This window comes from Ostrea edulis, chromosome 2 (genome assembly GCF_947568905.1).
Source record: "Ostrea edulis chromosome 2, xbOstEdul1.1, whole genome shotgun sequence".
NCBI lineage: Eukaryota > Metazoa > Mollusca > Bivalvia > Ostreida > Ostreidae > Ostrea > Ostrea edulis.
Window position 1 is genome coordinate 2,386,045 of NC_079165.1, and position 72,089 is coordinate 2,458,133.

The 72,089-nt window shown below is 37.5% G+C and overlaps 3 protein-coding genes across 4 annotated transcripts; 2 read left to right on the plus strand and 1 right to left on the minus strand.

The window, feature by feature from the left end:
• Positions 1-14,861: 14,861 nt before the first annotated feature.
• On the plus strand, positions 14,862-16,456 carry LOC125681803 (lachesin-like). The gene has a single exon (XM_048922029.2). It carries the CDS (start codon positions 15,193-15,195, stop codon positions 16,231-16,233), a length of 1,041 nt encoding a protein of 346 aa, XP_048777986.2. The 5' UTR covers positions 14,862-15,192; the 3' UTR covers positions 16,234-16,456.
• An 8,681-nt stretch (positions 16,457-25,137) lies between these two features.
• LOC125680811 (uncharacterized) lies at positions 25,138-41,643 on the minus strand. 2 transcript variants are annotated; one of them, XM_048920582.2, is made up of 4 exons: positions 41,454-41,643; positions 32,604-32,706; positions 29,121-29,271; positions 25,138-25,413 (listed from the first exon to the last, which is right to left on the minus strand). In XM_048920582.2, the coding sequence occupies exons 2-4, from the start codon at positions 32,679-32,681 to the stop codon at positions 25,241-25,243; spliced, it is 402 nt and encodes a 133-aa protein (XP_048776539.2). In that variant the 5' UTR covers positions 32,682-32,706; positions 41,454-41,643; the 3' UTR covers positions 25,138-25,240. The 2 variants fall into 2 exon arrangements, with proteins under 2 accessions (XP_048776539.2, XP_048776538.2); XM_048920581.2 differs by having other exon boundaries at positions 29,121-29,274; positions 41,454-41,623.
• Positions 41,644-68,420: 26,777 nt separating this feature from the next.
• On the plus strand, positions 68,421-69,272 carry LOC130052223 (neuropeptide Y receptor type 6-like). The gene has a single exon (XM_056156630.1). It carries the CDS (start codon positions 68,421-68,423, stop codon positions 69,270-69,272), a length of 852 nt encoding a protein of 283 aa, XP_056012605.1.
• Positions 69,273-72,089: the final 2,817 nt, after the last annotated feature.

Sequence of the window (72,089 nt, forward strand, 5' to 3'; positions counted from 1 at the left end):
ACTCAGTGGATGATATAGGCAATGCATCGTCACTAATGACCACTCAGTGGATGATATAGGCAATGCATCGTCACTAATGACCACTCAGTGGATGATATAGGCAATGCATCGTCACTAATGACCACTCAGTGGATGATATAGGCAATGCATCGTCACTAATCACCACTCAGTGGATGATATAGGCAATGCATCGTCACTAATCACCACTCAGTGGATGATATAGGCAATGCATCGTCACTAATGACCACTCAGTGGATGATATAGGCAATGCATCGTCACTAATCACCACTCAGTGGATGATATAGGCAATGCATCGTCACTAATCACCACTCAGTGGATGATATAGGCAATGCATCGTCACTAATGACCACTCAGTGGATGATATAGGCAATGCATCGTCACTAATGACCACTCAGTGGATGATATAGGCAATGCATCGTCACTAATGACCACTCAGTGGATGATATAGGCAATGCATCGTCACTAATGACCACTCAGTGGATGATATAGGCAATGCATCATCACTAATGACCACACAATGGGTTATTTTTCTCTACCATTCGAAAAGAAATTTGAAATTGTTTTTTACAAGTAAAATAATTTATTGCATTGACAGTCTTGACATTTAATGCATAGCTAAAATTGTTCACCTCTTCGTGCTTTGTAAACCGTGTTACTCGAGTGTTTCTTCATTAATATACCGATCTTTTCTATGTTTACGTCGCATAAATCGTGCACGATTAACATATTTTCGCAGTCTTAAAAGTCCCAGCAACCCCTTGGTCTACAGTGTAAACGAAAATTGAGAGGATCAAATTTCAAGTATATGAGTTGTATGTGAAACTTATACGGTACCAATTTTGATGCACCAGATGCGCATTTCGACAAATAATGTCTCTTCAGTGATGCTCAACCGAAATGTTTGAAATCCGAAATAACTATGAAGTTTTAGAGCTAAATATAGCCAAAAACAGCGTGCCAAAAAAAATGGCGCCAAATTCGTCCAAAGATAAGAGCTATGCATGAGGGAGATAATCCTTAATTTTGAAATGAATTTCTAAATTTTATAACAGCAATTAAATATACATCCGTATTTTCAAGCTTGTAACGAAGTACTTAGCTACTGGGCTGTAGAGACCCTCGGGGACTAACAGTCCACCAGCAGAGGCCTCGACGCAGGAGTCATAATGTAAAAAATAAATGCAATTTCAATAAAAAAAAAACTGCGTGGAATTCACATCCCCACCCCTCGAGATTGGAACTCCCTTTACCCTGGCGACATGAATGTTACAATTTTGGAATGCTATGAATCAATTGGTCAGCTTCATAGTAGTGACGGATGTGAGTAAATGTACAAGAAACTTGCATTTACGTCGTAAAATAGAAATACTTTGATGTACAATATATCCCTGAATGCAAATAATTCTAGTGTGTATCTGATGCAATTCTGATTTATGTATAGGAGTTATGAGATCGATCACTGTTCATTATCTTCTCCTTTCATCTAACCATCGAGCATGCATCTCACTGTTCGTTATCTTCTCCTTTCATCTAACCATCGAACATGCATCTCATTGTTCATCTAACCATCGAACATGCATCTCACTGTTCATCTAACCATCGAGCATGCATCGCATTGTTCATCTAACCATCGAGCATGCATCTCACTGTTCGTTATCTTCTCCTTTCATCTAACCATCGAGCATGCATCTCATTGTTCATCTAACCATCGAGCATGCATCTCATTGTTCGTTATCTTCTCCTTTCATCTAACCATCGAGCATGTATCTCTGCTGATGGACACATTTGTCACTCGTTATATCTTCTTCAATGAATATAAACAATAACGAGACAATAGTGGTTGACATGTCGCCCAGTATAAACATGTGTCACTCTGTGGAGCCTACAATGTATAAGGGACACAGGCTCTAATAGAATGGTTGGTGTCCCTCGGATTATTCTTCGATTTATCATATGTACAATCGTTAAATAGCCAGCTTTGGTCCAGAAATGAAAATTCGTATACCCAAATTAAAGATTGTCATGCCCCGAGATAATTTTGATGATTCCGTCTTAGATCTCATGTGTTTGATTGAACACTAGAAATTCCATTGCTAAATAAATAATCTCACCAGCCGTAGTTTCTGTACCAAAACTTTTGAGAATTTGACATGTAAATGTTCTAGGTACTGCATTTCCATATAGATGCAATGATAATGCAAGACGAAGATAATGAACAGTGATCAATCTCATAACTCCTGTAAGCAATACAAAATAGATAGTTGGGAAAACACGGACCCTTGGACACACCAGAGGTGGGATCAGGTGCCTACTTAGGAGGAGTAAGCATCCTCTGTCGACCGGTGTATACCATGTAGGAAATTTTACTAGTCCACAAGGAAATAACGTGAATGTGATGGGACTCTTTACAAGTACTCAAAGACGGAAACGCAGTCATGGACATAGTTCATATAAGTCCAAGTATACACGATCTCACGCTTGATTCACTTTTACCTTGCGTCAATAGACAATTAAGTACACATCATATTCGCACAAATCTATACTCTGCTCCATTGCGAGTTTTTTTTACATACGTTATTTGACATGTTTGAAGAAGCCAAAGCTAGTTCATACTTGGATTTTTCAGTACAAGAATATGGACTGAATTCTATGATTATGAATGTTGTTCGTCACAGGCTCTATTATTAACAAAGGAATAGATGCCGTCAACATAAACAACATCCTCCGTCATAAAATAGTTCAGTCTTGTATTCAAACTTATTTCAAGTTCAAGTCTCCTACAAATATATACTTCAAACATTTAATTACAAATTTTGCAGTATCTAGATATAGACCATCATATACATGTACTTAATCCACTTAAGTGTTCTTCGTCTTTTTTCAAATATACATGTAGTCCAGCTGGAGATGTCATTACTTGTGATGTCGATATAGCTGAACACGACGACCTGAAATCACTTATTTCAAAAGGTCCAAAATTCAGAGAACCTCGGATTTTCAATAGGCAACAGAACTTCTTCTCTACATGTATCTATCCTTCTGTGTTTAGTAAACCAGAAGTGATCAAAAAATTAGATACGTTACCTGAGGAATGTTTCGGTTCCAACTGACAAAACTTATACGGTACCAATTTTGATGCACCAGATGCGCATTTCGACAAACAATGTTTCTTTAGTGATGCTCAACCGAAAGTTTTGAAATCCGAAATAACAACATACTTGTTAGAGCTATTTTAGGGGAAAACAGAGTGCCAAAAAGTGGAGCCAAATTCGTGGAAGGATAAGAGCTATGCATAAGGGAGATAATCCTTAATTTTCAAATGAATTTAATTTCTATATTTTATCACAGCAATTAAATATACATCCATATTTTCAAGCTAATAACGAAGTACTTAGCTACTGGGCTGTAGAGACCCTCGGGGACTAACAGTCCACCAGCAGAGGCCTCGACCCAGGGGTCATAATGTAAATCTTATACGGTACCAATTTTGATGCACCAGATGCGCATTTCGACAAATAATCTTTTACAATTGTATTTTAAACGAACTTGGCATTAATTACACATTTGGTAATTGTACTTATACTCAAACTGCCCTTTCAAAAGATGAAATTCTTCAAAAACAATGCTTCAGTTTAAAACACATTTATCGCAATTCACCTTTGAATTAGAACGCTTTGGCCGATATAGTATTGCGTTGTGTGACGACATAATTGAATCTGTTTGTAATGCAATTGCGAAATGCAACAAAAACTCTCATTGGTCCATATGTATAAGTCCGCCCAAATTCCCTTATACGGGAGTAGTCAGCATTTGAAAACATGACGGCCAGATGCTAGATGGAAAAAAAACTTCAAAGGAAGAAAGAGAAAAAGTTGTATTCTTGTGTTGTTGTCTCATAAATGTAATATAAACAAATTCCTAACATATTTTCCTACTATACTTGTGTCCAAACTTACCTTCAAATATTTATTAAAGCCCCATACGACCCAAAGACTCGATCACAGCTTTTGATGATTTCGTTCGTAGACGTAACCATGTTAGGTAGCCAGTCAATTCGAATCCCGGTTCATTTCCATATTGGCACAATAGCGTCTAGATGTGTACTAATACCCCACAAATATTTTAGCTAAATTGTTTAAATAATATACCACCCCAATCCTATTAAATGATAATTATTCATATAGCTAAACTCACGGCAGTGCGGCTTTCATTAGTCATGAGCGGCCGCGCCGGCCGGTCTCCATCTAATGTCCTTATGTAGCATATTCGTTCATCTACAGCTTATTTTACCTTTACAAAAACTGGTACAAAAATGTTAATTATTCGTGTTGATAATAAATGAAGAGCGAATACATAACTTACAACCGATTTTATGAATAGATACCAATAGCAAGAGTTCGAATTGACCGGCTACCTAACATGGCTACGTCAACAAACGAAATCATTTGAAGCTGCGAGTTTTCGGGTGGTGTGTGGCTTTAATGAATATTTGAAGGTATGTTTGGACGCAAGTATATAGTAGGAAAATATGTTAAGATTTTTTTATATTGAGTTTGAGACAGCAACACAAGAATACACCGATTTCAATTCAATTCAATTCAATTCTTTATTGGCACTAAAGCGATTTCAGGCCTCAACCGTCCGCAGCTTTTTGTGACCCGTAAATCGAAGGTTTTTATAAGAGGTGGATCTTTTCAGAGACCTATGTACAGTTCTCCAGCTACACTGAATCCGCTCGAGAAAGTGGGCGGGCTGTAATCGGCCAATGAAAACTCTTGCTGTATTACATCAAACGTGTCATTCAAATTGTTCAATCGTCTCATTCAATTGTGTCGTCACACAACGCAATACTACATGTATATCGGGTAAAGCGTTCTAATTCAAAGGTGAATTGCGATAATATTCCAGTCAATGGGATACCTACTGTTCTACTGGATTCCTAAACTTTACAACCCATTGAAAATAAATATTAACGGCAAACTAACAACTCATCTTTATGACAAACGCGATGATTTCATCTTTTCCATCGACAACTTTCCAGATTTATGAAGCAATATTCCATATTTGAGAAGACAATTGTCTTGTCAGAAGGCACCATCGATGAATATCACATGTATGTCTCATTATCCTGTTCAGATTATCTAACCTTAGAGTCTTGCATAGAAGGAATTGCCAATACAACCAATCATTAGGTTAAATGCTGTCAGATTTGTTTCAGACCGATTCTTAGGCCGTTCTTGGCACACTAATTTTAACTACGGATAACTCTGTTTACCTGATCAAGATATAGGGCTCATGGCGGTTGTGACCGGTCGACAGGGGATACTTACTCCTTCTGGGCACCTGGTCCCACCTCTGGTATATCCAGGAGTCCGTGTTTGCCCAACTCTCTATTGTGTATTGCTTGTGGGAGTTATGAGATTGGTCACTGTTCGTTATCTTCACATTTCATAACGAAGATGAAAAAAATCAAGGACAACACCATACCATCCTATACCAATTGGAAGGTAAACTATTTAACAGGACGCTAATCAATATGTTAGGGACTCTGGAAAACAAAGAAAAGCAAGATTGGGGAAATATATCCTTTCTTTAGTTCATGCATACAAGTGCACAGAGCATGCATGTGCTGGTTATTCTCCATTGGAACTGATGTTTCGAAGATTTCCAGTACATTTAGTATTTGGGTTACCTGAGAAACACAACAAAACGGAACCATTTACCGAATTTGTTACAGAATTAAGGAACAGAATATTTAAAACAAACATTTGAATTAGTAAAGATTACAGCAAAATCTTCCAGGCAAAACTTGAAAATGAATTTGGACACAACCATTTACCTTCCAAAACTTGATTTGGTTACTGGGTGAAATGTAAGAGGAGCTCAGGGAACCAGGATTTTTATCCCCCGAGATCGATGATCTGGGGGCATACTGTTTTTGTCCTGTCTGTCATTCTGTAATCATGTCTCACATTTTAACCTTGCTAATAACTTTTGAACAGTAAGTGATAGAGCTTTGATATTTCACATGCGTATTCCTTGTGACAAAACCTTTTCGTTGGTACTAAACCTTTTGAACTTGACATTTGACCTACTTTTAATTATTTTTTTTTACATTGGTCGTAACTTCTAAATGGTAAATATTAGAGCTTTCATATTGTACATGGGCATTTCTTGTGACAAGATCTTTCTACTGCATGGTACCAAGATGTTTGTCCATGTGACCTTGGTCATCTTCGGAATTGGCTATTATCGGGGGCATTTGTGTTTCACAAACACTTCTTGTTCGTATTAAAGAAAAACCCCATGAAAATGAAAATTCCGAAATCTTATTGCACAACTAGATGATACTACCAATCATCTTCCAAAATATGCTTTGGCTACAGCGTAAATTGTAAGAAGAGTTCTTGGAACCAGGTCTAATTTTAGAAGATGAAAAACCCATCATTTTTCGACCACCATCTGGGCCATGCATAGGGTGAAAATGAGAATTCCGAAACCTTATTGCAAATCTACAGGACACCACTTATCATATTTCATAAGATTAATTGGTTACTGCTTAAAATGAAAGAGAAGCTTGAGGAAGAAGAAAGTGTGACAGGACGAATGTAGGGTAACAGCAATTTCCCCGAACTTTCTCTAGAATTTACGGGTATGAAAATATTATAACAGCTGAATTTTCACAGCAACCATGATAATAAGTAACAAATTCACAACAAAGGAAAGACAACTCGCAGATTTGTTTTTCTACATTCATTTCAATTTTCATCATCACGCCGACCGACAAAAATAGGTTTTACATCAGGAAAATGTTTATGAAGAATATATCATATTCCGCTAGAACAACAAGAGGCCCACAGGCCTTATCGGTCACCTGAGTATTAGTCCCAAGGAAAATCTAGAAAGAAACTGTTCTGAATATCTAAACTAAATTCCAAGATTCAGAAAAAGGATAGAAAAAAAAAGCGATGCGTTCTTAAAACTTAAATGCCCCCAAAGTGCCTATACTGATGAAAGGCTTTACATAATATAATATACATGCATGTACTGTAACATTTACGCAATTTGACAAATTCAGACCTGTTCTCGAGTAAAACCCCTGGGGTTGCGAATTTCTATTTAGTTTTTTTAAACATCAATAACATTAAAGAAGATATCATTTAGATGTTTTACACAATTTAAGTTTTAAAAAAAGGTCATTGTTTCCAATCTACTAGCATTAAACTTAGAGAAATTGTCGTTATATAAACAATTGGTTTCAAATTTTGTAGGGGTAACTGCTAGGGCTTTTTAAATTGAATATGCGCAGTTAATCGGCAATATGGCAACCGTTCGTGTGAGCAAATTGAAGATACCTCGTAGAGTGAAGAGATACATCATGTTACACCCATTATGTTCCATGGAGATTACCAGAGCTTCAAGCACTAGGCTCTGTGCCAGTACATACGATCAATCTTGACCAGTACGCCACACCCTGGCAAGTGTGTTCCTGTTTGAAACAAATGCTTTGGACAATATTAGTATGTGGTTTTATTAGTCATACATTCAATCCTCTAAATTTTTTGGCAGCTTATTTGCTAATCAGGATGGCAAACGTGTGAGTGTTTACGGACACTGTAAAAGAAACCATAAAATTATTAGCATTCATGTAAAAGATTCCATGCTATCATACACAGGAAATGATAAAGAATTGGGCGTGACATAGTTCTAAAATGTGTGTCAGTGTTCACGGACTCTGTAATTACGGAAGCCGATAGGTGCCAGGGTATAGAATTAATATTTATTTAACTGGCGGCCGCCATTTATTATCTGGCGGCCGCCAGTTAATTTATGTGGCAGCCGCCAGTTAATTTATATGGTGGCCGCCAGTTAATTATATGGCGGCCGCCAGTTAATTTATGTGGCGGCCGCCAGTTAATTTATATGGTGGCCGCCAGTTAATTATATGGCGGCCGCCAGTTAATTTAACTGGCGATCGCCATAGAAATTATCTGGCGGCCGCCAGATAAATTAAGTGGCGGCCGCCACTTAATTTATATGGCGGCCGAGACTCAAATTAAATCATTTATATGGCTGTCACCAGTTATTCAATTCCTCTCTCTTTCTCTATCTCTCTCTCAAAATGAAAGGGGTGCAATCCCTCCCAATGCTTAGTAATATGTATGTGATATATATATATATATATATATATATATATATACACAATTAAGAGCATTAAATTATTGTTTTTCTATTGTACTGTTAAATACGTAGAACCACGGGGCTGACCCTCCATTTTTTTTGACAACGTTCAATTTCTATTATTTTCACATGCAAACTATAATTATTTTCACATGTGAAATAAGATTAATTGGCGGATTGACCCCCACCCCACTCTTTTGGTGGTAGTAATGAATGGTAAAAATGTAATAATGAATTGACTGATCAATTGAAGTATGAACGGAGCCCCCTCCCTCCAATTTAGGAGTACGAAGTTTGGACAAAAGAGACATTTTAGGTTCCTTTTTTGCTTGTCGACAATTGTAGAAGACAATTTCTCCTCCGACTGTCCCTATACACTTTGAAAAACGATGCTGCGTGTTTGCGTACTATTCTAAATCTTTCCAAAAATAATCACTCAGTGATACGAATTACATTGTTTTTGCAATTGGCAGCCGCCATATATGAATTAAATGGCGGCCGCCAGATAAAATAACTGGCGGCCGCCAGTTAATTTATATATGGCGGTAGCCAGTTAATAAGTGGCGGCCGCCACATAAATTAAGTGGCGGCTGCCAGTTAAATAAATATTAATTCTATACCCTGGCACCTATCGGCTTCCGTATGTAATAGAAACCACCCAATTCTTAGCATTCATGTAAAATATATTATACACATGAAATGATAAGGAATTGGGCATGTTCTAAAATATGTGTCTACACTGAGATAAGAACCTGGAACCCCTGTATCACTGCAGCTCTACCAATGATCTATTCAGGTCGATGTCAAGTCTGGAGCTCTAAAAGATTAGGACATTAAACAGATAAAACGAGTTAAAGTGAGTGACAATTATACATCAGATGAGAAGACGGTATATAGGTTTGGTAGGCTGTCAGATTAGTCCAGGTGGAGTCCACCAAGTGCCCCTTGGAAAACCAGTAATAGTGCTGGTGGTGTTTCATACGTTAAAAGTAATTTCTCTCTTAGAATGTTTGTTCATTATAACCAAAACTCGAACCTTTGAAGAATTGGAATATTACGTGATACATATTTTTACAATACATATTTATATTTAAGTACAGTTTTTTTTCCCCATAAATATAGACCTGACATTTTTGTAATTTTCTGTTTTACATGCTGAACGTCGAGTTTTCCCCAATCATTGACTAAGCCAGTTCTATACGTGTCAAGCACTCAGATAACTTTGTCAAAGTAGTACACCGTTCTGGAAATGAGCCCTTGATTTCATTCCTTATGCCCTTAGACTTGTATATTTCATTGGGGGATATTCCTGTGAGGATTTGGGCTTTGAATACTAGAGTTCAAGCCCCATCTTGCATATCTAAACATATCAAATAATGGATTATATGACTACATCTTTGTTGACAGGGAAAATCAACCTCCTTTACAATATACCTGTATAACTTTTTTTTTTTTTTTTTTTAGCGTATCACAAACTTTTCGAATATACTCCCAAACACTGTTTTTATTTGTTTGCGTAGTTCTTTGCGATTCTCCATGTCGAAGTTTAGAGTTACAAAGCTTCAATTTTGTACAGAACAGACATAAATGTTACGTGTTTTATCACCCAATAAGTTAACTGCAGGTGCGTGTAAAGTGATAACAGCTGGCCACCGTTTAAGATAATTAAAATGGTGAGTTTCTACACAATGAGTTATTCGTATCTTGTAAGACATGATACACATTTGATGTAAATATATGCGATTTTAATTATTTGCGATTCAAAAACACTTGCAAAGAAATAAAAAATTGGATTACCAAAAAAAAAAAAAAAAAAAAAAAAAAAAAAAAAAAAAAACGTTATACGTATAATGTGGTCATTTCGAAAAACATCACAAAATGTTTGAATTGAGATAAAAGTTCCAATTGGCTTTATTATATATTTGAATAACTTTATTTTATCAATCTTTCACTCCACACCTTTAGGGGAATTAACATGAGACGTGCAACACCTTCTTTCATAACATGTACAGTGTTAATGAACGTAAATTAATTTAAAATGCTGGTAATGTGATATTATGCGCAGGCCGAGGAAACGCGAATTACGTAAATTCGTCATTTTGAGCACACAAAAAAATCAATGATTATTTCGTAACTAGGCCTAAGTACGCTATGTGGAAAACTTACTTTCATCATTGTGTCCTTTGAGAGATGTGTTCACAAATCACTTTATTTGACTGCATGTATATCGTCTACTTCGAGATCGTCAGCTAACAGGAAATCAAGGGGATTCTACTATGCATGATAGGAGTTATCCACCTTTTACCAGAAAGCAGGACACCAGAAGATGGCACTTGCTGTAGTAATATTGATGAGTAATACTTTTGAAATTGATATTAAAAATAAAAACAATCTTCACATCAACAAATATTGGGGTAGAACTGGGGGAGAGTAGTGTCGAAACTACAGAAAGAGCAAAATAATGCTTAGCTATATCATATCGCCGTGAAACGGAGGGGGGGGGGGGGGGGGGGGGAGTACCCCCTTAAATTTCCTGGATTCGTCCAAACCCCATAAAACTCGATGGTTTCAGCAGTAAATCTATATAAACACGATTAACAAATGTGCTACAAACAACAATTGAAAATGTAAAGTGAACATGTATATGAAGAAACTTGTCCTTCCTAAAGTGATAAATACGTGTTGATATTTGTCATGTATTTTTACGTTATGCATGGTTTGATTGTTATTAAGTATTATTTCGTCAGTAATTTCACCCACGCACCCCGATCCATCTTTGCATTATTGTCGTTTTGTTGTTCTGATGAATTTACTGTGTCGTTTCATTCTTTTTTTCTTCGTGTAACATTAGCTCTGCAGAGGATTTCATCACATGCAGAAACCCTAATCATGATAATACATCAATTTCATAGAAATTCAACTCTCAGGAATGAAATATTGCATTTAACATACATAAAAGTATATGTACTAAGTACATATCCGAAGCGACAGTGATAATATTCTAAGTGGAATAAATTCCATAATGAATATCAGTTCATTATTTACAGTTTTAATAATGCGAGCTGAATAATGCCTATTCATCTTATTAATCACCCTGTAGCATGTATTTAAGGGGATGGGTGACACCATAGTGCTCATAGCGCCGTAATAATCTAGAAAACCAATATTGATATTTTCAACAACAAAAAACAACAACAAAAACAAAAAACAAAAAAAAACATTGCTACTAACATATGTAAAAAAAAAATAAAATAAATTAAAAAACATAATAAAAGAATTCCTTGGTCATTTATTTCTAGGGGGCGAAAATATGTCTGCTGTGGTGAATAATTGGCTCTAAAAAGAGCTAAACTACTCGTAAGCAGCCGCACTGCTAGTTCATATGGAAGTAAATGGAGATCTTGATGTAAATGATGAAAGGTGAAGATAACGAACAGTGATCAATCTCATAACTCCTATAAGCAATACAAAATAGATAGTCGGGCAAACACGGACCCCTGGACACACCAGAGGTGGGATCAGGTGCCTAGGAGGAGTAAGCATCCCCTGTTGACCGGTCACACCCGCCGTGAGCCCTATCTCCTGATCAGGTAAACGGAGTTATCCGTAGTCAAAATCAATGTGCCAAGAACGGCCTAACAAGCGGTATGAAACACGTCAGACAGCATTTGACACAATGATAAGTTGCATGGCCTACATTTTTCATAACGCTATGCGAGTTATTTCCCCCTGATTACAGAGGGCGCGCAGCAAATTGCGGTCCTCAGTTGACAGTGCCATATAAGGAATAAATAGAAAAAGTTTTGATTGCAATCAATTGTCAGTTAAAAAATTTTCTAATAATTAAGTGTAATGACTTAAAAATAGTATAATTGAACGAAATATTTTAGTCACTAAATACGTTTATATGTGTCCCTAGTGTGGTTTTCTCACAAGCAATGCATGGTTATGATGTAATAAAGTATGTAAATATTACCTAGTCCTCAATTTCTTTAGATCAGAATCCTGATGTCCTTAATATATCAGCAATTTTTCATTATTAATTTTTATCAATGTTTTCGACGACCAATACACACACACACACACACACACACACACACACACACACACACACACACACACACACACACAAACCCCCATGCAATTCGATATGCCTAAAAACACATGCAAAACCAACGCATACATGTACATTATCAATTTATCGTTTCACACTGAACAAAACTACTTGTTGCTAAATGTACACTAGGTGCCAATAAATAATGATCTATAGTCGGATAGACTGCCCCCCCCCCCCTATAAAAAAGCATTGTCATGATCAATGGTAGTGGAAATGTAAAAAACCGATGAATGGAATTGAAAAATCACCCCCTGCCGCCTTCCTTATCGAGTTTTGGATTTTATCATTTTTTTTTTTTTGTTTTGAAATTTACTTGTCAAGAAATTTTAGGCAATATTATGAAGTCAACCCCCCCCCCTCCCCCCTTACGATGCTATGTGCCTGATTGTATCGCATGCTTTCATTGTGCTTTTAATTCTAGGTGTCTGTTGTTTTTAAAACGGATTACTGTTGAACTCCTCGGTATTAATTGCGTAATTTGGACAAAAATAAACGTCAAATACATCTATAACCCCCCCCCCCCCCCCCCACACACACACACAATTTGACAAAGTACATAAAATCGAAGAAATTAAACATTATTTTTGTCATAGATATAATACAACCTGTTAAAACTTGGTATACTAAAGAATTTGGTACACTATTTGTTAATACTATTTATGTGAAGCTTAGGACCACAATCGTAAGCACGCCCCCCAACTTCCGATGTAAGGGGAGTAACTGCAAAAATGTAGGCCATTGACGAACTAGATTATATAATGCCTTATCTTTAATTTGATGTAAAAGTATCACTCCCCGTTTTTGTATCAATCTTAAACACCGTCTGAAACATCTGTACTAATTATTAAAAAATCAAAAATAGGTTCATAGATTTATTTATTTTCCATGCAATCACTACCTCCAATAAGAAAAAACTGATTGGTAAACCTCAAATTCAATGGGTTTAAAGAGTGGTTTTATACGTGCTGCTTTTTTTTCTGAACTAGGGAATGATATTGTTTATGTGAGAATTCAATAATATGGACTTGAAATAAATACGTTTCATGACCTAGCTTTCATTAAAAGGGCATGGACACGATTTGAGCTGAAAATTTTCTAATTTTATTTTTCCATTTATAATGTTTAAAATGTTTAACTAAGATGTTTCTAATGGTCGGCAAACATTTGAATGTCAGTTGTCGAGGTATATGGGAGATACAGAGCTCACAATTCATTGTTATGTAAACAAGGTTCGTGCCATGTTTTTCTTTACATGGGTTAAATATACTAGTGAAAGTTCGTTTAAAGCAGAGTTTTCAATTTACAAGTTAATTCTGAACACAATCAAATAGTTTCTAGTGATTAGCACAAATCATTTTGTTTTAAACATGCTATTTTCTAATAAGCAATCTATATGTAAACAAAAACATGGCAAAAATTGTGAGAGCTGTATCTGACTTGTAGCTAAAAAACTGATATTCAAATTTTGGTTGACCATTAGAAACACTTTAGTTAAGCATTTTAAACAAATAAAATGGAAAAATAAATGAATTTTATTTAAACTAAAACTACATGTCGGCAAATAATTCGTGCAGAGAAGAAGAACATCGATATCAAAATGAAAAATGAGAATAGGAGGGATATTGGATCATATTTTCGTCACGATATTAGATATTGATATTTATTTAATTATAGGTAAGTACGACAGGGAGCCAGGACGTGCAGAGGCTTAATTCCTCCAAACTATGGGGGAAAAAACCCAATTGTTTTTCAGGTCAAATGGTTGTTTCTTTGTTTAAATATTGTCTTACGTCCCATTCGAAAACTTTTCACTCAAAGGTTAGAGCTAGTTATTGAGAATAAATGATTGCAGACCGCATCTCATATGCTAATTAAGATTTTGTTATCGAGTTCTGTAGCTTTTGAGATCCAAACGAAATAAGTTAAAGATTGGTTTCTGGATAATATTTGTAACTGCATAATTAAAAATTGCAAAACAAGTCTTCGAAGAAATGCTTCCCTGTTTAAATATACAAATCAAGTGAACGCAATTTGCATAATACTGATGTTACTCGTTTTAATAAATTTAACGATGCAACTAAATACACATAAGTGTTTACCTAAAATATTGACTATAATCAACAGTAACTAAATAATTATTATTATTAACCTTGTTGATTAATACTAACAGTAATATTAGAACTTTAATGCAACACTAATACCCATTTTCAAAAGTATTGTAAACATTGCCTCACGTCTCTGCTGGTTACAAAACACAGAGCTAACACTAATTCCTTTGAAACCAGCGCATGCTGTATTAGATACGATTTGGAAATCTTCTCCTCCCTGCATGAAGAGATTCTGTAACTGCACGTGGCCTCGCGAGATAACGCCATGCGGTCGGTATCACTGTCAGTAAAATGAAATATCTACATCTCTCAATGTTCACAGAGCTGTACATGCATTGTATCAAGAAGAAGCTAGCCTCTGTGTTTATTACTTTCGTTTACACTATTTTCTTCGTGCTTATATAAAATAATAAAATGAAACGTATTTTGATTATTTATAACATGCTTAAATCTTTAATTCTAGGTGTTAATCTTTTCACAAAATTAATATATTTCAAAAAATGTCCCAAATGAAAAATGTAAATGCACTAAGAAATAGGAATCCGGTATTTATTTATTGAACTTCATTTGCAAAACAGGAATAAAAACATTTCCCAACAAGTGCAGTGATGAATCTCATTACATGTTGCTTTCTGTAAATGTCAGACTGTAATTGTGATGTTGGGTGTATGCAGCGAAACACAACAGAATCAGTCGTGGTGGCTTGTGTTGGTTTAAATCCCGATTTATTTTGCGATAAAGGATTAGTTAGCATAAAACTCACTGATGAGGATGCTACATGAAATAATTCTGATCACGTGGTTGTGTGGTCTTACAGTGATTGGTGTGGACATGGACAATGCGTCTGTGACACAGCGTGTTAGGGCGGGCGGGACCGTGGAGTTGAGATGCACCGTGCAGAATTTAGGAGACAATACAGTTATGTGGTTTGGGCCAGGTGGTGACCTTCTGTTTCTCGGCGAAAAAAGCGTCACCACGGACAGACGATTTCAGTTATACCGACCTTACCAGAGTTCTTGGTATGTTGTCATAAAAAATGCCAAACTTGACGACAGTGGAGTCTATCGGTGTAAGGTCCGTACCGAGGTCGTCGTAACCAAGGAAATCACATTAGAAGTTGAATCTGCTCCCCGAATCCTGCCGTCTAAGTCCAGTGAAGACCAGCGGGTCAAGGAGGGAGTGGAAGTGACCCTCACATGCGGTGCCACAGGATTTCCACCACCCAAAATTGTGTGGCATCTATTGGCAGACTATGAAGGTCCACCGCTACAGCTAGGGTTTGAGCCACAGCTGACGATATCGAAAATCGGTAGAGAAATGGCGGGCTTGTACAGATGCAAGGCGTTTAATGGAGTCGCACCAAATGCTACCAGAAACATAGAAGTGAACGTGGAATATCCCCCTACAATTATTGTTGACATTCCGGATATATCACAGGAAAAAGGTCAAAGTGCAAAGTTAGAGTGTATTGTGTCAAGTCACCCCCAGGGTCATCACTACTGGATGAAGGACGAGAAAAGTCTGGTTAAAAACTGGAATTACGATCCTCAAAATAGTCGCCATAACTCGACCACTACAAGCATGGAACTCTACATCAAGCAGGCGGAGCCACCGTCGGTATTCGGGGTTTACTATTGTCTGTCGGAGAATGAATATGGAAGGTCGGTTGGCAATATCACGTTATACGAGATCAGCAAATCCACTGCTAAATCGACCTCTGGTGCAGATAACAGCGGTGTCATCAGACTTACCCCCACCGGTAATTCACTATTCATAGTAACTGTAACTGTGTTTCTGGTGTTCTGAAAATGTTAACAATTACAGAGAGTGAGAGAGAGAGTACCGTAAGTTATTGATATTCATCATTGGCGTACTATGAACTATTGGCACGAAAGTTTATCAGTCGAAACCATATGCAAGAAATATTTTCTTCCACTTACTAAGCAAGTACTAATAAATGTCCAATACTAATCATTTTTTAAGATCATTATGACTATGTTGAAATAAATGTGGGTGTGTATTTATCGAATAATCTGTATATGATTGATTGTTTACGTCATGTGGAGAATTTTTCACTCTCACTGAGAGGTCACCAGCTGTAGGTGAAGTACCACTAGACCTGTGCTTAGCGTAGCAGCTGTAGGTGAAGTACCACTAGACAGCTGTAGGTGAAGTACCACTAGACCTGTGCTTAGCGTAGCAGCTGTAGATGAAGTACCACTAGACCTGTGCTTAGCGTAGCAGCTGTAGGTGAAGTACCACTAGACCTGTGCTTAGCGTAGCAGCTGTAGATGAAGTACCACTAGACCTGTGCTTAGCGTAGCAGCTGTAGGTGAAGTACCACTAGACCTGTGCTTAGCGTAGCAGCTGTAGGTGAAGTACCACTAGACAGCTGTAGGTGAAGTACCACTAGACCTGTGCTTAGCGTAGCAGCTGTAGGTGAAGTACCACTAGACAGCTGTAGGTGAAGTACCACTAGACCTGTGCTTAGCGTAGCAGCTGTAGATAAAGTACCACTAGACCCGTGCTTAGCGTAGCAGTGAGGGTTCTCTATCGTCCCAACGCCTGCCGCAACAAGGGATATCCTCCGTTATTTTAGGTCATATCCCAAAGACCCGTGATTCTCACTTCTAAATGCCGAGCGTTTGGCGAAGGAGCAATCATTACTTATTTTAACGTCTTAGGTTTGACTTGGTCATGTCACGAGCAGGGCTCCAGCTCACGACCTCCCAATTACGAAGCGAATGCTCTACCGGTCTTTATATTTTTACATTATGAGGTACAAACACGACGATTGATTGTATATTCTTTAACGTCCCTCTCGAGAATATTTCACTCATATGGAGACGCCACCATTACCGGTGAAGGGCTGCAAAATTTAGGCCTGTGTTCGGCGTTTTCGGCCTTTCAACAGGGAGTGATCTTTATGGTGCCACACCTGCTGTGACATGGGACATCGGTTTTTTGCGGTCTCATCCGAAGGACCGCCCCCATTTAGTCACCTCTTACGACAAGCAGGGGGTTCTGAGGACCTAATCTAACCCGGATCCCCACGGGGCACAAACAAAACGAAATGCTAAGTAAACTTTCAGTGGAATTCATGATAAATTTGATATTTTCATTGATAACTTGATATGTATTTCCACTTTATTTTTGTTAAAGAGAGTGAACTGAAATAATTCATTCAAGAACGCTCTTCATGAAGTATGCCCCAGCGTGAAGCGTCACCATGCATACCCTCATATATTTCCAACAATGGAAATTTGTTTCTTGAATGAATGAGTCTACTTTAATTTCTGTAGAAATTCCAGCCACTAAAATAATCTCGAAGTATATATATTTATCAAAAAGTAATGTATTCATTCATAACTATCATTACAATTTGTAAAGATACATTGGAGATTCAGATATATTTGGAATGAAAGTAGTGATTTCTCTAAAGCTGACGTTAAATCACAAAATTTTCGAAAGTTGACGGGAAAAAATGTCACTTATATGATCATTATCCGTAAGGAAAAAAATTAAAGACAGTATATCACTGTTATAGAAAACAATTTATACTTTAGTTGTTCTGTTACGCGCCACCTAACATGTTTTAACTCTTCCAAGCTTTATCTCGATTTTGGTACATATCTGATATGTGTTTATCTAGTAAGACCACAACATATTTAGCTATCCCTGGATCGAATGCTGGTGAGGATGTTAGGCAAGTTTTTACTACGGATTACTCCGTTTACCTGACCAAGACACATTAAAACAAGGTTACAGCGAACACGCGTATAATTAATTCACGCTTACATTGATGAGAGCATATTATGCTCTTATTGGATATCTCGAATTACGTTTATAACGAATGATAGTTGTCCAACCTCAGCACTTCGCTATAAACCTGTTTTACTGTATAGGTCTAACAGCGGGTGTGACCGGTCACAGGGGATGAGTACTCCTCATAGACACCTAATCCCACCTCTGGTACATGTATGTCCAGGAGTCCGTATTTGCCCTACTCTTAATTTTTTATTCTTTATAGGAGTTATGAGATTGATCTTTTTTTGTTCATGTATATATATTTTATATTTCTGAATGTATCACTATATTGTGTAAAAATTCTTCAATGCCTTTTGTAACGACTTAGATTACATAGAAAATTGCTTATGATGCAATGGGGTACTTAACGTTACAATTGCACTGCACAGGTCGCTAGGAAGAGTGTCTAAAAGTTGAAACCTGCGATCGTCCTTGAATGAGGATTATAAAATTCTCATTTATTATTTCTCTAAAATGAGTTTGGCAAAATTATTTTGCAAAGATTTAAATTAAACGACGTTGTTTGGCAAAGTTCCAAAGCGGTCGTGATAAAAGCAATAAAAGTATGTAATGTCTGGTGTCTTCCAACGAAAATTCAGAAAAGTTTAATCTAGACAGTGATTTACATGAGAAGTGAATAAAATTCAACATCAGGCTGGTGTTTCCGATATCCACCTCGTTACACAAGGCAAAACCTGCCATTTGACAGTTTTCCACAAATCTTCTGTAAAACTATACATATTTTACAAAATATAACTGCATAGTCATGTACAATCAAGTTAAGAGTAGATCCTTTGATCCGCTATCATTACACAAGGTGTAGCGATATACATGAGCGAATTAGTGGATCAAAGTTTGATTAGAGTCCTGTAAAGCAGGAAGGCCTCTACTGCAAATGTAAATTTCATGATCCACTGAGTAGAGGTTCTGATTGATTGATGTTTTCCGCCACACTCAACAATTTTTCAGTTATATGGTGGCGCCCAGTTTTTATTTGTGGAAGAGTGAAATCAGATAAAATGTACCTGGGAAGAGACTACCGACCTTCTGAAAGTAAATTGGGAAACTTTCACACTTACCGGGTAGAGGTTCTGACTCATTGGCGGGGCTAAACTTGGTATACAATGCTTTTATGCAAAACATTGACAAAAATATCGTCTTTTGTTATGGTATTAATGCTGATTTCATCTTAGGGTAGTGGTTTCAGCACCAGGGTGATGTCGAAATAGTCATAGCGATTAAATGTTTTGTATTAATGATTGACCATTCAGGTGACCTATAACTATTGGTCTGTATCCCCCAATCAGTGTCGTCGTCATGCTTTAACAACTGAACTTTCATGTGTGTGAAAGCTGCTGATAACAAACAGTGATCAATCACATAACACCTATAAGCAATACAAAATAGAAAGATGGGCAAACACGGACCCGGCCCTGTACATACCAGAGGTGGGATCAGGTGCCAGGAGTAAGCATCCCCTGTATTTAACTTCTTGATTACCACCCTTCTAACATCAAGAAGCATTTTGGGACAAGGGGTATATAAGTTGTAAAATTCGGGATTCTTGCACCTACTGTACATGACGGGACAAAAACTGCCAAAATTGACCAATTTTCAAAATTTTCTTCTCTACACCTGCTCATCTGTACACTAAATGCATAAACATGTAGGTTACACACCTTTCCGTGAAAATGATCAGTTCTTTAATTAATGGTCCTTCATTAGAGGATGTAATGCGGTGAGAAAAAGGAGGTCAGGAACTTTTTTTGTACTCTTGGGTACTAAAAACAATGAGTACGAGAAGATGTTCAAGGGCCTTATCAGTCACCTGAGTGTTAGGTAATAGTATCATTAGCCCCAAGAGCTACGCAATCTAACATAATAACATTCCCTTTCTGCTTATCGAAGTTAAGTTGTAACATTTCATTTAGCTTTAATATACTATCAGCAAAATTAAAGACATCTTTCAAATGATGAACACTATATACCAGTTTGGACCTATCCTGGAATTAAAACCTCTACACCATGGATCATGAAATTTACAATTTTCGTACAAGCCTTCCTACTCTACAGTGTGATACAGGCCTTCCTACTCTACATGTCAATGTCCTTAGTGTGATACAGGCCTTCCTACTCTATATGTCAATGTCCTTAGTGTGATACAGGCCTTCCTACTCTACATGTCAATGTCCTTAGTGTGATACAAGCCTTCCTACTCTATATGTCAATGTCCTTAGTGTGATACAGGTCTTCCTACTCTACATGTCAATGTCCTTAGTGTGATACAGGCCTTCCTACTCTACATGTCAATGTCCTTAGTGTGATACAGGCCTTCCTACTCTACATGTCAATGTCCTTAGTGTGATACAGGCCTTCCTACTCTATATGTCAATGTCCTTAGTGTGATACAGGCCTTCCTACTCTACATGCCAATGTCCTTAGTGTGATACAGGCCTTCCTACTCTATATGTCAATGTCCTTAGTGTGATACAGGCCTTCCTACTCTACATGTCAATGTCCTTAGTGTGATACAGGCCTTCCTACTCTACATGTCAATGTCCTTAGTGTGATACAGGCCTTCCTACTCTACATGTCAATGTCCTTAGTGTGATACAAGCCTTCCTACTCTACATGTCAATGTCCTTAGTGTGATACAGGCCTTCCTACTCTATATGTCAATGTCCTTAGTGTGATACAGGCCTTCCTACTCTACATGTCAATGTCCTTAGTGTGATACAGGCCTTCCTACTCTATATGTCAATGTCCTTAGTGTGATACAGGCCTTCCTACTCTACATGCCAATGTCCTTAGTGTGATACAGGCCTTCCTACTCTACATGTCAATGTCCTTAGTGTGATACAAGCCTTCCTACTCTACATGACAATGTCCTTAGTGTGAGGCCTTCCTACTCTACATGTCAATGTCCTTAGTGTGATACAGGCCTTCCTACTCTACATGTCAATGTCCTTAGTGTGATACAGGCCTTCCTACTCTACATGTCAATGTCCTTAGTGTGATACAAGCCTTCCTACTCTACATGACAATGTCCTTAGTGTGAGGCCTTCCTACTCTACATGTCAATGTCCTTAGTGTGAGGCCTTCCTACTCTACATGTCAATGTCCTTAGTGTGATGTTGTGGAAATGTTTCAAAATTGGTCCCCCTCCCCCTAAGGAAAAGGAGTGCAGGAATCCTGAAGTTACATGTGTATCCTCTTTGTCCTCAAGATGTTTCACACCTTTGAAAAGAATTTGACGGACAGTTATCAAAGCGTTTAAAAATTGCAATGCTTGACGCACACATTAAATCGCTGTGACCCTCACCCAGGTACCAAAAATATCTACCCGTGGGAGAATGAAAGTTATGCTTCCCGCGAAATTACGATATATATATATATGTGTGTGTGTGTGTGTGTGTGTGTGTGTGTGTGTGTGTGTGTGTGTGTGTGTAACGATGCCTGATCAATAAAAGATGGTTGCATCTAATGAAATAGTAGAGGTTTCTGTTACGGAAATGTGTATCCCATCAGTCCTTGATCACGTGAATGTCATATGAATTGGCTGAGTGAACTCTTCTTTCGACTAACGATTTCCTTTGTAATAGTTTGGAATTGTCTGACGAATATGGTACAAGGATGTTAAAATATTGTTTAAAGTAATTCCACCCCCCTGTGATGTCATCAGATTTTGCAAAATCAATGATTTATTTACATTTATGCGTGATAGGAACATAAATTTTGTTGGAGTCTTTTCCGATAGTTATTGTAAAAAATCTTGTTAAAAATAAATTATTTTAAAAGTCTTAGTTATAAAGGAATAATCAATGATACGTTTTAAATTATTGAATCCAAGGGCAATAACTGTTTCTATTGATTTCTTTATCAAGTCTATTATGCAATATATTTCCTTTATTTTTACAGACATTTCGTATATTTTTGTGAAGATACAGTTTCATGAAATTGTTATGAATGCTACTATATCGTCATAACCAGTTTGTATGAAATTTTGATAGCGCTGTTTAAGGAAAATTGCAATTTTCTGACGGTGATATATGATTCTGTTTATTTACGTCTCGTATCTTAAAAAGTGTGATGACATATGTATTTTATTTGATAATTTGTTAGTTTTAACTCTAATGAATGGAAAGAAATACATTTGTCAAACTTATATAAGATAAAACTGCGAGTATGGAGTTACCTTAAATAAATTTATTTTATCGATCTTTCACGCAACAAATGTTTCTGGTTCCAAAGGAAGTCGGCCACGATCAAGATGTAAAAGCATATGACAAAATTGACACCATTGTGCATACATTATTAATAATAATCGCCGTTCCTGAGAATTAATCAACCCTGTTACACCCCTTTCCGTTAAAATGATCAGTCTTTAATTAAGGTTCGTTATTTCCGGGATGTAATACCCTGAGAATTAATCCAATCTTCACCTTTCGGTTACACACCTTTTCTGTGAAAATGATCAGTCTTTAATTAATGGTTCGTTATTTACGGGATGTAATATCCTGAGAATTAATCCAATCTTCACCTTTCGGTTACACACCTTTCTGTGAAAATGATCAGTCTTTAATTAATGGTTCGTTATTTACGGGATGTAATATCCTGAGAATTAATCCAATTTTCACCTTTCGGTTACACACCTTTCTGTGAAAATGATTTCAGTCTTAAAGTTTGATTAATGGCCCGTCGTTACGGGATGTAATGCGGTGAGAAAAAGGAGGACAGTAACACGTTTTTGTACTCTTGGGCACCAAAAACAATGAGTACAAGATGTTCAAGGGCTTTATCAGTCACCCGAGTGTTAGGTAATAGTATCATTAGCCCCAAGAGCTACGCAATCTACAATAAAAATATTCCTTCAATTTCCTGCTCAGCAAAGTTAAATTGTAATATGATATAATGAATGTTATATTGTCACTATATGACTATTTTAGACCCGCCCTAGACTCAAAACACTACAGCCCCGAATGATCATTTTCTGCTTTTCCTAAATATGCATTTAGCTTTAATATTGTATTAGCAAAATGAAGAAAAAAAGTCTTTCAAATGATAAACACTATATGCCAAATTTGGACCTATCCTGGAGTTAGAACCTCTACACCATGGATCATGAAATTTACAATTGTTGTAGAGGCCTTCCTACTCTACATGACAATGTCCTTAGTGAGACCCAAATGAAAAGGAGTGCAGGGATCCTGAATTAACTTGTGTATCCTCTTTATCCTCAAGATGTTTCACACCAAATTTGAAAAGAACTGGATAGACAGTTATCAAGACGTTTACTCCTCCTTCTAAATATCCACTTAAGTTTTAATTTAGTATTAATAGCATAGGTTAGTTGGTTCGCTTTACGTTCCTTTGAGAATTTCAACAGTGTGTTGGAATTCCTATGTGCACTGTGTTCCTTTATTAGCTGACCTGTTTTTATATTCTTATTAGACAGAATTTATTCACTTATATGACTACGGATAACTCCGTTTACCTGATCACGGCGGGTGTGACCGGTCGACAGGGGATGCTTATTCCTCTTAGGTACCTGATCCCACCTCTGGTATATCCAAAGGTCCGTGGTTGCCCAACTCTCTATTTTGTATAGCTTATAGGGGTTATGAGATTGATCACTGTTCGTTATATTTACCTTTCATTCAAAAGCTTTACATGAGAAGAAAAGGACTTCATCTCCACATTTAAATATATCGACGACGTTTTATCTACTAACAATAATAATTTTCATTATGCGAATGAGTTTCTAATGATAGTTTTGTCAAGAGTGACAATTTAAATATGGGCAAAATTATGAAATGTGAAACGCAAAAATCGAAAACATAATGCACTATATGAATGACAAACATATTATAAACAGTGGCCTGATTTCTTGGACATTCTCAGGTAGTATACGACATAATTTCAGTAAAATGTTTTTAAAGTTATAAAGCGAAATTTTTTCAGAACTGTACCGGACCTTCGATATCTGACATATTGGACAGTTTTCGACTTCTTACTTACTTTCAAGATCTACGTCATCAACTTGTTCAATCCAAAAAAATCTTTTTTGTGTTTATCCAATCAGCAATTGTTAATAAATCATCACAAAAAGTGAATTCTATAATCACGGAAAAAAATTAAGAACATCGAAAACATCAGATGGATATCGTATTTAGAAATTTATCGATGTGTCAGATCGTTGGTCTGAGGGTTTCCTTTATTGAAGTAAAATAATTATTAATCATCATCAAATAATAAATATGGGCCTAGTCAAAACTATCATAAGTGTAACTAACACTGAATACCTACACAGTTTTATGCTGATCATGTAGACCAATTGCAACTTCTCGGCTTGCCGGAAAGGCCCGAGAATGTGCGAGGGTGGTAGACCTAAGCGTCTATAGTGATGTAACGCCTCATTCTTGGTCTTTCGTTTTGGATATTCAAGACTAAAATCACGGATTGAAGAAACTAACAGGCGTATTTTACTTATTCAAAAATTATCAAAATTTATTCTGCGAAATCAAAATCAAGCATCGATAAACAACGGATTTATTTGATATCGTATTATCTTAAGTTGTAATTAAAAAGAAAAAAAGAAAGAAAGAAAACTGGCTTAGATCCGCCAAAGTGCATCCGCCACTGTACTCTCATTTTTGCTATTTCAGGGTAGTTTATCGAAAACGAAAGTAGGGTTTAAATTAATATTACAACATTTACTAATCAAGTAGGATTCTATTATAGCTTACAAACTTCACCTTAGATATGGAACAATATTAAAGGTGCAAGCAGTAACTCTCGAGCAAGCGTCTCAAAGTTTATTGGCAAAATTTGTTACTCTATAAGTATAGATATGTTCATGAATAATATACTCCTCATGTTCACGTTTCACTTATTAACAGAATAAATCAATTCTCTTTTATTTGAATGTGCATACGTTTTACACAGTGAACACTTGACAACTTCGACGATCAATCTGTCTTGAAAACAATTGTGCTTTGCACCAGAACTAGCCTCTGTTTTGTCCATGAATGTCAGCTAGGACGTAGTTGAATATGTCTTTCTCAATGTACCGTCTTCCAGTTAACAGTAACAGGGTTTCCAGTGGTGGGTTGGATTTGGCGTAAATTTTTGTCACTCGTCTTCCAGGCATTTTCACATCGAATCCGTTATACCCAAGTCCTGCAAAAGCATAAACGTGAACGATGTGTTTAGAAACAAACAAACGAACAGTGATCAATCTCACAAATCCTAAAAAAGGATGCAAAATGAACTTGTAGGGCTGCGAAATGATATCGACATTTCGGTGTATTGTGGTTCTTTGACAAAACATCGCATTGCGATACGTTTTTTCAGTACCGATATACCAGCAAATTGCTCAGGCTCGGAATGAGTGACGAACTCGGGATTCCTAAAAATAAAATTGCATAATGTACCACGGGCGTTATCGTGATGAAGTCTTCATCATATTTCATGGAGAGGGAAATGAAATCTATGATTTATTCACTATAGGTAATTTTACTGCTTAAATTGTACATTACCGACTAAAGTAGATATTACTTCCTGAGCATCACGGTGTATAAAGGCTCTGTGGATGATACACTGTATATACAATGATATTTTAAAAGAACGGCTTAACAATTGGCATGAAACGCGTCAGACATGTACAGCATTCGATCTAGTGAGTTTGTATTTGAAAATAAGGTCATTGTAACGACTAAAGAATTAGCGAAATGCTGACTTTAAACAGGACTGCTGAAACCCCTGTAACATTAACTTTGTCAGTAGCCTGTATTGGTTTAAAATTGATCATATCTAGAACATGCTCCCGCGTAATATCAACTTTTTACTATCAACTTCAGAGTAGTTATGCATAGAATGAGATTGGTACATAACACAGTATTGTTATGACTGATCATAGGCTATGAATATTTCCGAGATTCAAATTAATGTTGATTTGGTACCATAAACTAATACTTAATCCTAAATGTGTAATACCAAGTTGTATACCTCAGTCGGCATAGTTATTGTTTGCTGCTACCAAAATGTCACTCTGGAAATTCAAAATTACTAAACGCATTGTATACAAAGTTTTCCGAACGTTGGTAAACTTGGTACACAGTCAAGAAACAATTTCTAACCGAGTTGGGGATGTTGGTTGGTTGTTGATGCATATTGTTTAACGTCCCGCTCGAGAATTATTTACTCATGTGAGGATATCACCATTGCCAATGAAAGGCTGTAAAATTTAGGCCTATGTTCGGCACTCACGGCCTTTGAACAGGTAGGGATCTTTATCGTACCACACCTGCTGTGACACGGAACCTCGAGCTCGGTTTGTACTGAGGACCTATTCTAACTCGGATCTCCATGTGAGAAAAGGAAAACGAAAACTAGCAGATAAACGTTTCCCTGTCAATAATGCTCTTGGAGTACTTAAGTTTGCATTGAATCATACGCCTTCTGCTACCACTTCGAAGATAATAAAAGGTGGAAGTGAAGCTTGCATTTCATTCTCCCGTAGAGATTGGGTCACTACGATAAGGTAAACAGTCTTTTCGGTCGGGTTGCACAACGCGCAACAAGCGTATAAAATGGTGAATGACGGGCGGGTGTCCTTGTAATAGGGTACCTGCTTTGTGTAATCAATTCCTTTCACACCTCTACCTTGACATTTCGCAAACTTTGTACAGTTGTTATGCACACATTAAAAATGTGCATATGGCGTTTTGAAAGTGATAAGACATTTTTCGAAAAAATTTACATGTAGTTGAAGTCATACATACTGATTCATCAAAACAAATTGTACCGCGGCCCAACAGTATCATTGTCAAATTCAATCTTTTAAAAATGCATCGATATTCTTTTCATATTTGTGCAGAGAGTTGAGATTACAAGTTTTCATGTAATGTTTACTTTGAAAAGATCTACAATATAAAGTTGAATTTATTTCTGTTGCAATTTTTTCAATGTTTATTTTCTATATTGAGTAGGCTACGCGTAGGTTTGACTATTATGTTGTGTCACTGTCGCGAGTGATATCAATGTAGTAAACAAGCATAACTTAAAACACGTGCCATCTTTATTTTCATTCCAAAGATAAAATTCAAAACCAGTCTCTTCCGGGACATGATGCAACGTAATACCAGAACCACCTATAGTACACAATCCGGATTACCCTCATGGTGATCCAGTACATGTACAACAATGACGTCACATTATGACTAGGTGAAGATAACGAACAGTGATGAATTATTGTTGTACGGAGGAAAACAGACTATGCCAACAAACAATTCGGCGCAGTGTCAGTTAGAATTAGAAAAATCAAAATCAGAAAGAGAAATAGCGAGAATATAATTAAATTAGAGCGAAAAAATAATTTTTAAAAAGATGAAAAAGAACGAACAAATGAGAATTTTTAACTTGAAAACATGAAGAACAGAGAAAAGCAGTAGAAAGATCGAATGGGAGACAATTTGAGTTACAGAAATTAAAATTAAGATCCGTTTACCTGATCAGGATATAGGGCTAACGGCGGGTGTGACCGGTCAACAGGGGATACTTACTCCTCCTAGGCACCTGATCACACCTCTGGTGTGTCCAGGGGTCCGTGTTTGCCCAACTATCTATTTTGTATTGCTCGTAGGAGTTATGAGATTGATCACTGTTCGTTATCTCCACCTTGCATGATAACGGATATCTGAATATTTACAGGACTGACATGAATGCAGCTAAATTGTTAGATTAGTTATATTTAAGAAAAAATAATAGCTCAGTATTTTACTCATGAATTTTCACATTTTCTTTGGTAAATTCAACATACATGTGGGCTTGAAATTCAAATTTATTGTACTTTATGAACTTTTGTCTGTACGCTTCGGGTACTATTCATAAGCTTTTATGATCGCGGTCTTGATCTTGTCATGATCTGACCTCTCAGCTATGTTCAGCCGCTTTGCCAATCTGTATACTTTGCAACAGAGTGCACTAACACCTCGTGGCCATTAAAATATTTCTGCGACTTTCTCATATTCCTCCTGGGCACCTGATCCCACCTCTTTTTGCGGTCTCATCCGAAAGACCGCCCAATTTAGCTGCCGCTTACGACAAGCAAGGGGTACTGAGGACCTATTATAACACGAATCCCCACCAAGCTAGAATATAAGTCAGATATAAAGCCAATCATAATCCAGCAAAACCTTTATGAAATTAAACAATCTGCTGATAATATACGAGTGGCTACTGCTGCGGTTTTCTCTCCACTCGACTTCCATGCGAAGCAACAAAATTTACACCTAATGTCACACAACTGGCATTTGATTGCATTGAAGTATCTCTTGATAAAAGGTTCACTTTTTCCTAATACTTTTTTCCTGCAAAGTATGAAGAACAAGGAAAAGGTGACAATTAAGAATAATGATCAATCCTGTAAAGAACACGAAATTCAGAGCATGAAAACACCCTAATCTTGCAATGACAAAATGACGTGATAATAACTAGGGCTTGCATGAACAGTCTAAAGCGATACATGAATAGTGATTGTTCTTTCATCAAACACTCGCCATTTAAAAGTGCGAGTTGCGGGTCTTTCGGTGAGACCTTAAAAACCGAGGTACCATGTCACGACAGGCGTTAGCATGAAGAACCTTATAAGCACCAACCATGCAAAGATCTAAATTTGTAGTGCTTCACATAACTGGCGACGTCACAGTAGGAGCAAAAACTCCACGAATTGACGTAAAACAATAAAACAAACATGAAACCATCCAATAAATTATACTAATCCGTCCATTATTTCTAATGATAAACACACTTTATAACTTATCGGACGTTTACAGGTAACTTATTGAAATAACCAAGAATAGCGACATACTAATGTTTTAACATACGAGATAATGTAGTAGGCGGTTGTTGCGTAGGGATACTCATCATATAGGAGATGTTGCGATAAAATCTGCTGGACTGCGAGATTCTCCAGGACGGATCACTTGAACCGGAGTACACCCAGAGTCTCACTCGTATGGAATTGGAAAAGGGAATCTGCTAAATTAGAAACAGAAAAAAACCTCGTAATACACCATTTCCATAAAACCTCCTTCTATTACCCTTTTACGTTTCTTGGATATTTCCTTAGCAAACAAAACGCATGGACAACTTTTGAGAGGAAACGAAATCCGAAATAAGGGGCAAATGCGCCTATTATCTCACCTGGATATCGCACACCTGAATATCACCTGAATATCGCACACAGCAATTTCGCATGCATGAAAAGGTAAAGATAACAGCGACTAATATCATAATTATTATGAAGAATACAAAGTTAAGAGTATGGCAAACACGGATACTTGGACATACCTGAGGTGGGATTAGGTGCCTTGGAGGAGTAAGAATCCCCTGTTGACCTATATCTTGATCAGGTAAACGAAGTAATCCGTTCTCAAAATAAGTATATAAAGAACGGCCTAACAACTGGTATAAAACAGGTCAAATAACATTCACCCTAATGAGGGATTGTATTAGTAAATTAGATCGTTATCAGATCAATTGCGAAATGATGACTTGAAACGAGACTGTTGAAATCCCTGTAACATCAACTTATTTGTCAGTAGCCTGCCTTTGATTTAAAGACTGTAGAACATCCTCATTCTTACGTATTAAATCAGTTGAGAGACATAAACACCATTAGCAGGTCAATATGGAAAATTCCTACACAAAATCGAATGTTAACAATGGAACAGGTGAGGTCATCCCGTTTGTCAGAATGTTGAGTTATTAGTTTGCTGTTAATATGTTCAATAAAATATCCATATATGGAGCAGATGTACTGTCTTTCATTTCGAATTGACATATGAATGAAAATGAGTATCAAGATATAAGGCTCAAGGCGGGTATGACCGGTCGACAGGGGATGCTTACTCCTTCTAGGCACCTGATCCCACTTCTAATGAAAGGTGAAGATAACGAACAGTGATCAATCTCATAACTCCTACAAGCAATACATCCAGGGGTCCGTGTTTGCCCAACTCTCTTTTTTGTATTGCTTATAGGAGTTATAAGATTGATCACTGTTCGTTATCTTCACCTTGCACTGTTAATGGAGAAAACGTCATCGATATATTTAAATGTCAAAGGCCAGAGGAAGATAATTTTTCTTGTGTAGAAGCTTTGAATAACTTATGCCTTGTAAGAGTATAAAAACGGGTCATCTAATAATGGAGCACAATTCTTGCCCATGAAATTTCCAACAGTGTTGGAAGACCATATCACCGAAGAGTCTTGAGCGTAGAATCGAAGTGGTGTTAATGACTGATCACAAGATATGAATACTTCCATGTTAATTTTTATTGAAAAAGCAACTGTGTATGATGTCAAAAAGCCTAGTCTTTAATTTATTGTGTGGAATGGTTGTGTAAAGAAGTCACACGTTTTGATGTTGTTGGTTTGTGAAACGTTTTGCGATTTAATAAAAGTTCTTTGGAGTTTTTGTTGTTGTTAAAATAAGAATCCACATTTTATTTACACACAACTGATTCATTTAGAATTGTTTGGTGTCCAGGAAATTAAAAGAATTCAATTTCAAAGAAATATGCATATTCACATTACATTTCTTTGATCAACAAAAGGCCAACATTCCTTATCGGTCACCTAAGCATTAGTTAATTTCAAGTTGTAGTAATTAATAGCATTAAAATATGATAATCAAATATTTTACACATAAATGCTGTATGCCAAGTTTGACCGCACTCTGGAGTCAGAACCTCGACCCCGGGGGTGATCAAATTTACTATTTCAGCAGATGCCTTCATGCTCTATATGTCTATGTATTTAGTTTAGGCCCCGGGGTTCAAGGGGCCTGTGAAAAAAAAACCGCTGTGTACCGTCATCCTTGTCGAGCAAAGGTTATCTAGAAGTTTCAAAATTTTCAATTGTTAACGCATGACGACGGATGCTGACCAAGACCAATGCAATACATGAGGGACTCAGGAAACCTAAGAAATTCACAATTATACATTATGATATTATGAAATCTGAAGCATTTAATCACAAATATGAAAAGCGAAGATAACGAACAGTGAGTGATGAATCCCATAACTCCCATAAACAATGCAAAATATAGTTGGGCAAACAAGGACCCCTGGACATAAGAGGTGGGATCAAGAGTCCAGGAGGAGTAAGCATCCCCTGTCCACCGGTCACACCCAACGTCAGCCCAGTGTCTTCGTCAGGTTAATGGAGTAATCCGTAGTCCAATTCAGTGTGCCAAGAATGGCCTAACAATCGGAATGAAACACATCAAACAGTATTTGACCCAATGATAGGTTATATGGACAAACTAGAACATAATAAAGATAATAGAATTAGGCCCTGGGGTGCAGGGGTCCTGCGAGAAAAAACTGTATATCTTCATCCTTGGCTAGCTATAATTATTATCTATGATAATATACTCTGTTATGATGTCCGTCAGATGGGACGATAAAGGGTACCCCGTGTCAAGGATCACAACCCCCTTGGCACGCAAACGATCATTTCCCTGATTTTCGGGGGGGAAAAGCAGGCTCATTGGGGGCAATCAGGGAAACTCAAACACTCACAACCAAACATACTTCAATTTTTGTAACGTGTAGCGGTCACCCAGCCAAGTACTGATCACGCTCGACGTGGCTTAACTTGCGTGATCACGAGTGATACTTTACCACATCACTAGAAAATATAGTTCACTAGCTAGGCAGTATAAGTACCCTCTTTTACTGTCCGCCACACTCCCCCTGCTCAGGGAAGCTTCGTCCCGAACCTTAGCGCGAGTTCTGAGTGTTTGGCACCTACTCTGCAACGGCATCCACCGTTCCCGACGACAACCACCGTCGTCCCCGGACGAAACCACGTCCGTACATGGACACGAAGCCCCAGAGCTCCGAAAAGACTACCTGAAGCAGGTCCACCAATTTGTAACATGTAACGGTCACCCAGGCAAGTGCTGATGACACTCGCCGTTGCTTAACTTGCGTGATCACGAGAGAGACTACATCACTAGAAAAGCTAGCTCACTAGCGAGACAGTATAAGTTCCCTCTTATACTGACCGCTACATATTTAACCGCTGGAAAATAGATGAAATATTGCCAAAATGGCGTAAAACCGTTACGTAATCAATCAATCGTTATGATACAGTTGTATAGACTTCCATATCATGTTGTATGGATGATATAGGAAGGACTTGGTTTCATTAACATCATTCTATGTGTATATTAGTAAGTCAGCACAATTACTTTTTTTTTGTCTGTTGAACAGCTATTTGACTCACGCTACTGCGATGCCAGATGTAGATGAAGTGAAATCTTTCTAACAAAGGTCAAGGACAAAATAAACCTTTACCGGTCTGGTAGCTGCATCAAGTCCACAGGTGCATGCAAAAGCAATCACCATAACAGTCACAATCCGAGTAACATCCATTCTTTGGCAGTGCTGCTTTTCCCGTCTGATAATAAAAAGACATACCTTAAAAACTGTGACAAGGGGTATATATACAAACCAGAGTTGCGCGTAGAAAATATTTCCAAATAATTAACCAAGTTCAACAACGTGTAAGTATTTTGAACATCAAAGACAATTCAAAAATTAATAACTGTTGTTCAAATGAAGGTTTCTTTTTCATATATCAAGTATATGTTTATTGACACTGACCTTTACAAAATGACCTTGCGTGACCTTTGTCTGAATCCCATTTCCCTATTACTATTTGTGTGGTGTTGAAATTTTTCTTACATAATGTATGTCCTGAGTAACCTTGACCTTTCCAAAATGACCTTAGTCCAAAAGTCCCTGTTGCAAGGAATATTTGTGATCAATTTCACTGTCATGATCGTGTGCAGGATTGGACAAAACAAGATGGCAGACGGCATTTCCAAACAAAGGTAGGCTCTTAAAAATCTTCATTTTACCGACTTATTAGTCGACGAATTTATGAATTTAAAACACTGCCCGGCCAGGGAGGCATCATTAAGTTGATTGGTTGTTGGAATTCTTACTCATGTACACGTACAACTCTAAATTCATTGATCGAAGTTGACGATGTTGCCTCGATAGAATTCGAAGCGGGCGAAGATGTTTCTAATCATGTTTTCATGCATTTTAAGAAAGATACTTTCGGTAAAATAGACTCTGCACATATCTTTTGATGAAAACTTGAACCAGTGTATGCGATTTGTCCCTTAAATTGCCTTGGTTAGATATATATCTTGACTTGAACATTTGCTAATGTGCAGGATTGGACTATGGTCGTTTCCACGATAAACGTGCCGGATTGGACCTCGATTTTGGTTCAGGATTGGACCCTTTCTTAAATACATGCATATTATCAATATAGAAAAATCTGTTGAAAAGGCAAGTGAACAATTTGTATGCTATGAAAATTGCGAAGTTGAAAAAATTATCCAAGAGCTTGTTCTGCGTATAGTCAGTTTATAAATCGAGGTAAGCTACTGACAAACAAGTTGATGGTACAGGGGTTTCAACAGTCTCGATTGAAGTAAGCATTTCGCAAATTCTATGGTCGTTATAACGATCTAGTTCGTCAATACCACCTATCATTGGGTCAAATGCTGTCTGACGTGGATCTGGGTTAGAATAGGTCCTCAGTACCCCCTTGCTTCACGTAAGAGGCGACTAAATGGGGCGGTCCTTCGGACGAAACCGCAAAAACCGAAGTCCCGTGTCGCAGCGGGTGTGGCACGATAAAGATCCCTCCCTGTTCAATGGCCACAAGCGCCGAGCATAGGCCTAAAATTTGCAGCCCTTCACCGGCAGTGGTGACGTCTCCATATGAGTGAAATATTCTCGAGCGGGACGTTAAATAATATTCAATCAATCAAAGCATGGCCAATCAGCTTTGTCGAGTTTCCAGTTTTTAACAGGATTGTTTTCTGGAGGATTATTTGCTTTAACAATAATAGGGAAATGATCGCTTCCGCACAAATCATCATGTACAGACCAGTTTAAATCCAAAAGTAAAGAGGGATCAACTATATTATATGGATTGAAGAATATGAACCATTACCTAGGTGAAGATACGTGTTAGAGCCGTCGTTTAAAATACAAAGATTGTGGTGAGATATTGCATCTTCCAGGTTTTTTTAAAATTACCTTTATATGTTATATTGTCACTACCACCCCATAGCAGGTTATGGGGCGTTGAAATCGCCCATAAGTAAGAAAGGGCTGGAAGTTGTTGTATTAAATCTATAAGTTCCCGATATTGTAGTTGATAGTTTGGAGGAATATATACAGAACAAATGGTAATTGTTTTAACAAGAGAAAGACGAATTGCTATTGCTTGAAGATTTGTTTTCAACTTAATTTGGCTATAAATGTAGTTGTTACGGAAGAACCAACAGAGGTTCTGTCTGTTTGAGCGTAATGGTTATACGTTGTATGGGTTTTTATATATTTATCTTATCTGTATCTTTCAGATGTGTTTCTTGTAAACATATGACTACCGGGTTATGGTTCTGAATGAGTAACGATATTTAATTGAAATTTACTTTAAAACCTCGACAATTCTATTGAATAAAAATGTTGGATGATTCATGATTACTTATGTGTTACCAGAGTTATCTTCCCTTTGTTATGTTTTGGAAAAAGACTCGGGATTTACTTCCCCTCAAGCACTTCTCAACACGGTCTGGTTAAACAATACACTTCACCTGGGGATCCGGGAACACCAGGAACATTATAATCTTTGTTGGGGGATATTTCCCTTCAAAAAACACCGGAAGGTATCGAATATTTGCAGCATTTTGAAAGGCAAACGAAAACACGCACTGGCGCAGATGCCCGGGATACCAGAAAAGTTCTCGGAGGAAAATTTTCGAACCCCGAATAAAATAAAAATGACCCCATTAACGTTTACAAAAGATATGCAAGTTTGAGACCAGAGGGATTTTCTAATCCGACTGACCATTTTTACATTACACCTCGCACAATCCCATTATCAAATGAAAAAAGCGCAAAATGATTCATCAAAGAAAAACTTGGTATCAACACTATTGGAAAAATGATGAGAAAAATGTCTACAGATTGCTGAATCTGGGAAACGCTTAACAAATACTAGTACCCGAAAATACTGCGTGCAGAAACAGAAAAAATAATATTGCCCCCACTGGCATAATGCAAGTTACCATAAAAATATCAACTCCATCAATAATTACTCAGAAATTACAATCAGAAAATAAAAAGATATGTCCACACTATTATCATTGACAAGGAATCAACCGCCTACTGGACAGGCCTCATCTACAGTACCTCGACCTGCTGCTGTACCCAGAATTCAACAAACACGATCTCTTTTCTCTGGAGCCATATCAAATCTCAACATCTTTACTTACCAAAGTGCCTCACAGGGATTTTTCTCGCCCTCAGATCCAAAGAAACCACGAGAATAAAATCCATATACACAAACACTTCTACTTCTCATTGTAAACTGTTCAATTTTCTAATAACGCTGCATTACAATATCGTTGTTACACATGTTTATTTTAAAAAGAAGGCGACATCAAACGTCTATCAGTAGGTCAGACCTAAGTCAAAAATAAATACTAGGTCAATAGTTGTTCTATTTTGTTGGAATGGCAAAGCCAGTATTAGTTATAACATATAATGCCTTCTAAAACAATTTTTATCAATGGTTTCTTTATAAAAATGCCCTTTTGTACTGTGTATGAATGGATTATAAGCGCACTATTTTTCCCGCGTAAGGAAGACAGATGAGCACGACGTCTGAGCCACGGATTCAAAACAAATTCAATAAGCTGTTTCTACCATACTGGGAATCATCTCAAAATTAAGTGAAAAGAAGACGTATGAGTTAAATAGAACATATATAATTGCGGATTTTGACATTTGGTTTATCCAACTCCTTGATATGGTGTCAGCCTCGCGAATGAATACACCATATCAACTCGTTGGATAAACCAAGTATCAAAACACGCAATATAGATATCCTCTGTTTATCTAACGGGTGTTTTGAAAAACTCGTGGTTTATAAAAAAAAAAAATCGAGTGCAAACAAATGCTGGAAATTTTATTTCTTTCTGAAAACTACTTCAAAAGTCATTTAGATTCGAGATAGAAACTTAATCCTATTCTAAGTTTATGGTCTTGAGGCCAGGTTTTTGAAATGCAAACACCCAATTTTTGTAGTGGACAGTATAGAGGGAACTTGTACCGCCTCTCTAGTGGGCTAGCTTTTATAGTGATGAAACGTGAAGATAACGAACAGTGATCAATCTCACAACTCCTAAAATCAATACAAAATAAATAGTTGGGCAAACACGGACCTCTGAACACACCAGGGGTGGGATCAGGTGCCAAGGAGGAGTAAGCATCCCCTGTCGACCGGTCACACCCGCCGTGAGCCCTATATCCTGATCAGATAAACAGAGTTATCCGTAGTCAAAATCAGTATGCCAACAACGACCTAACAATCGGTATGAAACAAGTCAGACAACATTTGACCCAATGATAAATAGGTTGTATTGACGAACTAGATTGTTATAACGACCATAGAATTTGCAAAATGCTGACTTTAATCGAGACTGTTGAAACCTCTGTATCATCAACTTGTTTGTCGGTAGCTTGCCTCGATTTAAAAACTGACCATAGGCACAAGATAATCGAACACTGTTGCTACATAAATATGGTAAGTTGACGGTGGAGAAGCTGAAATCATGCTGTTTGTCATACAGTTGAGTTGTCAGTTTGCCGTCAATGCCCACCTCCAACAAAACATCAAAGTACGAAGCAGAAGTGGACGACTCTGGTGTCTTTTATTTCGAGCTCACAGCGATATACTGAATCGACATATGAATGAAAGTTATAATTGTCAATGGACAAAACGTCGATATATCTAAATGTGGAATTGAAGGCCACAGCAAGGGAATTTTTCTTCTCACGTAGAAGTTTTTGAATAAATTCTGCTTCATGTGAATATAGAAACAGGTCAGCTAACAAAGGAGCACAATTCATTCCCATGGGAACTCCAACAAACTGTTGGAAGACCTGATCACCAAAGACCACGAAGATATTGTCAATAAGGAACTCTTGCATATTTTTTATTTCAACTTCAGAGTACTTGTGCATGGCATCCGAGTGGTGTTTAACAAAGTAATTTTTTGGATGATTGATCACTAGATATGAATATTTCCGTTTTCCATTTTTGATGAAGAAGCAACTGTCTATGATGTTAAAAAGTCTAGTCTTTAATTTATCGTGAGGAATGGTCGTGTTGAAAAGTCATAGGTTTTGATGTTATTGATTTGGGAAAAGTTTAAATTTGCGATTTTAAGTTCACTAAAAGTTCTTTAGAATTTTTTTTAGAATCCACATTTGATTTAACACCACTTCTGGCATATGTTGTCGCACAGTAAGTTTGAAGTTACCAAAAATGAAAATTATTTCTTAAATAAACAACATCCCATTGTTTAAAACTTACGAAGGAAACAATAAATTTTCTGAATAATGTGAGCACAATTTCGTAGAAGTAATATTACCTTCTATCAAAACCAAGGGCAAGGTCATTGTGCTGACTATTGTCTTTCCATTCGTTTACGGCCTAGCGACTTTCAATGTAGATCAAACAGCATACCGTTACGATCAGAATTGTCAAGCGAGTCACATCCTCGCGTGACAATGGTTTCTGAGGGTGATTTACTTCAATTTTAAAAGAATACTATGAAGAGAAAAGTGTGAATGTGTTCAGTATAATTGTAATGTCGGACATTTACGAGTCTCAGACACGCTTCAGCGAAGCTGTGGTATTACAGGAACCCCGTATGACGAAGTAAAAATCCCACATACAAAGTACATTTCCTCCACAGCGTTACCCGTGACAATCTGATAACACTTTAAGGAGGCTTGCTTTTAAAAATGGATGCATAGGTCAATAATTATTTTAAACTTGTAATAACACTTTAAGGAGGCTTGCTTTTAAAAATGGATGCATAGGTCAATAATTTTCTTAAACTTGTAATACCACTTTAAGGAGGCTTGCTTTTAAAAATGGATGCATAGGTCAATAATTATTTTAAACTTGTAATAACACTTTAAGGAGGCTTGCTTTTAAAAATGGATGCATAGGTCAATAATTATCTTAAACTTGTAATAACACTTTAAGGAGGCTTGCTTTTAAAAATGGATGTATAGGTCAATAATTATCTTAAACTTGTAATAACACTTTAAGGAGGCTTGCTTTTAAAAATGGATGCATAGGTCAATAATTATTTTAAACTTGTAATAACACTTTAAGGAGGCTTGCTTTTAAAAATGGATGCATAGATCAATAATTATTTTAAACTTGTAATAACACTTTAAGGAGGCTTGCTTTTAAAAATGGATGCATAGGTCAATAATTATCTTAAACTTGTAAAAGTTTCAGGGTAGAATTTATGATGTAGTGTCCTTCTCCATATAAATGCAATAACTCTGTAAAAAGATTTCCACTGTATTGGACATAATTGAGAAATCGTGGTCAAAACTTAAATGGCATGCGTTTGGTTGGTTGTGTATTAACGTCCTTCTCAAGAATATTTCACTCGTATCCATGGAGACGTAGTCCGAAAAATGCAAGGTGAAGATAACAAACAGTGATCAATCTCCTAACTCCTATAAGCAATACAAAATAGATAGTTGGGCATACACGGACCCCTGGACACACCAGAGGTGGGATCAGGTGCCTAGGAGGAGTAAGCATCCCCTGTTGACCGGTCACACCCACCGTGATCAGGTAAACGGAGTTATCCACAGTCAAAATCAGTGTGCCAAGAACGGCTTAACAATCGGTATGAAACACGTCAATCTCTGACGTTTTCCAGCTTTTTGATATTTACCGTGCGTGTTTCGGACTAATGGAGACGTCATCATTACCGGTGAAGGGCTGCACAATTTAGGCATATACTCGGCGCTTATGGCAGGGAGGGATTTATATCGTGTCACACCTGCTGTGACACAGGGCTTCAGTGTTTGCTGTTTCATCCGAACGACAGCCTCATTTGTTCGCCTCTTACGGCAAGCAAGGGCTACACTTAGGACCTATTCCAACTCAAATCCCCACGTGAAAATGGCATAATTTAGTATGAAAGATAACGAACAGTGTGATCAATCTCGTAACTCCCGTAAGCAATACAAAATAGAGAGTTGGGCAAACACAAACCCCTGATTGTCATCATTTTGAAAAAAAAAGGTTTGTAACAAGTGCCATTAAAACGCATCTGCCATAAGGACAATTACTCGCTGTTAATTCATTTTTACAGTATGTCATTAGTAGAAAAAAGAAAGTCGAAGTCGGAAAATTAGTAAACGCGCAAATTGGCTCTTGAAAACCATTTTGTCATAGTTAAAAAGATTAATTTTTTTAATATCAATAAAGATGTTTCAATAAAAATGAAATATCAAGAAGCTTTCTGAGAACCTAAATGCGTGAACATGAAGATTTACGACGAGACGTGGGTGTAGGCCATGTCTGTCCACTTATCTAATAAGAAAAGGTAACACACAAACTTTGATATTATGAAAAACTTATAACCAATAAATTTAACGGCTTCGATTTCACAAACTCCTCCATCAGAGGGAGAGTGTTTGGTTCAGCGGTACTCATTTAAACACTCAATACAATACCGGCAATGGTGACGTCTTCAAATAAGTGAAACATTCTCGAAACAATACAAAATCAATCAATTAATGTCAGCAGATACTAAGTATCATGATCTGGTTTTTGTGTGACCTTGGTAAATTTAACGTTGGCTCACGGCGGGTATGACCGTTCGATGATTACTCCTAGGTATCTAATCCCACCACCGGTGTGTCCAGGAGTTCGTATTTGCCCTACTCGTAATATTGTATCCTTTATGAAAGGTAAAGATATGTTCAGTGATCAATCTCATAACTCCTGTAAGCAATACAAAATAGAGAGTTTGACAAACACGGACCCCTGGACACACCAGAAACACAGACTTATGAGATTGACCACTGTTCCTTATCTGCAACTTTTCTAAACAATATAAAGTCTCTTTCTTACAAGATACATGTAGCACGGACCTATATTTCTAACGTTTTTACTACTCACCTGATCTTTGCAAAATGACCTTCAAATCTGTTTGTAGAAATCAACCGTCCAGTAAAATGTGATGAATCACCAATTTTTAACTAGATCAGGTGTTCTAGGCCATTTAGCGGTGAAAGCTATCGTGCCGTCACCAACAACGTCATGGGAACCTCAATTTCGAAAGTCTCATTTAAAACATCTTTAATTTAAACTTCCAGAATCTAGTGTCGAGCGCTCAGAGAAGGGGTAGCAACTTCATAATATCGCCTCTGGTCTAGCACGGTCACAGTTCAACCCCGCGGCCATCCTTTAATGGATCTAATCATGACAACCTAGTGGTTTACAAGTAGGTACTCGCTTCACAGTCGTAAGTTCCTGGGTTTGATTTTTGATATGACTTTAGTAACGGAAGTCGTGATTGGCCCTCGCATTTCATCTAATTAAAAACTGCCTGGGACGCACATTAACAAAGTGAATACTACCGAATGAGCTTTAGTGATCTCTGTGGTTTAGTGGACACATGAGGCCCCGTGGAGATCCGGCTTAGAATGGGTCCTCATTACCCCTTGCTTTTTGTAAGAGACGACCAATTGGGGATGTCCTTCGAACGAGACCGCAAAAACTGAGGCCCCGTGTCCCAGCAAGTGTGGCACGATAAAAGACCCTTCCCTGCGTAAGGGCCGAGCATAGGCCTAGATTTTGCAGCTGTTCGCCGGCAATGGTGATGCATCCATGTGAGTGAAAAATTCTTGAGAGGGACGCCAAATATTATACAATCAATTAATAGAATTTTTTAAAGGTCATTTGATAGGTCAACTTTAAAACGTGTAGACTAAGACCGGTAGCAACACGCAGCCCACGTAGCAAGCGACGCATCTCTTCGCGACAGAACACATAGCCAACTTTCACTACATCTTGAACAAAATGCGTTATAAGACCAAAACCTCCGGCCAAGACTGAGAACAATCAATCTCCGAAAAGGCAACACCATTTCTTTAAAAATGGTTTCTGCCTTCTACTTGTTTCTTGTTGAAACAATGAAATGTTGAAAAAAAAAAACATATAGAAATATTCATTAAGAAAGTTGACGCAAGTTTCAGTATTGATTGTTTTTCTGAAAGGAATCTTACCTTTTTCAGATGTCTGTCAAGTCAGTAATGAAAAATTTACGATTTCCACTTTCAATTTTAGCTTTTAATTATAGTAATCAGCATCGACAAAAGAGCTGTTCAGACTTGATTAATTACAAAACAGCCTGAGGAGGTTTCTAAACAGCATGCCCCAGGGGCACCTGTTTCCCGAAACGTTACAAATAAACATGCAGACCTCATGTCTAATGAGCACTACCTGACGTTAAACATTTGTTAGAACGCATCTTTACCACTAAAGTACGCAGCAGAACCTACAATCTTAACAAGCCATAAACGGATTTTTAGAAAATAAACCTGTAGAGTACTTCATCTATGCGAATGGGAAACGGGAAGACCGTACTATTGACGTAATTTAGGAACAAAAACAAATGAGTCGCAACATATTCACTGTCAGTCTGACACACACGTTATTGTTTTAATAAATGTGTTTGATGAAGTTATTGCGAATGTGAAAAGAAATTGAAATTAGATTTACCTGACTGTTTTTCTTAATTGATATACATGTATATAACTTTGAGTGAGAAGGTCCGCTTCTAGATCGTGCATTAATTCACGTTATAGATCTTATCGAGTACGTCAGTGAATTGCACGTGTACGGGGAAAATGGTGCAAGGATTGCAAACAAGTTAGAAAATATGCTAATGTAAAATATACAACGTAAACTTAGGAGGTGTTTGTTTTAAATAAAAATCGAATGTAACTGAATGCATATGTGACCGAACTTTATTGTGGTAGCGTTGTCGCTAAAATGTAGACCTCGATATCAAATATAGTAGTAACTTTGGCTAGGGTTCATATTTAACCTGGCCTTCCTTAGAGAACTTTGTCCAAATAGTTAATTCGATTTACTAACTGGCATTTTACGCCCCCTTGAGAATTTTTCACTCATTTATAGTATTCCACATGTACCTCTATGCTTGCATGGCTAAATATAAATATTATTTATCCGAAGAAGGAGTTGGGCAAACACGGATCCCTGGACATAGAAGGGGTGGGATCAGGTGCGTAGGAGAAGTAAGCATCCCCTGTAAACCGGTGACACCTGCCGTGAGCTATGTCTTGATCAAGTAAACGGAGTAACCCATATTAAAAATCAGTGTGCCAAGAACGCCTAAGTCGGCATTATTGATTGATTGTATGTTGTTTAAAGTCCCTCTTGAGAATTTGTCATCCATATGGAGACATTAAATGCTTCTTCAACAAAAATGGAAAAAACGGAAATATTCATATCTAGTGATCAGTCATCCAAAAAATTACTTTGTTAAAACACCACTCGGATTCCATGCACAAGTACTCTGAACTTGAAATAAAAAATATGCTAGAGTTCCTCATTGACAATATCTTCGTGGTCTTTGGTAATCAGGTCTTCCAACACTGTTGGAATTCTCATGGGCACGAATTGTGCTCCTTTGTTAGCTGACCTGTTTCTATATTCCTATGAAGCAGAATTTATTTAAACACTTCTACATAAGAAAAACAAATCTCTTCTGTGGCCTTCAATTCGACATTTAGATATAGCGACGACGTTTTGTGTGTTAACAATAACTTTCATTCATATGTCGATTCGATATATCCCTGTGAGCTCGAAATAAAAGACACCACAGAGTCGTCCACTTCTGCTTCATACTTAGATATTTTATTGAAAGTAGACATTAATGGCATGATTTCAGCTTCTCCATCGCCAACTTCCTATATTTATATCAAAAGTGAATTCGTCTTTTTTATATCATGCAAGGTGAAGATAACGAGGAGTGATCAATCTCATAACTCCTACAAGCAATACAAAATAGATAGTTGGGCAAACACGGACCCCTGGACACACCAGAGGTGGGATCAGGTGCCTAGGAGGAGTAGGTTATGGTAAAAGGGAAAATTGTGGAACCAGGATAGGAATGGTTGGAAATCAACTACTATTCGAGTAGAGACTAAACCAAGAAAAAAGACAAATTTATAATTAGGTTTAGGTCTTTAACCAAGTCAATAAACTGTGACATGTAGATAATCATGAATAATTAAGCTATATTGTAGTATTACTATGCTAGAAGTTTTAATGAGTGTAGTATTCTTAATTCTTATCTACAGAGATAGGAAACATGGATGTAAACTAACATTTCATGCTATTTTTCCACGTCCAAGGGCCATAACTTAATGGAAAATCATAGGACCAAGATGAAATTCAAACTTGATCTGTAACTTGTTATGGCAAAGCAATGTACCTAATATCAAATGAATACTTGCAAGCACAACCAAAAAACGTCCGGAAAACTGATAATGCATGCTATTTTTCTAAGTCCAAGGGCCATAACTAAGTGAAAAATAAACGGACCGAGACGAAATTCAAACTTGATCTTTAACTTGTTATGACAAAGCAATGTACCAAATATCAAATGAATATCTGCAAGCACAACCAAAAAAAGTCTGGAAAACTGATTATTCATGCTATTTTTCTAAGTCCAAGGGCCATAATTAGGTGAAAATTCAACGGACCGAGACGAAGTTCGAACTTCATCTGTAACTTGTTATGGCAAAGCCACATACCAAATATAAAATAAATATCTGCAAGAACAGAGAAAGAAGAGCGGAAAACTGGACTGACGGACAGAGCGCAAACCTAAAGTCCCCTCGACTTCGTCGGTAGGGGACTAAAAAGCACAATATCATCAAGAAACACATCCACACACAGACTTCTATGGCGTTCCATAGTGAACAACAATTAACATTTCGAGTGATGGTCAATTCAATCACGCGTGAAATTTAAACGGAGTGCATTTAGTGTCATCATTTAATGAAAAGTCCTCACAGTATATTAAATGTAACAGTTTTAATTCATTGATTGTGTATTGTTTAATGTCCCACTCGAGAATTTTTCACTATGTAGAAGCATCCCCATTGCTGTTGTGGAGATGTCACCATTACCGGTGAAGGGCTGCAAAAACTAGGCCTATACTCGGCGCTTATGGCCATTGAGCAGGGGGGGGGGGGGTGTTCTTTATCGTGTCACACCTGCTGTGACACGGGACCTCGGTTATTGCAGTCTCATCCAAAGGACCGCCCCATTTATTCGCTTCTTATGACAAGCAAAAGATACTGAGGACCTATTCTAAACCGGATCCACACGGGACTGTAATAGTTTCAAAGTAATTTATATGAAAGAAAAAGAATTCAGTTCGTCGACCTTAAATGTATGTTGCTTGCAAAATACTGCTTTATTCAATACCGATCCGTACCGGATCATCCGAACTGTTAATCATCCACGATAATTAATATAATTAAGATATATCAATGGGAAAATAAGATGCAATGGATAGAGGAGATTATGGTTTAATGATTTTAGAACTCTCATAAAGAGTCCATAAATCCCCAGTTAATTAAATCAATTCTTTTAGTCTGTATAGATTATATAGAACTCTTTTAGTCTGTTTAGCGCGCATTTAATGTGGATATGGATGGATATAAATTACTTCATTTCAACTCTGTTTTAGACTAAATATTTTTTCATTTATTCTTTTTTTTTTAATATTCACATAATCATTGATAAAAGTAATGAAGGTACAAATTAACCATTTTATACATTCTCACACTGTCTCGCACTCTTCCACACTACTATCATACAGCATTGAATACTTCTTACTCTAAGTTAAAGATCATAAATAGTTTTCCCAAAGTCTGTCAAATTTCAAAACTTCACATGATTTAATTGCTGCAATTTTTCAACTTTGTATTTGAAAAAACGATAATGTACCAGCCCAGTAATATGAGGAGTTTTGTTTTGAACACTTGAAAATATATTGATTGGTATACAGAATTATGAACAAAAATAACATTAAAACGAATTCTTTTTATGTTTTTCTGAAACTATGTGTGCTACGATTATTTGAAAGTGATAAAGTTTCAGAACAAGATATAAACATATGTTGTATTGTTTCTACATCTTTTACAAAATTAAGTCATCTGAAGTGATAGTGATTTTCTTGAGGTAATATTTCGTAGGAAAAAGCTTGTAAAGAATTCGGTTTTGCAGCGATTGAACTTGAGTATCAATGTTTGTTTTAAAACAAACTTTAAACAACTTCTTGACATAAAACTTAAATTGAATGTTGCTTTAAAAATATGATAATAATACACCTTACCATATGTTAAAAACACCGCTGTGGCCGAGAGGTTAGAGCGTTAGAGGTTAGAATCCCGGCCGCGACATATCTAAGTCGTTAAAACAGGTAGTGACAGTTCCATCGGCATCAGGTATGAATGTCACGGGTCCTCGGAGATGACCTTAAAAACGGATGCCCCATGTCATAGTAGGTGTGGCACGCTATAGAATCCTCACAGCTCAATGGCCGTAAGCGCCGAGCACAGGCCTAAATTTGAAGCCCCTCAACGGTCTTGGTGACGTCTCCATATGAGTGAATAATTCTCGAGCGAGACGTTAAGCAAGAAACAATCAATCAATCATATGTTATTTTTTTTAGTCAGACAAAATTAATACATCATGTGGGGGATGTTGGAATCAGCATGTCCATATGTCTGTAGACATGATTTTGTCAAGACATATTCTGAGAGTCAGATGCGTAAAGACTGGAAAATTGTATGTAATCTATAGTCACTATATTAAGAAGTGCACCTGATATTTTCATCGTGATTGGGCATTGTTTGTCCGGTTACTGTCTGTCTGTCAGCTTCATCTACTTGGTTTTCCACACCTTTGTCATCTTACTTTAATTTAGGAAGCTGGAATTTAGTATGTGGTTCTTACTATATTTTTACAGATGAAGTTTGTGTTTCGTCACAGTTCAGTGATTTATAAGAGATGTATGGGACCCTGTGCCGGGTAGTTTTTCTTCGGACTTTGTTCCACTCTGAGTTAACTTAGGGAATTGGAATTTGAAGAGAAAATTGACATCTTGTCAGAATGAAGAAAATGTACGAGGAATATTAAAATTACGTATTAGACACATCAAAACAAAAGTGCATACCATATATCCTTCTTTGTTTAGTCAACCAGAAGTGATTAAAAAAAAACATTAGATAGCTTACATGAGAAATAATGGTTTGGCTCCAGCTGAGAAAGCTTGTAACAACATATGTCTTTGTAAGGATCATTATTACAATTGTATTTTAACGAACTGAATGGTAGACACATAGCCCTCATAACCTTGGTCAACTAATAGCCAACGTTATTGCAAAGACGCTCACAATTCTACCAGGATATGTTGGTTCTGAACCATTACCTTGCTGAAAACAAAACTATAAACACCAGCATGCTTTACTCATTTAGAGAAATCGTGAAATTATTAATCTGAAAAGATAACAGGACATTTGAGGTAAGTGGCCACGTTGCGCCCGGGGGGGGGGGGGGGGGGGTTGTCGGAGAAATATCAACACACAAGGTGCATTAACAACAAAACAAAAGCCTTGTGTTGAGCACACGTGCAAGTAAAATCTAAATGGTTGCAACAACATGGGGACAGGGATGGTTCAGGAGTTATCAGTTTGTTTTGTTTCCAAGAGATTTCTCCCTAGTTGACAGTACTTGCTGGCACGAAGTACTCCAAGGTGAGCCTCCTCTCCTTTAAAAAGAGGTGGAGGGGGCCCCCCAAGTCTGGCTTACACCCTCAATCTTGGTTGACAGATGGGTAAAAACTGACCAGAAATAACCCAAAATGTCCCTAAATTCCTCCAGATCCGCCACAAACATTGATATAATGTTCCTCCATCCACAGAACCCTCCCTGTTGTAGGGCATCCCATCAATGAAAGAGTTTGATAGAATTGGCTAAAGGAAAAAAGCCCCTCTTGACGATTCCGAAGATATACTCGGTTCCCTGACTCTACGAGATGTAACCGATCGACAGGGGATCCCACCTCTGGTATATCCAGGTGTCCATGCTTGGCTGATCCCACCTCTGGTATATCAAGGGGTCCGTGTTTGTCTGATCCCACCTCTGGTGTATCCAGGGGTCCGTGTTTGGCTGATCCCACCTCTGGTATATCCAGGGGCCCATGTTTGTCTGATCCCATCCCAGGTATATCCAGGGGCCTGTGTTTAACTCCTTGTATTGCTTATAGGAGTTATGAGATTATTCACTGCTCATTATCTTCACCTTTCACCCTGTCCGCTTAATATCTTGAGAACCCCTTGCTTGACAGACATCAAACTTGGTACACCGATACATCCTAAGGAGTAGATGACCCTTATTGATTTTATGGTCAAGGGTTAAACTGCATATAGGAATGTACTGTCCGCTCGATATCCTGAGAACCCTTGATTGACATACATTTAACTTAGTACACTGGTACATCATAAGGAGTATTGATTGATTGAATATTATGTCACGTCCCTCTCGTGAATAGTTCACTCATATGGAGACGTCACCACTGCCGGTGAAGGACTGCAAAATTTAAGCATATGCTCGGCACTTATGGCCATTGAGCAGGGAGGGATCTTTATCGTGCCACACCTGCTGTAACACGGGACCTCGATTTTCGTGGTCTCATTCGAAGGACCGCTCTATTTAGTAGCCTCTTACGACAATCAAGAGGTACTGAGGACTTATTCTAACCCGAATCCTCTCATAAGGAGTAGATCACGCCTTAAAAAGAAATGGGTTCACATGGTCAAGGGTCAAACTGGACATAATATACGGTCTCCTACATTTTAAGAATCATTTGCTTGTTTCTTTTTTTTTTAGAGCTTGCTTCGAGTGATGTAAATTAAGCGTTTAGAGGGCCGAGTGGTTAGTGCATCGCGCTCAAAATCACAAGGCCTCTCGCCTCTGGTCGGAGCGGGTTCGAATCCCGCTCGCGCCAGTAAGTGAGAAATTTCCCAGTTTACTTTCGTAAGGTCGGTGGTCTTTTCCCAGATACATTGTATATGAGTGAAATATTCTCGAGGGGACGTTAAACAACATTCAATCAATCTGACCCCAGGGTGGGGCCAAACTAAGTATATAGTGTTTATGTGTAAGTTTGCTGATACTGTATGCAAGGTGAAGATAACGAACAGTGATCAATCTCATAACTCCTACAAGCAATACAAAATAGATAGTTGGGCAAACACGGACCCCTGGACACAACAGAGGTGGGATCAGGTGCATAGGAGGAGTAAGCATCCCCTGTTGACCGGTCACACCCGCCGTGAGCCCCATATCCTGATCAGGTAAACGGAGTTATCCGCAGTCAAATCAGTGTGCCAAGAACGGCTTAACAATCGGTATGAAACACATCAGACAGCATTTGACCCAATGCGAGGTTGTATTGACGAACTAGATCGTTATAACGACCATAGAATAAAATTTAAATGCATACTAAGGAATAGCAAAAAAAAAAAAAATGTTGAATTTCACAACCCAGGGTTTTTTTTTACTCTAGGATGGGTCCAAATTAGTCATATCTTTTAATGTTAATACGCCTATTATATTATGTGAAGCCTTTCATCAGTGTATTCACTTATGAGGGCATTGAAGTTTTAAGAAGACATATTGTATTTGGGTTTTCTCTTCCACCAATAAAAAACTGGGCGCCACCAGATAACTGAAAAATTGTTGAGTGTGGCGGAAAACATCAATCTTGTTTATACTTTAGCTGAATGTTAAAATTTAGCTTAGATATCCAAAACATGATTTTTGTTTTCTAGATTTCATAGCCCTTGGGAGTAGTGATAATTTTTCACTAGTAATCAGGTGACCGATAAGGACTGTGAGCCTCTTGTTTGGATGACTGATCACTAGGTATGAATATTTCCTTTTTCCATTGTTGTTGACGAAGTGCTTCAACTGTCTCTGGTGTCAAAACGTCTAGTCTTTAATTTCTCATGAAGAATGGTCGTGTCAAGTATTGGAAAGTCATACGTTTTGATATTATTGTATTCAAAAAAATGTTTTGCGATTTCAACTTTACTACAAGTTCTTCAGAATATTTTAGAATCCACATTTGATTTACACTTCTAGCATATGTAGTGGCATAGTATGTTTGCAGTTTCTCCTTCCCAGCCGTTAATACTTTCGTGAAAAGCAATGGGCTTTTTCAAACATCATTGTAAGGGTTGAAAATTTTATTGAAGATAGATGTTAACGGCAAATAAATACCTCAGCTTTATGAAAACGGGTTGACTTCATCTTCTCTATCATCAACTTTCCATAAATATGTAGTTGCAGAACTGTACCTCTCTGAGAACGTACCAGTATTGGGACAAATCAAAGAGCTACAGACCCCCCCCCCCCCCCCCTCCTTTAAGAAAACTTTGTGTCGAAGATTCATTAGCTGTTTTTAAAAACAAACTTAAAACATATCTTTTTAAACTTGCATTTATTCTGTAATTTGGTATTTATGTATACAGGTATTAAAAATAACACTTCAGCTTTAGCATTATTTTATGCCCTTTTCTATGTATTTATCGTTCTTTGTTTTTAGTTGTTTTTCATTGTTTACATATAAAACGCTTTAGGGCAATTGTCTTAATTAGATATTTTACGTATAAATACACAGTAATGAATAATTTACGGCGCACAAAAAAATGCGCACGTTTTGGGCCTTATATCGTTGTATTCTTGTATTGCTGTCTCATAAATTTAATATAAAAAATTGATTATATTTTTATGCCCCCTTTGAAAAAGAGGGGGCATATTGTTTTGCACCTGTCGGTCGGTCGGTCTGTCTGTCGGTCTGTAGACCATGTGTTGTCCGCTCAATATCTTGAGAACCATTCACTTGATGATAATGATATTTCATATGTGGGTTAGTTATGAGTAGAAGAGGATCCCTATTGTTTTTCAGGTCAAAAGGTCAAGGGTCAATCTACTCTGGACATACGAATATAATGTCCGCTCAATATCTTGAGAACCCTTTGCTTGAGAGACATCAAACTTGGCACACTGGTACATCCTAAGGAGTAGATGACCCCTATTGATTTTCAGATCACATGGTCAAAGGTCAAGGGTCAAACTGAACATTGGAATATACTGTCAGCTCCATATCTTGAGAACCCTTTGCTTGACAGACTTTAAACTTAGTACACTGGTACATCTTCAGGAGAAGATGACAACTATTGATTTTGAAGTCGCGTGGTCAAAGGTCAAGGGTTAAACTGTACATAGGAATATACTGTCCGCTCAATATCTTGAGAACCCTTTGCTTGACAGACATCAAACTTGGTACACTGGTACATCTTCAGGAGAAGATGACTACTAATTATTTTAAAGTCACATGGTCATAAGTCAAGGGTCAAATTGGACATAGGAATATACTGTCCGTTCAATATCTTGAGAACCCTTTGCTTGACAGACATCAAACTTGGTACACTGGTACATCTTCAGGAGTTGATGACCCCTATTGATTTTTAGGTCACATGGTCAATCCACTCTTGACATAGGAAGATATTGTCTGCTCAATATTTTGAATTGATGATACTACTCTCAATTAAATGATGTGTGTGTATAACCCTTTTCAATTTTGCACCATGGGGGGGGGGGCATATGTGTTTTACAAACATCTCTTGTTTTCCTACTATTATTCATTATAGCCCCACACGAGCCAAAAACTCACAACTTCAAATGATTTCGTTTGTTGGCGCAGCCATGCTAGGTTTTACGCACTGCCATTCTGGAGAGAACTTGTATCAAATCGTAAAACTCATAATATTCGTTTAGAATTACAAAAATGAACCGTGTTGATTAGAGTTCTCAAGACTTATAGCGAATACAATAATGATTACGTATTTGAGTTACATGATTTCCTCTTCATCAGCTGAAAAATGATGGTGGATTACCCATAATGCTAATGAAATGTCGCCATCACTACGTTAAACTAATACTTCATCGAGAACCTCGTAGATAAAATAAATACATTGTTTGGAAAGTACCTCAAACGGTTTTAGGTCAACTCGGGTGACTGATTTCAATTGGTGTGCGTCCGTCGTCGTCTGTCATGCATTAACAATTTAACAGTGTTATCTCATCCTTGATAACACCGGCAGAGGTGACGTTTCCATATGAGTGAAATACTCTCGAGAGGGCCGTTAAACAATATTCAATCAATGATAACTCCCATTCCAATTCTTTGGTATGAAGCATCTTTTGGACAAAAGGAACATATTTTCAGAACTCCTGCACCTCTGAAACCATAGGGGCGGGGAAAAACTGCCGAAAATTGAACAAATCTCAAATTTCTTCTTAAGAACCACACGTGCAAGAAAACCTAATTGCATCATAATATAGAGCAGGAAGGCCTCTTCCAAATTTGTAAATTTCATGCTCCCCGGGGTAGAGGTTCTGAATCCAGGGCAGGGACAAACTTGGTATATAGTGTTTATGTGTAAAACTCTTAAATAACATCTTCTTAAATGCTATTGATACTAAATTGAAATCAAATGGCTATTTAGATTGATTGTATCTTGTTTAACGTCCCTGTCGAGAATCTTTTACTCACATGGAGACGTCACCGATACCGGTGAAGGACTTCAAATTTAGGCCTATGCTCGGCGCTTACGGCCATTGAGGGTTCGTTAGCGTGTCACACCTACTGTGACACGGAAAATCGCTTGTTGAGGTCATTCAAGAGGACACATGACGTTCACATCTGATGCCGAGCGTTTGGCAATGTAACTGTCACTATCTGTTTGAACGACTTAGGTCTGTCACGGCCAGGATTCGAACCCCGACCTTCCGCATGTGGGGCGAACGCTCTACGTCTAGACCACCGCGGCGGTTAAATGGATATTTAGAAATAACAGGTAATCCTTTCCCACATTGTAAATTTGATGATCTCGGGGATCAGGGTGGGGTTAGTGATTAATTGTTTACATTTTCATTTTGTGAAGAAAACAATGTCTCTGTGGGTTGGTTCATTAGCTTTACTGTGATTTTTGCTTCCTAGTTTTCTATTTAATGGTAGTTTAGACAACAAATCCTCCGAATCTGAGAGGAAACGTAAACAGGATAGTAGATAAACTACTCGGGTTACAGAAAACACAGTAAATTCTGTGTATGCTTCATGTAACTTACGTAATAGCAACTCAGCAAACGACACGCTTCAATCCTCATTTTCTCCAAATCCGTTGGTTAATTGAGGAGATAAATCAGAAATGTCTGATCCAAAATTCACTATAAATTCCATTTTAGATGGCAGAGGATTTTATGCCGATTTAGGAGAAGTTAACGCCATTCTCGGACAATGCCAAACGGATTATATAGGAGATCGTCTTCAATCCCGAGGGAATGAAGTGTCCGGTGATGGGATGTACTGGGATAACGTTTCCCTCAAAGTCCAAGTTCGCTCGCCACTGGGAGGAAAAACACAAACTTTCAGTTACTAAATATGTCTGTTCAGTTGTCACGCCGAATGCCATCACAAAAGTGACATGAGATCCCATATCAAGAGAACAACACCGAGACCGTGAAGTCATCCAAAAGTAAAATAGGGGCTATGTAGACCCTGGATTATACACCTTCAAGGGGGCGTCGGGAAGTGGAACGATATCGTTACCTCCGCAAAGGAAGTCTTCAGCTGGAACCAACGAAGATCTTGAGGAACCGGAGCATGATACGCCAACATCGAAGGTGCTCCAGGAAATCACCGCACCCATGCCCAAGAAGAGGAAGCTGACCCTGGAGGAGTGTCAGGCTCGAGAACCTCGTCAGAACACCGCCGAGATTCCCCATGAACATCAACAAAGGAACCTACCAGTAGCCGCACTCTGGAAACTCGACATCCTGGTGCAGCTTACGTCTCCCAATTCTTTCGGAGACAGGTAACTCCGAAGAACTGAAAGCCTGTCTGATGTGGCTGTGTAACGGCATGGACGTTCTCGGAAGGTCTAGAGAGTTGGTAAAGAGAAGGCTGCAGGTAAGTAGCGGAGATGTCGAGCACGAGAGGGAACTGAGGCGCCAACTGGAGAAGAGAAACCGTGAGTTGGAGAGCGAACTGAGGAAACTTCGTGACAGGGACACCCTTTTCGAGGAGTGACAATTTCATTAAGCATATGGACCTATTAATTGATTTGATTTGAGTATTTGTGTGTATTATTCATGATTTGTTATTGTTTTGACAGATGTTGTTATTTCAATTATCTATTTTCATTATATGATAATTTTATGGTTATATAGATTTAGGCAATCAGACTTATCTCAATACGAGTTAAGTCCCGTTATTGAGAACGAATAAAACAATTGTGTGCTCAAGATAGACAACTCCTATGTCCTTGGTTAGTGCAATGCCCATCGGTGATCATCGTCAATCTCCGCAACATCAACATCTTAACCATGCGCAATAATCGCTTCCTTTCCAGATTTCACAAGAAAACGTTTCTTCAACCCTCCCACCCCTTTTCCCATATTTTTAATGATGTCGCTTAGTTTGCAAATGAACCTCTTGTTTGCTTGCTGTCGCGTTTTCTTTCTAATTCCAGGTATTGGTGTTCTCCGTGATTCTCGCCATCCTACGATAATGCGTCATGGCTTTACTCAACTAGTAGGCGGGTCATTGTGTATCCGACTTTGTGCTTCATTCACGTAAAAAGCTGAATCTCCGCTATCCGAATTTTGCTTGAAGCCCTGCCGCAGATTCTGTTAATTTTCCAGAGTCTCTGGCCAATAATTCATTGTTTCTACATTTACATCAAACACTATTGGAAAAGTCGATGTAGACCATTGTGTGTAAAATCCATTGATCATCATTGAATGTGTATTATAGAACGAAAATATCGAACATTTACCATTTAACTTCATTGACCTATGAATATTGAACGCTTATTGATGATGGACTTCATTGTGAATATTGGTTAAGCATTCACGATTCTTGGTCATTGAGAATATGTAATATAATCATTGATGTCTCATTGCTCATTGTGAATTTTCATTAATCGTTTATACATTGTATTGTATTTTGTTCTGTTATTTATATTTTAGAATAAGTAAAGCCATGACAAAAACTGTCAACACGCTTGTTTGTTTGCTCTATTCAGTCGAGATAATGATTTCATTGTGACTAATGCGGATTCCAAATTAGATCTTAAGGAAGTGGGAGTGTGATGGTTTTACAAAATGTGCACTTAATTATAGGTTTTTAGCTCACCTGAGCTGAAAGCTCAAGTCAGCTTTTCTGAAAATATCGCATGTTGTCCGTCGTCTGTCTGTAAACTTTATACATTTTCGACTTCTTCTCCAGAACCACTGAGCCAATTTCAACCAAACTTGGCCAAAAGCATCCTTGGATGAAGGGCTTTGAATTTGTTCAAATAAAGGGCCATTTCCCTTTCAAAGGGGAGATAATCACAAAAATGCAAAAATAGGGTGGAGTCATTTTAAAATCTTCTCAAGAACCACTGGGCCAGAAAACCTGAACTTTACATGAAAGCTTCCTGACATAATGCAGATTCAAGTTTGTTAAAATCATGGCCCTTGGGGGTAAGATAGAGGATCCAAGTTTTACAAATATATAGAAAAAATCTTCTCAAGAACCACTGAGCCAGAAAAGCTGAGATTTACATGAAAGCTTCTTGACATAGTGCAGATTCAAGTTCGTTCAAATCACGGCCCCCGGGGTATGATGGGGCAACAATAGGGGATCAAAGTTTTACATACAAATATATAGGGAAAATCTTCTCAAGAACCACTGAGCCAGAAAAGCTGATATTTACATGAAGGCTTTCTGACATATTGCAGATTTAAGTTTGTTAAAATAATGGCCCCCGGGGGTAGGTTGGGGCCACAAGGGGGATCAAAGTTTTGCATGAAAATATATATGGAAAATCTCTAAAAATAATCTTCTCAAAAACTACTGGGCCAGGAAAGCTTCCTGACATAGTGCAGATTCAAGTTTGTACAAACCATGGTCCCCGGGGGTAGGATGGGGCCACGAAGGGGATCAAAGTTTTACATAGAAATATATAGGGAAAATCTTTTTTTTTTAAAAACTACTAGGCCTGAAAAGTTGAAATTTACATGAAAGCTTCTTGAGATAGTGAAGATTCAAGTTTGTTAAAATCATGGACACCGGGGGTACGATGAGGCGACAATAGGGGATCAATTTTTACATACAAATTTATAGGGAAAATCATTAAAAATCTTCTTTTGAAAAATCATTGGGCAAGAAAAGTTTACATTAACATGAAAACTTCCTGACAGAGTGCAGATGAATTTTGAAAAAATCATGGCTCCCGGGAGTAGGTTGGGGTCACAATAGGGATCAAAGTTTTACATGCGAATATATACATATAGGAAATATCTTTAAATATGAGCCAAGGTGACGATGTGGCCCATGGGCCACTTGTTATTTTTAGTTTATTTTACCCTCTTTACGAATTTCCTAGATTGTATTATTGAGTTAGTGCCCTTTTGTGTATATCCCGACCGGATTGCGCCCGTTCGGATCTGTAGGTCCCGACCAGTAACTGATATATATGCATATGTTGAACAGAGAATAGTAACAATATGGAGTAGTCGTAATAGTAGCAGTAGCAGATTTGTATATTAAGCAGTTGATTTCGGGGACAGGGGCTAAATTTAACTATAACGGTAAATATCACACTCCCTTTGATTTATTATGATCATGCTTCATATCTATATTATGTTATTTTATACATGTTCAGTTACAACAGAATATAATTATTTCTAAACACAGAGCTCGTTATCCTTTCTGGACCTGGATGTTAAAATGTATGGGATTACCCTAGACAGTCCCGTTACATTAAAAAGAACAGGTAGTCCTTTCCCAAAGTCTAAATTTGATGATATCAGGGTGGGGTCAGAAGGTCAGTTATTAAACGTGTGGGGAAAAAGAAAAAGAATTTCATTCTTTTACTATTCCAATTGCTTTCAAATTTGGTGTGAAGATTCTTTGAGAGAGGGAAGACATAAATTGTAAATTTCAGGAATCCTGCACCCTTGGGGTCTTAGGGATGGGGCAAACACAGCCAAAAGTCAACCAATTTTTGAAAATCTCTACAAGTGCAATGCGTTGAGAAAAACTAGATGCATAATGATAAAGTGCAGGGAGGTCTCTACCACAATTATGAATTTTAGGATCCCCGGGGTAGAGGTTCTGAATCCAGGGCGGAGCCAAACTTGGTATATATTATAATAGTGTTTATGTGCAACGCATGTAAATTATACATGTATCTGTTTTAATGTTATTGATACTAAATTGAAACTAAATAGATATTTATAAGGAGTAGGTAGTCCTTTACCAAAATTGTAAATTTCATGATCCAAGGGGGCAAGGGTTTGGTTTGTAGGGTGGAGCCAAAATTATGATTTGAAGGACTTCTTAAATCTACTGATACAGTATGCATATTTAGGAAAAGCAGAAAAGGATGTACAAAAATGGCGAATTTCGCAACCCCAGGGTTTGACTTTAGGGTGTGATATCGTTTACTGATAATATATATATTCATCAGTAATATGTACTTTTGAAGGCATTGAAGTTTTAATAATACATCGTTTTATTCTGTTGCTGAATATTACAATTTAGCTTAGATATTTCGAACAGGAAAGTTTGTCTACATTTTTAGCCTTTGGGTCAAATGATACTTTTAACTAGTACGAAAAGGCCTGGGGGCTTCTTGCTAAATTCCAGACAAGATTTCTCATACCTTCGTATGTTTTGTTGTTATTGATAATTGCTTGGTTTGAAAGAACACAGTACAGCTAATATAACGTCACAGTACACTGTTTACATCGACTGTGTTATCTTTACCGCGTTAAATGAGAAGACGGATCAAATTTCTAAAGCCTAGGTGCAAGATTTCAAGGGTATTCGCTCGTCTTAACGGTCACAGCATTAACACATTATTCAAATATATTTTTAAACATTCTATTCAGAACTTTTATGCATGTTATTGATAAGTAATTATTCTACAGAAACATTTTTCATTTCCCTAAGAGTACTTTCTAAGACGACCAAAAATCGATCGGCCACTCCTATGGATGATGACAATACTAATTAGTTCTAATGGTGTGGATTGTGGCATTTACATGAAATATGCCATACTGTACTATTATCAACAATTCATAAGGTGATGTCCAGAAAATAGTGCAACGGATTGCTTGCATTATATAGACGTGTCTTTTCTTGTCAATCTCTCGATACGCTAATGTTAGAAATTACCATGGATGACACCATAAAAATTCCAAAACTTTAACTGTCAAAGAATGGACCATTCTCATAAAAAAGACAATTTCGGTATATCCCGGGCCCGTGTTGGCCCAACTCTCCACTTAGCATTGCTTATAGGAGTTGTGAGATTGATAATTGTTCGTTATTTTCACCTTACACGCACACCATAATTCAACTGGAAATTCATTTCCTTGACATTGTATAATAAAAATTTAGTACTTTAGTAAATACTTCAAAACTTTGCATATGTAATTAACGTGCAATTTTAAAAAAAAACTAGTAACATTCTTAAGATCAATTCTATGTAAAAATTAAAGAAATCAGATAGGGTCTGGCCACTCAATGTCACAGATTTCTTTGATTTTCACAGTATTAACTTTACTTGCACCATCTTACATAATTTCAACCCCACCACCAAATTTCTACCATCCGTTGCCATGGAAACCGACAGCAGTCTATGAGGGCTAATTCAACTGCAAAATTCAGCCCGTTTTGTCCTTGTGGTATATAAAAAATTAAAATAGACAACTAATTTTCTCCATAAATCTCGATTCCCCATAAAATACCCTCCTTATTTATGATATCTATATCCACCTATGGTAAAGAGTGTGTTACTGACCGCTGTACCAATGTATTATAATTTGGCACTTTGCCAAAAAGTGATTTGTTGTTGGATTTCATTGATGAATTTAGATAATTTGGAAAATACATACAGCCTAACCAACTGTTATCAAAGGATGTCCATATCAAAGACTCTTAATGTATATAAAAAGATTAATGGTGAAACGTAGTGCAATAGATCTATTGTAGCACGAAAACTGTAGATTTGGGCATTTTGCCAAAAAGGGATTTTTTGTTGGATTTCGTTGATGAATTTAGATAATTTGGAAAATACATACAGCCTAATCAACTGTCATCAAAGGATGTCCATATCAAAAGACTCCTAATGTATATAAAAAGATTAATGGTGAAACGTAGTACAATTGATCTATGGTAGTACGAAAACTGTAGATTTGGGCATTTTGCCAAAAATTCATACTAATGACAAATAATACAACCTACACCATTTTCAGTTAAAATGAACAATATGAGCAATTGATATTTCAAAAATAAGCATGGAGAAGTTTAACATATTAATAAAAATTAGTTAGAGTGATTAAAAAAACCCATGTAAACATAAACTGTAATCCAGTAGTCCCCCCTTCCCAAACACCAAGTAGATTTTGCAATCATTTCCATAAACGAGCTATATTACATGTACTGTGTTGCCATGTAAACTATTATCAATAACTATTAAAAAAAAGTCTTCTCAAGATATTGGGTAGATACCAATAAATTTTCTACTGCAGAAACTGCATGAAACTTTAAAATTTATTGAAGTTTGATCAGTGTTACTGTAATCTATGTTGACATACCAATAATTAGTAAATTTATAATATTAACACAGAACAACTCATTTTTGCAAAGTTGTTTATTCAACAAACATGGATCACAATGTTATCCAAACAACACAATTATCTTTTTTTAAAAATCATTATAATAGTGATTTTCCTTCAGCTGTTCAGTAATGAATCCTTATTCAGTAGGCTCACATAAGACACTTGCAGGTTAATTTTGCAATGTTTTAGTTACATTAGTCTTCTGACACCAAAACTTGATCTTAAATAAGTCATAGTGTTTCCTTAGAAGAATAGACTACCAGTTTACTGAATCAGGATGGACTTGTGTCGTGAGGTGTGTTCATTGACTGTAAAACTCGCAGGTTTTTTTTCATTCTCAAGAGCTCTTCTTTGTCTTTTATATCATATAAGAGTCATGAAATGCATCTTCTGCTCTTCAAGTTCTAAAAAATGTGTTGAACAAATATTGAAAAGTTCATCTTATTTTTCACATGTTCATACAGTACACACCTAATTCAATTCGATTAAACTAAATTTACATGTACAAGATCATTCATGATGCTAGAATAGTCATTTTACCACTTAATTAATTACATAATTGATAGATTATCATGCCCGCCCGCCCCTCAAAAATCATCTGTGAAATAAGCATAGATTTATATATCTGGCATTAAATTATGCACTTCTGTTGACAAAAACTCGTTTGTCATTAATGTAAAACTTATACGGTACCAATTTTGATGCACCAGATGCGCATTTCGACAAATAATGTCTCTTCAGTGATGCTGTATTTCTCAGAAAATGAAAATTAAAATATAAAATCTTCCCACACTCTGCCCAATACTTTTTGGTGACCCTGGATGATAATCTTACTAATTAAGTTGAATTGGCTTAAAGGATGTTATATTTTGATACAGTTTGTATACATGTGTGTATGCTGTATCGAAGAGCTATTAATAGTGTTAATACTCATAAATTAACAAGATGTCCACAAACCTTATTGGTTACCTGAGTATTAATCAAATTTTAAAAAATTCAAAGTATCACTATAGGTCTAAGGGCTACGAAATCCATGTTAAACACTATATGACTCTTTTGGACCCACATTCACAACCCTGTGTTTTCGAAATTCGCAATTTTGGTACCCCTTTCTGTTTTTCCTTCATAAGCATTCAGCTTAATTTAAGGTAGTTCTACCCTCCTGTGACGTCATAAGATTTTGCGGAGTCAATGATTTTAAAATAAGATTTATGCATAACATGAACATAAATTGTGTTGGAGTCTTTTTCAATAGTTATTGTAAAAAATCTTGTATAACCATAAAGTATTTCAAACGCATATGAATAATCAATGAGCTACATTTTTCACAATGCTATACGAGTTATTTCCCCCTGATTACAGGGAGCGCGCAGCACATTGCTGTCCTCATTCGATGGTGTCAAGTAAGGAATAAATTGAAAATTTGCAATTTCTGATTGCAATCAATTGCCAGTTAAGGAATTTTTCTACGAATTAAGTGTAATGACTTGAAAACAGTATAACTGGACAAAATGTCTTCACTGATTACATGTATGTGGCCCTTGTGTGTTTTTCTTGCAAACAATGTATGGTCATGATGTAACAAAGTAAGTAAATATTAACTAGTCGTCAATTTCTTTAGACCAGAATCACGATGTCCTTAGTATATCAGTAATTCTTTATTATTAATTTCTATCAATATTTTCGACAACCAAACACAACAAAACATATGCATGCAATAAAATATGCCTAAAACACATACATGCACAACCAACACATACATGTACATTATCAATTTATCGTTTCACAATGAACAACACTACTTGTTGCTAAATGTACACCAGATGCCAATAAACAAAGCATGTTAATTATCTCGAATTGGCATCTCTAGTGTAAAATTTTTGTTAAAATGTCTGTTTTGCATGTGATTAAATGTTTTGAAAGTTAAATTTTGTGTACATCAACTAACAGCTCTTCTTGCACCTAAATTACTCAAATGAGCACAAAAACAATCAGCAGGCACATAACAACATTTAAACAATGGATCTGCCCCCTTTTTAGGTCACCTGAATGATTCAGGTGACCTATTGCTATCTGTTTTTGTCCGTCGTCGTTCGTTGTGCGTCGTGCGTTAACATTTGAACATTTTCAGCTTCTTCTCTGAAACCCCTGAACCAATTTTGGCATATAGCATCTGTGGGTGGAGGGGAACAAAAATTGTGAAATTCGTGGTCCCTGTCCCCCTGGGGCCTGAGGGGTGGGGCAAAAACCATCAAAATGAGTGTAATTTTAAAAAATCTTCTCTACTCCTGGACATCAAGAAGCCAAACTGGGGGCATAATTATAATGAGCGTTGAGCCCTCTACCAAAATTGTGAAATTCATGGCCCCTGGGGCAGGGGTTCTTGTGTTAGGGTGGGGCTTTATTGGTCATATAGTGAAAATGTAGAAATTCTTTGAAAATCTTCTTCTCTGTCTCTGGGTATTAAGTAGACAAACTAATAGCATGGTAATGATGAGCAAGGATGCCTCTTTAAAAATTGTGAAATTCATGGCCCCTGGATCAGGGGTTCTGGTGCTAGGGTGGGGCTCTATAAGTCATATAGTGAAAATGCATTATTTCTTTGAAAATCTTCTTCTCTGTCCTTGGGTATTAAGTAGACAAACCAATAGCATGGTTATGATGAGCAAGGATGCCTCTTTCAAAATTGTGAAATTCATGGCCCCTGGGTCAGGGATTCTGGTATTAGGGTGGGGCCCTATTGATCATATAGTGAAAATGCAATATTTCTTTGAAAATCTTCTGTTTTTGTCCGTCGTCGTTCGTCGTGCGTTAACATTTGAACATTTTCAGCTTCTTCTCTGAAACCCCTGAACCAATTTCAACCAATTTTGGCATATAGCATCTGTGGGTGGAGGGGAACAAAAATTGTGAAATTCGTGGTCCCTGCCCCCCTGGGGCCTAAGGGGTGGGCAAAAACCATCAAAATGAGTGTAATTTTAAAAAATCTTCTTTACTCCTGGGCATCAAGAAGCCAAACTGGGGGCATAATTATAATGAGCGTTGAGTCCTCTACCAAAATTGTGAAATTCATGGCCCCTGGGGCAGGGGTTCTTGTGTTAGGGTGGGGCTCTATTGGTCATATAGTGAAAATGTAGAAATTCTTTGAAAATCTTCTTATATTGGTTTTATCTAAGGAGTAAATAAACCTTTTCTTTATGATGTCTCAGACCTAGGTTTTTTAAAAAGGATTATTGATTGAACATAAAAATGACACATGTACTTCATGACCACATAGCTATTCAATGTTTCTTCCATCCAAAAGTAAAATTCTTATATTTAAACACAAACCTAATTCAAACATTGGAAGGTTGTTACATGATATTCAGGTGACCTATAAGGCCCCTGGGCCTCTTGTATTATTACAAAGTTGGTTACATACAGTACTATAGATAGGTTGTTTCCCCCATCTTTATTTTTTTTTTTAAAAAGCAGTTCCCCCCATCTTTTAAAAAAAAAAAAAAAAAAAAAGCATTGTCATGAATGTTAAAAGTTAACAGATGAATAGAACTGAAAGATCAACCCTTGCCACCTTCCTTCTTCAGCTTTGGATTTAAAAAAAAATTTACTTGTCAAGAATTTTCAGGCAATATTATGAAGTCACACCCCCCCCCCCCCCCCCCCTTATCACATGTATGCTTTCATTGTGCTCTTAATTCTAGGTGTCTGTTGTTTTAAAAACAGACTACTACTGAAATCCTCAGTATTAATTGCATAATTTGGACACAAATAAATGTCAAATACACTTATAACCCCCCTCCCCAACTCTACAATTTGACGGAAGTGTATATCTTAAAAAGTTTTCTCCATAAAATTGAAGAAATCAAACCCTGGTTCTAAAACAAAATTACTTTATAAAGTTATTAACTTTCCCTTAATTACATGCTTGAAAACATCTGCATGTAAAAGAAAACTGCGAATATTATTTAGAAAGTAAATATTGGGGCTACATATATAAATCATCCCATAATAGACGTCTATAAATAGACCCACGCGCGTCAGGTGCTAAGGATGGGTAATCATCCCTTGTCAACCGGCCACACCCGCCGTGAACCCTATACCTCGATGAGTGTCGGTACTTAAAAGCTTTCTAGGGACGTCTTCTGAAGCATGAAAGTGGTTTTTCTTATTCAAGGAAGATGGCTCCTCAGCTTTTAGGCACATTGCGCAGGATGCCATAACTGTCTAAGTACTGGCTTCATACTTATTTCACTGCTCCAAACATACTCATCTATTACTTAAACCTCACCAGTTTACTTCAAATCTGTCGAATTGAAATGTCAATTCCCACTTTTAAAAGGGTTCGGAAAAGACTTAATTTTGTGGCGGAAGAATTGCTTAATCCTCAAAACTGCACGAATTTCCCGTTTCCCCAATACATCATCAATATTTATACCCCTTGATGTCTCCATGGGTGAAGATTCTCAAGAGGGACGTTAAACAATCAATCGAGACGTGTGCATGTATTTCAATTTTGTAATTGCTTCATTTCTGAATATATTGGACGGGTGTATTTTGCAGCATGTGTGTTATTTTAGATGTTTAAAGAGACACTACAGCTCATTTTGCGTAAAAATCATGAAATCACAATTTTCCCAGCGCTTTTTCAATTTTTGTTGCATTGTTGAATGTATGAACTTTGCGAAAATAACACTTATTTAAAGTCAAAAATTCTCATTTTAACGTAAAATTTAATACTTTTTGATGGCCTATACAAAAAAATATCGAGTCTCCTCCTTTCGGTCTTCAGACGCATGCGCATAGACAGTAAACAGTGCAGCATGTCGTCCATGAGAGAAAGTGTAGTGGATAGATCCAGAATTTTGACAGATTCTGTGAGAAAAGAAGTTAAAATAAAATGAGATAAAACTCATATGTGAAATAAAATTGACCTTGCGATCAGTATGACTGTTGGAAAACAAAGGCCTAGGAGAAACGATTGTAACTCAGTGGTGGATCTAGGATTTCTGAAGGGGTGTGTGAAAATCAAATATTAGCCAAAGTAATCGGCTTTCTGGGTGCAAAATTTGGATTTTCACTCACAATTTGTGGCGAGAGGGAGGGGGATCCTGCCCCCCCCCCCCTAACTCTGCCATTGGGACAAGCCGCGAAGACACTGTTTTAAAAGTAAGTGCTATTTTTATCTGAACACGACGTACAGGTGTTAGTTGTAAAAACATCGGTCAATTGGAACATGGAAGGGTTTCTGCTGAAACAATGATTTATATAATTATTTATTATAAGGAGCAGGGAATAATCGTATACTTGAAAGGTGTGGACCCCTTTGAAGGGGAATTCACAAATAATTTCCTTCACAACACCTTTTGCTGTCATTCAAAACCACGTGATGTAAATAAGCATTCAAAAGTAAGAGTCAGCATGAAGAAACCTTTGAATTCCGCACGATCTTCAAAGCGCATTTGAGAGTAAATTGATGCATCCCAATTGTTCAAAATTGTCAGTATCGATATGATATTTATCATTTTATCAATACGTGTTTTCAAAAACACTTTATTAAAATGTGGAAAATGAGCTGTAGTGTCTCTTTAAAGAACTGTTCCCAAGTCAGTACTAAATAGTGCTAATAGTGTGAATTCTGACATGAGAAATATACCAGGCTGTACTTTTACACACAATTTACAAGGTGATATCCAGATAATAGTGCAACGGATTGCTTATAGTATATAGAAGTCTCTTCTCTTTTTCAATCTTTTGTTACATTAATGTTAGAAACTGCCAAGAGCGATACCATAAAAATTGCAAACGTTAACTGTCAAGGAATAGACCACTCTCATAATAAAGACAAAATGTTTTGCACTTTTATATATTCATAAGTAACAATTATATATGCTTTCAAGATTTTATTCCAAGAACCAGTAAGGGTTAAAATGTTTTAGGTCACCTGAATCACTCAGGTGACCTAACGACCTGAATTACTGAGGTGACCTAATGCTTTCCGTGTATGTCCGTCGTAGTGCGAAAACCTTTCACTTTTTCAACTGCATCTCCAGGACAACTGGATCAATTTCAACCAAACTTGTTACGAGGCATCCTTGTTAAGGGATTTAACTTTGTTTAAATGAAAAGTAATGCCCCTTAGATTGGTTATAGTTATAACGTCCCTGTTGAGAATATCTCACTGACATGGAGACGTCACCATTACCGGCGAAGGGCTGCAAAATTTAGGCTGTGGTGACCTAGTCCTTAGAGCGTTCGCCCCGCATACGGAAGGCCGGGGTTCGAATCACGGCCGCGACAGAACTACGTCATTTAAACAGGTAGTGACAGTTCCATCGCCAAACGCTCGGCATCAGGTGTGAATGTCACGAGTCCTCGGAGATGACCTTAAAAACGGGTGTCCCGTGTCACAGTAGGTGTGGCACGCTAATAAACCCTCACTGCTCAATGATCGCAAGTGCCGAGTAAAGGTTTAAACTTGAAGCCCTTCACTGGTCTTGGTGACGTCTCCATGTCAGTGAAAAATTCTCGAGAGAGACGTTAATCAAGATACGATCAATCGACGTTTACGGCCTATGAGCAGGGAGGGATCTTTAACGTGCCACACCTACTGTGAAACGGGACCTCAGTTTTTGCGGTCTCATCCAAAGGACCGGCCCATTTAGTCGCCGCTCACGACAAGCAAGGGGTACCGAGAACCTATTCTAACCCAGATCCCCACGGGATGTACAATGCCTGTTAAATTGATTGATTGATCGTTTCTTGCTTACCGTCTCACTCGAGAATTTTTCACTCATGGAGACGTCCAATGCCTCTTAGAAGGGAGGATGATAAAAGATAGGGTGGGTGGGTTCAATAACGAATTTCTTCTCAAGGACCACTGGACCAGAAAAGATCACAGCTTCCTGATATAATGCAAATTTCTTCAAATCATGCCCCCCCCCCCCCCAACTTTACATAAGTATACACATACAGATTGCTAGAAGTAGCTCACAAAGTGAAATTATAGTCCATTTGCTGACATAGATAGGGATGTAATCATAACAAGACGAAAAATACAATTTACTTGTGATTTGTTTTCACGATCAGATTTGATACAAGTTCAAGTTCGATATTTCAAGTAGTGAAGGTAGCAAAACATGACCCATGCTGTGTTGTAACGCGCTTCATACACCTGCATATGGTGTTTATATATCTCTGATTCGATACGCAAGAGCTTATGTGTATGATCAGTTTTTATCTCGATTGATTGATTGGTTGTATTTTGTTTAACGTCCCTCTTGAGAATTTTTCACTCATATGAAGACGTCACCAAAACCGGTGAAGGGCTTCAAATTTGGGCCTTTGCTCGGCGTTTACGGCCATTGAGCAGTGAGGGTTCTTTAGCGTGCCACACCTGCTATGATACGGGGCCTCGGTTTTGGCGGTCTCATCCGAAGGATTGCGCCATTTAGTCGCCTTGTAGGACAAGCAAGGAGTACCTATTCTAACCGGATCCTCACTGAAAACTTTACATAGAAGATAAAACAATTAAACTTTCAATTGATTTTTAGCAATAATCTTTTATTTTAGGTATACCTAGCTTTAAAAAAATTGTACACAAAATACTTTAATCCATTGCTTAAAATACTATATACAGCAATTTTAACTGAGAAATTATTAAGCATTCGTTTTGCAATATTCAAATTGATTGATTGTTTTACTGTTTTCCGCCACACTCAACAATTTTTCAGTTATATGCTGGCGCCAATTTACCTGGGAAGACACCACCCGTGATATTCACACCTGATTTTGGCAATGGAACTGTCACCACCGTCCGAAAGTAAACTGGGAAACTTACCGGCGCGAGCGGGATTGGAACCCGCGCCGACCAGAGATGTTATTTGATCTTTTATACGGTTCATTTGAACAGAAAATTCGTCGTTGAAAAAACAGCGAGGATGATAGTAACGAAAGTTCTTACGTTACTATCATCATTCATTTCCGTTACTATCATCCTCCCTGTTTTTTCAACGAAGATAAAAGATAAAATAACACCTGATCGTAATTGTTGCTAGTGTATGATATTTCTTACCTACATATCATTCGCAAATAAACAATACAAATAGATATAATAAGTAAACGTGGTCTTTCCGCAATTTCCTTCCACCATCTTGGGATGATAGTAACGATCGTTACTATCATCAGTTTAATACCAGTGCTCTATACCACCGCGGCGGTGATTCATTTCCAGGGCCAACATAAAGGGGGGGGGGGGGGGGGGTGTCCCAATGGATCAAGGCAGTGATGAGGAGAGTTACCAACCTAGGACTACTTACCATCAGCGTAAGAAAACACATCATTTCGTTCGGAAGCTGCGTTTGCCTCATCTTCCACCAACTCGCATCATTCCAGCCTTCAACAATCTCAGCGCAATTGTCAAAACCCCAGTGGCGTAGCTTCCATTGAGGCAACCGAGGCAGCTGCCTCGGTAAAAAAAACACCCACCTTTTACGTTGTTAAAATGTCGATAGCTTCTGGAGGCGCAGCCCCCCAGACCCCCTGCCTCGGTAATATTCGAACCCAAACTACGCCTATGAACCCAATCACTCCAGAAGCTTGACTAACCTGTCCAACACCTGGTTGCTCAACAGTAATTGGAGAGTCAGTCAGTGGTCCATCTTCAGACAACCAGTAGGAACTAATAATAATGACTGAAGGTATTATTTTCCTTTCAAAATTTCGTCAAAATATATTTAAATTTACATTGGCCCAGCTGTTCTGAAGAAGTCGAAAATATGAAATGTTTACAAGACAGACGACGGACAACGGGTGATCAGAAAATCTCACTTGAGCTCTCAGCTCAGGTGAGCTAAAATTTACAGTAATATATAAATAACAACCACTGTGTATCAATGATATTTATTTATGATTGCATATTGCAGATTAATGCTACATCATTGACATACTGCAATACATAATTTTATAATGTCTGACATAGGTAGTCCTGCATTTCCAAGGTGGTTATTTTCACATCATATTGATGCTATCTATCTGTTTTTCCCTTATTTTTACTAATTTGTATCAGATTCGTTTGCCCTAAAGGTCCAAGAAATGATGAAATAAATTTTACCTTTCAAAGTTTTAAGTCACAGTCTATAAATGTTTATTGTACTAGAAGGCCTTAAAAGAAAACCTCAAAAGTAAAAATGTTTCAACTGATTACATTGATGAACTAGGTTAATTACAAAACGGTCTTTAATTACGATGCCACATATAGAAACGCCCATTTAAGGTAGGATATGTCATTTGCCAGCAGGAGTTGAATGATTGAATGATTCCATTCACACATTCAGACTCGCTATATATATACATATACCCGTGTATTGTAGCACAATATATCCGATCGTGAAAGACGAATGACAATGTCGATCATTAGCGGGAAAGATACGGACGTGATTATTTTCTTCGCATCATCACTTGTTTATGCAACTATTGGGATTCTGGGGAATTTGCTAATAATTTTAGTGTATGTTTCCAAGAGACACTCCCTCTCGCAGCAGAAGAACATCCTGGCTCTGGCTATAGTAGACTTTACCATTTGCATATTTGTGATGCCTTACCGAATTATTTATGAACTGAAGGCCATTGAGAACGACATCATATGCCGTGGCATGGAAATTATCAGTCATATGACGGTTATTTTCTCAAATCTCGTGTTGTGTTTGATATGTGTTGAACGATTTGTTAAGGTGTGGAAACCGACGAAGATTATTTCAGAGAGACTGACACTTTTCTGGATTTTAATCGCTTTGGGTTTTTCGGTCGTCATTTCCATTCCCGTCTGCACGATGTTCATGGTCATCTCTGGCAGTGCCGCGGACTCTCCAAAGTTTTGTCAGTTTTCTAGCAAGACCGTAGGCAAGCTCGGAACGACGGTATATACATACATTCTCCTGCTCATGAATGTCTCTGTTCTTGGTGCGCTTGTAATTTTGTACAGCTTAATTTACTGTCGTTTATATAAGAACACAAGGACCTTGACGGACCATAACAAATCGGATGTGGCGGGGACAAGTATTTTGAAAGTTGGACCACTTCAGACGGAAGCAGAAAGTGGCCCATCTCAATCACACAGAGAACATTCACAGCACTTGACAACGAATTCTGAGTATATCGACTCAAATAAAGAAACTGCGATAGAAGATTTGAAAAGCCAGGCAAATGAGGGGGGAACTGATTGCACCGGGAAAAAACCGTGGAAAGAAACATCGTGACAAACGAGTGACATTCGTCAATACGAAGACATCCACCATGTTATTCATTTGTACCTCCATCTATATCGTTTCGTGGATTCCATTTTTTACAGACATTTTTGGAATTACGGACAGTATATCACTTCGATATCTATTTTTCTTGAGTCATGCATCGAATCCGATCGTGTACGGGATTGTAAATAATAAACTAAGAAAATTTATGAAACACATGATTTGTCGCGAAAATGTTTTGAATTGAGCCAATAGTTAATAAAGATTGAGAAATGAATACTAGTAGTCTTTTGTAGATTCTGTACTTGCATGTAGATGATATGAAAGGCGAAGATAACGAACAGTGATCAATCCCAACTCCTATGAGCAATACAAAATAGAGAGTTAGGCAAACACGGACCCCTTGATATACAAGAGGTGGGATCAGGTGCCTAGGAGGAGTAAGTATCCCCTGTGGACCGGTGACACCCGCCGTGAGCCCTATATCTTGAACAGGTAAACGGGAGTTATCCGTACGTAGCACACTGTTCCGTCGCCAAACTTCTAGCATTAGAAGACATGACCTTAAAAATTGAGATCACGGTAAGCGTTAGCACGATAAAAAAAAACTTTCACTGCTACGACCCTAAGCGCTATGCCGCATAGGTTAAACTATGTAGCACGTCACATAAAGCTGGTAGTGTCTTTCAAGTGGGACCTAAAACAATATATAGAGATACAATTATCATTGCTAGTTGTAATTTCAGTGATTGATTCGTTTCGTGTAACCGGACATGCCAAGAGGTTAACCAGATATTTAGCCCTGAACATTGACGTTGATCATTATTATTACATGAATGTCTGAAGGTAAACTACAAAACGTAGTGTGTCGTGCTTGTGTTTATGCTATTTCACGTAGGCATTATCACGATAAAGAATCTTCACTGCACCGGATGATTTTTCTAGATGAACTATTTTGGCAGCTTGATGTGGGGAAATTCAGAATTTGGCGGACTGCTGCACACGGAAAGTATTTATTCAGATAACGAACAGTGATCAATTTTATATAAAGTTTCCTAAGGAATACAAAATCAAGAGAGAAGGGCAAATATAGAAGAAAGCATCCCCTCTTCACCGGTCACAATTGCCTTAAACTCTTTATCTTGAATAGGCAGGTTAACGGAGCGATCCATAGTCATAATGAAAAGAACGGTCTAACAATTGGTGTGAAACACAGCTGGCAGCATTCGACCAAAGTAATAGCTTGTATTCATTATAACTACAATAGAATGCACAGAAGAACGAGAGGCGATTTTGAAAAATAAATTGCTTTTTCAGTATAAACCCATTTATGCGGAAGGTCTGGGTTCGATTCCCGGCCGCGACAGACCTAAGTCGTTTAAATAGGTAGTGACAGTTCCATCGCCAAACGCTCGACATCAGGTGTGAATGTCACGGGTCTTCATAGATCACCTTAAAACGGATGCCCCGTGTCACAGTAAATGTGGCACGCTAAAGAACCCTCACTGCTGGATGGTCGTAAGCGCCTAGCATATGCCTTAATTTTAAGTCCTTCACTGATCTTGGCAACGTCTCCATATGAGTGAAAAATTCTCGAGAGGGACGTTAAACAAGATAAAACTAACCCTTTAGACCTCGCAATAAATCCTGAACCTCTGAGTCGGGGGTAAAGGATTTCACAATTTCAGGGTATAGCTACATGCTTTGTATAACCGTGTGTACATTATTTCTTCACAATATGCGGCATCAGAGATTTGTGAATGTGTTGTTAACGTCCCATTTAATGGTTTATATACTCGTGTAGAGACACCGCCATCTTTGAGGTAAGTGCCACGAATTCCGACCTATGCATGGCACTTGGGACTGTAGCAGTGACGGTCCTTTGTCGTGTTAACTTCATGCAACGAATGATCAAAGTCCATTTACCGTCTCCTCAGCTCCAACTTAGTAAATTTATTAATTGTTTCCCTCAGAAATGTTTTGTATGTGAGGGATGGATTTGTAGTAAACGCCCGTATATCCTCTGTCAGGGTATTCCGTTTAGCGCTCAAGTTCCTCTTTAATAAAACATTTGGGGCCTTGACATTGTTCAGAACAGGAGAGCAAATCACTTACCAATATCATGGTATTAATGTTTTTCTGTTGGCATAATGACTTTTTGCAAATACAGGAGGGGTGGTGATGGTGGATGTTCTCTAAAGTCATCCTGAGCCTAGCACATCAGTAGAACAAACAAACATTACGGTAACTTGCTTGCCCCGCCGACACATGTACGACCATTCTAAACTTATGGCAAAACAACGTGTTCGATTCACATCGTTAGTCACAACAGGGGACCACCTAGCTGCAGAACTGTAGCTCTCTGAGAAAATATTTTGACATAACAGAGAGCTACAGAGCCACCCCTTATAAAAACCTTCGATTTACGGCGCACAAAAAGCTGCGCACGGTTGAGGCCTTATATCGTTCTATTATTGAGTTGCTGTCTCATAAATTTAATATCAAAAAATTCTTAACATATTTTCCTACTATACTTGTGTCTAAACATACCTTCAAATATTCATTAAAGACCAATACGACCTGAAAACTCCAAGCTTCAAATGATTTCGTTTGTTGACGTAGCCATGTTAGGTAGCCGGTCAATTCGTACCCTGTTGTTGGTATCTATTCATAAAATTCGTTATATGTTATGTATTCGCTCTTCATTTATTATCAATACGAATAATTTATAGAAATTTAAAAAAAATTAAGTTTTTCTAAAGGTAAAATAAGCTCTTGATTCATGAAAATGCTACTAAAGTCCTCAACACTCGTGTGGCAGGGATG

Bases quoted from the DNA above. Each gene is read 5' to 3' on its own strand.
- LOC130052223 (XM_056156630.1), top strand. From the start codon at position 68,421: ATGTCGATCATTAGCGGGAAAGATACGGACGTGATTATTTTCTTCGCA.
- LOC125680811 (XM_048920581.2), bottom strand. From the start codon at position 32,681: ATGGATGTTACTCGGATTGTGACTGTTATGGTGATTGCTTTTGCATGC. The intron at 29,275-32,603 runs GTAAAGGTTTAT...TTTCTAATTTAG, and splicing joins TTGATGCAGCTACCAGACCG to CAGATTCCCTTTTCCAATTC. The intron at 25,414-29,120 runs GTATGTTAAAAC...ATGCTTTTGCAG, and splicing joins ACCGCCTACTACATTATCTC to GACTTGGGTATAACGGATTC.
- LOC125681803 (XM_048922029.2), top strand. From the start codon at position 15,193: ATGAGGATGCTACATGAAATAATTCTGATCACGTGGTTGTGTGGTCTT.